Source organism: Sphaeramia orbicularis, chromosome 7 (assembly GCF_902148855.1).
Source record: "Sphaeramia orbicularis chromosome 7, fSphaOr1.1, whole genome shotgun sequence".
NCBI lineage: Eukaryota > Metazoa > Chordata > Actinopteri > Kurtiformes > Apogonidae > Sphaeramia > Sphaeramia orbicularis.
The window spans coordinates 34,899,293-34,960,240 of NC_043963.1; the positions used below are offsets into that span (position 1 = coordinate 34,899,293).

Genomic DNA, 60,948 nt, shown 5'->3' on the forward strand with positions numbered 1-60,948 from the left:
CTGGTATTCCCCATAGTCTCAGCAAGATTGGTGAGGTGGAGAGCTACTCCATTCAACCAAATGTGACTTGCTGCTCAAATGAGAAGGAATGGCTTTTCTAACAGCGATATTATTAAACACACAGCACTGGTGTTTCAAACGCATTAGTGGGACTGATATGAAGTTGTTCGGCTGACTGGCGGAAACAATGAACTCTGGCTAACATTATTAATCGGAATCATAAATCTATTTCTCATCTGGTCTATCAAATAATGAGGTGGGGGAAACCAAGCAAGGTTTTCCATTAAACAGCACAATAGCATAGATGTTCACACCCGCACACAGTTTTGCACGCATACACACAAAAGCAGAAAAAGAGTGAGTAAAATAGAAAGCAAAATGAGAAACATGAAGAGAGAATAAGACAGAATTTTCTTTGACAGCTTTATGTAAGAAATTCATTTATGCACGGCCCAAGATGGACCCGGGTTTATTGGTTTCTTTTTTTCTGTAATAGAATACAATGCAAGACAAAGTTGACGAGTGGAGAGGGAAGAACTTTTCTATTTGCATCAGGAAACATAAATATAGAAATATTTAAATTCTGTAATGAAATTAGAGTGGGTATTCTGATTCGCAGTCTTTTCAGTCTGTGAGGAGAACATCTTCAACAACAAACGAATCATTAGTAAGAGAGGTAAAAAAAAAAAAAAAAAAAAAAAAAAAAAAAACAATTTACCAGACTAACAAGCACTGCAACACTTCATAAGATGCCGAGTGTATTCACAAGCACCTACCAGTGCCGTTTGCTCAGGGTTTGTACTTGAGTGTGCCTGACTGGCCCCAATCTGTGCAAGCTCTCATGCTGAAACAGTCCAATGCATATACAAATGAGATCTACACAGTGCAAGAGTGTATATGTGTGTGTGTGTGTGTGTGTGTGTGTGTGTGTGTGTGTGTGTGTGTACTAAAAGGTAAATCCTGGAGAGAGAAGCCAAGAGAGACAAGGCATATTTAAATATTTCTGTACAACACAAAATATCAGCTTCTTTGAAGATGATCAAACACTCCAATGCTGAATTAAAATTCAGTGCTTACTCAGGGAGAAACCGAAAACCTGTGAGTCATTTAGGCCTCTTTCTTTTGTGCTGTATTATTACGGCCTTGAAGCTACTCAGAATGCATGAACTGATACAGAGGACTGAGTGAATATGTATTTTATTTTGTCAAAACACTGAATACTATTGCAATTTATGCATTATATTTATAATGCAAAATAATCTCATTTATACATGACTCACTGTGTATCGGCTGCAGTTTCATCTCATCTAGGGTTACAAGCTTAAGGCTGTCACTTCATATGTGATTTTTAACCAGGCAGGAAAAACTAAATATGTAATGAACAAATCAATTTAAAAACTGCAAAAAGCTATGCCTTGTAGTACAGCAGGGGGTGTTCCCAAAATGTACTGCAGATTAATCCATTACAACTCATGTTGCCTTTAAGTACATTCACAGATAAACAATCCGTCAGGGAAGAAATTTAAGGAAACATTTTGGCTTTGATATTATAAACAGAAGAATCATGGATAATAAGGCTTCTGGGTAAGTTGTTCAATTACAGCTACAGCTACTTTACAATAACACAAACTCATCAATCAAACGAACAATCCCCTAAATAGCCAAAACCTTCATTCTACAAAGCAGACAAAGACATATAATATGTAATCCACAAAGTACACAGATTACTGTTGTAATTGGAACAAATTATGAGTTCATTATTCATTTGAATATTGTCAGTCAGAGATTTAAAAATAACAAAAACAGTCCAAACATGATAAACCTCTAACTCTTCATAGTTAAATTCTACTGTTCACCATTATATTTGGGATCTATAATTACATGAAGGCATTTCATGATGACCCATAATTGAAAAAAAGGCTTTTTTTTTTTGCTTTTTTTTTTTTTTTTACATTTTATGTCCTTTCCAAATGGTACTCTACAAAAGCTGGAGGTCAACATAAGTTTGTTGGTTTAGTAAAGTTCTAATGATGTATTTTTCAGCCTCTGTATTATGGTCCAATCTGGATAAATGTGAAACATGTACAGCAGTAAAACAAAAGTTTCAGGGAAAACCAGCTTCTATAAACCAAAGTGGAAGTATTTAGTGTGACCGAATAAACTTACCGTGAGTATTAACCCTTTTTATTCAGACAATATGAGATTTATTGCATTAAATTTCTGATGTTTTACACCAGGTTTCATTCAACACTTGTCAGATGTTTCTAACTTTGCTGCTTCTTGTCATGGGGTCAGGGGTCACGGTAAATAGTTACTTAAACCTTCACAACCCATTTAGTTCAGAACGAGAATTCAATAAACATGTTCATTTAAATCTTGCAAAAACAACAAAGCTAAAAGTGGGCCAAGACTGTTGTGCAGTACTGTAATAGGTCTGCTACAACTAAATCCAATCATTAAATTAAATTTACAGTCAATACACAAAGACCTAATGTTCTTTGTCATCTCTTGAACAATTTTCACTTGTACACAAAAATATCAGCAACCAATGGTTTGATCAACAGTCAATTTGTTGGTCACCATCTGCTTCATGTCAAAATTGTAACACAAAACCAAATATAACAAATGTCTTTTGTAACAAAAGACATTTGGGCATTAAAAATTATGTGGAAAATTTGTGAAAAATGTTGGTTAGCATGTGCTTTATTGCACTAATCTTAACTAAAGTATTGATTCTACACTCACTTGTATAACTCTTGAATCAGAACACACAATTATTTACTTAACCTTCAGGATTGTATTGATGTGTTACTGATGTGCGTGACATATTGCTGTGTGATAAATGAAGGTTGATGTGTGAGAAAATGAATGAATGGATGTTGATATGTGAGTGATGCATATTTTGTTTTTCTTATATATTTTTATAGTTATCACTATTTATTACTATTACTATTTATGAGTCCGCATCCTGATAGTGCTCCTGAATTTCATTGTACATTTTCTATAATGACAAAGTATCTTATCTTATGTGTTTGTGTTAGGTTTGTGATCTGAGAGTTCACTGAAAGATCACAGCCTGTGTTTTTCATGTAAATGTAACCCTTCTCACCTGATTTGATATTTGCCTTCTTTATTGAGTTCCTGAGCAGAATTACTTTCTTCAAGTTTTACCTGAATATTAACGTGCCTCTACACTCTACATTTGAGTGAACTTTAAATATGAGGATGCCATGGAGGACATTTGCACTGATTCAAGTGAAAAATGTCAGATTGTCTTGACTTATATCTGTGAAATACCATCAGTTCACTGTCAGCATCAGGAAATTCAAGATCAATTAAAAATTGGCAAAAAAAAAAAAAAACATTGCGACTCACCACACGTGGATCACACATTCACATGCATGCTCTCTCACACACACACAGACACCTCTCGTGACTTGATGAGGTTGTTATGATTAATAGGGGTGAAAATCACTTGCAATCTAGGAGGCCCATTTGACTCCCCTAACTCCTTCAACACACACATATCACATGCAGAGCACTCAGCCTTTAGTGCTTAATGGAGCCTTCATATGGGTTATTGATCGGGCAGACCACAGCTAGATTAATTTATTCTTCCAATCAAGCTTTAATTAATAGCGGGACACTGGTAAGACCCCCATTAAAAGATCTGGTCATTACTCACAGCAGGTACACGGAGGAAACCAATAATCAAAATATGGCTGATGTTCCCCTGTCCCACTTCAGCCGGTTGAACATAGGACACCAGATTCTTCTAGGAAAAGGATTTTAAACTAAAGCTGCGTCTCATTAGGCATTCTTGTTAGTTTGAGTGCATAAGTGCCTTCACACGACAGATAAAAACAATTTCTCTCTGTCATGGTGCCAAAAGACAATTACAGACGGTCTACTGTAGGACAGTGGCACACTCTCTTGTCTGTCTCTCTCTGTCTCTCTCTCTTTCTCTCTCCCTCTCTCTCAACATTATATTGTGGATTAGTGCCACGCAGGTTTCCTCAAGGTTAATTCTGATGAAGATCTGATGTTCCCTGAGTGACTTCAATGGTAGCTCACTGCTTCTAAAGTGCTATGTGCTAATGCTAGGTACTGTGGTACTGAGTAGTAGAAGGAATAAAATACAGAGACTAAAGTTAAAGTTTTTATAAGTAAGTAAGTAAAGTAAATTTTATTTATAGAGCACTTTTCACAGACAGAGTCACAAAGTGCTTTATCAATTCAAATCAGAATCAAATTAAGTTTACAGAGACCCAACAAAATCCTTCAGGGGCAAACACTTGTGATTGGTGACAGTGGCGAGGAAAAACTTCCCTTTAACGGGCAGAAACCTCGAGCAGACCCAGACTCCTGAAGGATGGCTGTCTGCCTTGACCAGTTGGGGTTAAAGAGAGAGAGAGAGAGAGAGTAAAGGAGGAGAAGAGAGAGCGATAGAGATATAGAGAGACTGGGGGGGGGGGGGATGACACATAGAGTACGTTATGATGAATACATAGAGTGTAATCAGTCTGTGGTGGTCCTGGGTCAGGTGGGAGACTAAAAAGCCTTTTTGAACAGGAGGGTTTTGAGGTGTTTCTTAAAGCTCTCTACAGAGTCCATGGACCGTAGGTGTAGAGGCAGGTCATTCCATAGACGTGGTGCCACAGCTTTAAAAGACCTGTCACCGCGTGTGCTAAAACAGGTCCGTGGAACCATCAGCAGGTACTGTCCTGAAGACCTCAAGCTACGAGTCGAGCTGTAGGGCTGGATCAGGGAAGCAATGTATGCAGGGGCCTGGCCATGTAGGGCCCGGAAAGTTAGCACAAGAATTTTGAAATGAAGACGATATAGAACAGGGAGCCAGTGGAGAGATTTAAGGATGGGAGTGATGTGGGTTCTCCTGTTTGTGCGGGTCAGGAGCCTGGCAGCAGAGTTCTGGACAAACTGTAGACGGGCCAGCTCCTTCTTGTTTAAGCATGTAAACAGGCTGTTGCAGTAGTCTAAGCGAGAAGATACGAAAGCGTGAACGATCATCTCGAGCTCATTTGTGGACACCATAGATCTGAGTTTGGAGATGTTGCGTAGGTGGAAGAAAACAGTTTTTGACTAGGTGTTTGGAGTAGAATTCTAAAGACATGTCCTGGTCAAAGATGACACCCAGATTCCTCAGTTTTGTCTTTACCGAGGAACTCAGGTCTCCAAGGTGATGTTTGATCCCTGGGATTGCACTATCCGGGGCAATGATGAGGGTCTCAGTTTTGCTGGAGTTCAGCTGGAGGCTGTTATCATTTAGCCACTGCTTCAGCTCTGACAAGCAGTTGATTAAGGAACTCAGTTTGTGGGGCTCAGAGGAGTTAAAGGAGCAGTATATCTGGATGTCATCCGCGAATAGATGATAGGAGACATCACTGTACTGTCGGATAATGTGGCCAAGTGGGAGGACATAGAGTAAGAATAGGACTGGTCCCAGGACAGAGCCTTGGGGCACACCACACAGTAGATCCGCTGAGTCAGATTGGAAGTTGTTTATTGACACAGTGAAGCTTCTGCCGGTCAGGTAAGAGGAGAACCAGTCTAGCACATGACCTGACATCCCTACCAGGTCCCTCAGTCTCTCAATCATTAAGGTATGGTCCACTGTGTCAAAGGCCGAGGAGAGATCTAGCAGGACCAAGACCGTGGATTTCCCGGAGTCAGCCGCCATCAGGATGTCACTAGACACTTTTAATAGTGCGGTTTCTGTTGAGTGGCGTTGCATTCACTCTTCTTGATTGCACTTTTGCAATAAAGTAATGCATCAACATAAGGCTATGTTAGTTAAGTTTTATTTCAAGCACATAAAATCATCAGATAACAAAGAACAATACGACATGGACAAACTAAATTTTCGGTGCTCGAAAAGGAGTGGGAAGAAGTATAACTTGTAGACTCCCACCCCCTTTTTACAAACTAATGATTAAATTGAATCCCCTTCCTTTTGCTTTGTTCACACAAAACATCCATGCAAACCATCCACCATACATTTTTTTAATCATCTCACACACAATCAGATTTGCATAATCAACCTTTTTCAATATAAACTATAATATTTATATGCACCTTAATTATTTACTACAAATATAATTATTTATAAATGTGATAATATCCCTTAATCATGATAGTCTGTGTTAATTAATTACAAATGGCAATACACAAAAATATCTTATTTTATGCATTCTTCGATATTATAACTAGATATTCACTTATTCAGATAATGTTCTATATTTTGTTATTATACTGGATTTATACATCCTTTTAAATGCACAAATTGAAGAAGACATTTTTAAATTTTGATCCAGATTATTCCAAGTGTGAAGTGAATGAATGCATTAACAAAAGCTGCTCATCTGTTTTCTCATCCACCCAGATGGCATTGGCATATCTAATGTTTCACTGAAGACACTGTCACATGCCAGTTAAGTAGACATCACCCAACCCATGGAAGGAACCATGACGTTCTCCACTGGTTTCTGAATTGCTGTTCTGAAGCCAGTAGTTTGTGATTTGGCTGTCACCACAATGGCTTGAAGTGACCAAATCTGGTCAAAATATCTGTATAAATTTGTGCTGGATTTGAGTTCCGATAAAACTAATGACATTTATTATTAACCCATAAAGACCCAAACATCCACCATCGACTTCAATCGTCCACTTATGTAAAATGTTTAACAACTTCTGAACCACTAAACATAATATTAAGTGTGAATAATTGTTGTAAAATACAGTTTTTTATCTTTTCATGGTCATCAGATATGATCCATTTGGATGTTCAGAGGCTCCATAGTTACCATGGAAACACTGTCATCTTCTACAACATTGATTCACCAGTAACACCCATGGAGTTGGATCAATGACAGTGGATGGAGACACTGGGTTTATGTTCAGTTAATGACACATTGGACTGAAAAGGACACGTTCTTCTGTTTTCTGTTTCTGATATAATAACCCTCAACTTTAATCTGAGTTTTTATGAACACCTACATGATCAGTGAAATAAATGTAGGAAAATACATGATTTACATTGAAAAAATGCGAAATACAAAGGATGATATTACAAAAAATGGTGATAAATCACTCAAGAAAAGTGAAATAACGAGGAAAAAATCATTTGGGAAGTACCACAAAAGTAGCGTTGGGTCTCAATGGGTTAATAGAGAAATGAGCAGTGGGGGACTCAGAATAGTAAAAACCTTGAACATGAGCTGTTTAACACCTCTCAGTGTCCTCAGAGTTTGTAGTAAAATTGGGAGGGACTGCCAAACACAAGAAAATGATGGACAAGGGAGCTGCAGCTTTGCACAATGGTAATCACTATATGAATGAAGATAATTATATAATAGCAAAAGACTGCAATTTAAAAGATCCATATTTTGGAGAATTTAGGGTTAACTAATGGAAATGACAAGGAAAAGGCAATAAACAGAACCTCCGTTGTGTGATGATATTTTCTATTCAGAGGATGGAGCTGTTGAAAACATGATAAATGAATTTTTTTTAATGCTAGGTTTAAGTTGTATGTTTGAGCTGACAGAACAAACAAAAATTAGTAATGTGTCTATTTCTTGAAAACCATCCAAGTAATCTATCAGATCAAAACATTGTCCACAATACCATGTAGCTCTACTTAATTGTTACTAAAATACTTTGGCAACAATGACTCAACAGGTTATTATGCAGAGATGGGGGGCACACATAAGCAAGAAAAATTATGTTCATTTTTAATGTAAAGTTTAATTAAAGCCAAGAGACCAAACAAACTGCACTCAGATGTTGGCAATAATGCTCTAAGAGGTTAGAATTTCCCATTTAAAGGAAGAAAATGATTGCAGATATGATGTCTGATGAGAATAATTGTCGTGTTCAGTATGAGATAACACTTCTCTGTTGAACTTCACATACTAGACGAGTAAAGGGCAAACGCAGCATTGTGTGTATTAACAGAAATGAGACGATGTAAGTAAGAGACTGTACTATTGCATTCACAAATACATGAACTGCCTGAATATATGGAAAATGAGAGAAGATGAACAGGGAGGAGATAGCTAAGGAAAATAGACAGCTGAAAGGTTGAAATGTGAATGCGGGAAATTCTGCCAGACTGCATTCTGGGGCCCATAAATCTCTCATGTTGCTGCTCATGCTCAGAATGATTACGCTAAAAGTGGATACTGGACCTCTCTCCCTGAAGTTGGTGCCATTAGAAGGCAGGAAGTAAATACACCCACACACATACACAGAAGCCTGTTCTCTGAGATGGGCCTTTAGACCTAAATGTGTGCATGGAGAGGATGAGAGGAGGGAGAAATTAACAATTAGCGTTCATAATGAGATCAGGGTTATCAGACGGCTTGCTGGTCATGGATGATGAAAAGAACACTAATTCAGTTTGTCTCTTCCTCTCTTCCGCTGGCCCTCGCCGCTTACTAAGAGATGGAGAGGGAAAAAAAAAAAGAGGTGGGGGAATGTCCATATTAAGAACAACTCCTATCAGACATGTACTAATTTATCTCTGCAGTGTAATTTCATTGCTTACATTAGTTAGAATAACTGCATGCCTAATGGAGCAGAAACCATCATAGCAATCTCATCCATGCCTGTCAATATCTCTTGATCATGACTGAGTCTAAAACTAACCTGTTGTTTTTGCCGGTCACGTGGCTGTTCTCTAAATAAGCATGTGACGGGAAGGATTACATCAAAGATATTTTCCCTTTTTAGTCTCTTGCTTCCTGTTTACTGTCTTATTCCCCCTCTGCCTATAAATACCTCAAACCATGCCCTGGCTGCACCCCAGTTGGAGCTAAATGAGTGTAAACAGCCCTGACTGGGCCAGAGACGAATGAGTGGCACTGCCATGGGAGGAGGCCGAGATAGATGGAGACGCAGACAGAGTGGAAGACAGAGGAAGGGATGTCCAAACACTTCTCTCTGTAGAGATTCTTGTGACAAACAGCCTGAGCCCAGCCCTGTGTGAGGTAAAGCCAAAAAAACATGCAGATACAAATGTGCATAAGCGTCAGAAAAACTGACTTAATCACACCATCTTCAGTTGTTGGAGTAGATAGGATATCACTGGGGTGTATTTCCTATTTCATTGCCACACCCTACACCCACAAACCCATTCTCATCGATGTACCTCATCAATGGAGTCTAATCATTAAGACTGATTAGGAGACATCTCAGTGTGAAAGGACCCCAACACAACCCATCTATCACTCTCGCACACAGGTGGAGACAAAACCACATACATGCAGACACTTACGCAACCAACACACACAAACATATACACACACACACACACACAGCCTTCATCCATCACCTCGTATAGCTGGTCTATCTGAGGTTTCAGTGATTAGTTGTCCTGCCTGGCTGAATTATGATGTTAATAAGTCACCATTAGTTCCTGTGTCCTCAGCCCCTTCACACAAATGTGAGTAAGTGTGTGCACAGACAAAACACACGCTAATACACAAACTCTTAACTCTATCTTCTGTTGGGTCTGACCATCACAGTGGAGCACAAAACCATTTAACTGTTTTCTGTCTAACTGTTATATTATTTCTTGCAACACAAAAAACTTACTCAGAGGCTTGAATAACCATGTCAAATTATGACAAGTAATAATTTGGAACAATTTGACAACTCATTTTTGTTCTCTATTTTTACATTTACAGCCACATGTGAGGTGTGTTTCAAGGCACTGACAGATTGATTGACAATCCCATGTAGAACCTTGGAATTTTACAAGCAGGTTCACTCGAGTGCTATCCATTACACTTGTGTTTTTTTCTGTTGTGACACTTCAGAGCTATCACAGTAAAACACGCCTCAAATACGCCCAAACAACATATTCAATATAGCAGAGGAAAATAAAGAGCATAATGTGTCCATGGAAAATCCTACAAAAACACAGAAAGCACAACATTATGCTCCTCAACAGCAGAAACGCCAACACAAAAGCAATCTAACACATAGTATACAGTTGCTCAGCGTTGTGCCTGTATTCTTAGTGGATGCTACTGAAGAGTGTGGTACAGTTATATTCAGCTCTCTTTCCCGTTCTGTGCACAGTTTAACAAATCAATTAGTGATGTGTCAGTGTTGAATGAGCTGACTTCTGTCACATGGCTGATTTCTGCTCTTTTTTCTTATTATACAAAACGACAACGTGCTGCAACAGTAATCCATACACTGAATGCCAATGTAGGGATGATATGTGGCCTTACATTTATACAAAGATATTCAGCACACATCATAGCTTTTGGTGTTTTTGTGCCAAATGTATAAAATTATGATATTCAAGAAATTATTTGGTTCAGTACAATTACATGAAGTGGTTTAAGGGATATACTGTGTATGGACACAAACCAAAACACATCACTAGATTAGAAAAGCTAGAAGTGGTACTAAATGAAGCCAAAAGAGGTTTTATTGGTGTGTTAAGCTCACTAAAGTACTCTGAATTCCCTTCACTATAATCAATGAGAATTTCATAGAGATGATTCAAGCTTCAAACACTAAAAAGAAGCTTAAATGGATTTTTGTTTATCATGATGATCCCATAGTGCACAGGGAAATCTCTGATGACCATATGATGCTCTGACCACACACACAAGTTTCTCTGTGGAAGCTTCAAATGTGCATGTTTAATTGGGACAAGTCAAGCACACAAAACCAACATACAAGAACATAAAGTGTAACAAAGCTGCTGTCCAAGGTGCTGAAACAGATCTAAACAGCAGCTATACACCATAATGTTGTACATAATTCACAAACACTTACTTTAAGACCCAAACTACAATAGATAGCTACATTCATTCACATACAGCCATTCAAGTAGCTCACAACAAACGGCCAATATACCACAGTGCCCAACCACAACAAACTCATCAGCTGCTTGAATGCAACTTCCTCAGAGCTTGGTTCAACACATGCAGCAATGGCAGGCAGCCAAGACAGAGACAATAACACAAACATGCTGAAAAGCTTTCACTTACAGTTTGTAGTGTAGTAGGTATTCATCTGAGGTCTCCAAAGGTGTTGTAGAAACCCTGCTCTTCTGCTTCTAGCGTCATTAACCTGAGACAAACACATTATAAAAACATGTAAAGTATTTAGAATAATTAAAAGGGCTGATTTAAATCTACAGCAGTATTTTAATTCTTTTGAAGATATTTCACATTTACTGATGGAGAATTTAGATTATTTTTGTAAAGAAACATTAGCAGGGTACTAGCATATTAGCAAAATGTTTTATGACATGTTAAATTGACAGTAGCATGAATTGCATCCTGGGATATTTGCCAGCCAAGTCTACACGAGTCACCAACCAGTGCATCTTTGGTTTAAGCTTGGAGACAAGAACGATATATGGGTATTCCATCCAATCTTGATTTGTCCAAACTTTTAAACGGAACAGTACTTGGGCTGCAACTGATGACATTTCACAAGACCGCGAAAACAGAACAGATGCGTATTGAGAAACGCGCTAGTTCTGGCCCTGACATTTCAGATTTGAATTGCATTGCATTCAGCAAAAGAAAAAAAATAAGGCCCACAATGTTGTTATCCAGATCACATGATTAAAAGTTGCAGTATTTATCAATTTAAAAGATCTTTTCTTAGAAATACAAGACGAGGGTTCTAAAAATAATTTTCTTCAGTGAATGCAACGTGTCTCCATAGGGTTCAACAAATAATTTATTTTGTTTGTTTTCAGAGTAGATGTAGGTAATATTGTTTGGGTGGTTAATATTAGTTTTACTTTATGTTTGCAATCTTTCTTTCTGTATGTATGTATTTATTTTCACTCATTCGTATATATTTTGGCCATTGTCTTTCCATTTATCCTATTTTGTTTGAGACTATAACCCTTTTAGTGTTTTGCCCCACCAGCAAAATTTATTGCGTTTATTTGTTTTCCTTCTTGACAGACTTATTGGTGAAGAATGCAGCAGCACATTATCAAACAAATTCAATATAGATCAGATCAATGTGTGACTGTGTGACCTTGACTCTGGAAAATACGTTAATGAACTTGACCTTAAATGTGACAGAGAATACCTAAGAATAGATGGTTCATAGAACATGCTTATCTTTGCTTCTTGTAATTTCTACAACTGATCTTTCATTAACAACTGGATGAACTTTGAAAAACAGCCTCTGTTGAAGTCATGAGCATTTTGCCAAGATCTTTTTCAACACAGTACACCATACCTCTAGCATTGTCGATATTAGCGAGGGATTGGGGGATAGATGCCTTCATTAAGGGCTGTAAAATATGCAGGTATATGGTCTGGGTGTTGGGATTGAATAACTGATTAGAAAGGATCGATAGTGACATGTATCATTGTTGTTTGATAAGGTATGGCCCCATCTGAAGATAGCCCAAGAGAAAATCTATAGGGAGACTATTGATTAGGTACCTTAAGGAAGGTTGCACTGATGACAACTAAATGTGTGTCAGTGAAATGTAAAAAAAAAAAAAAAAAAAAAATCAAAAGTGATTGCTCATATTTTTTAAAAAAATGAAATTACTTATATGTGGATAGTAAAATGAAGTCATGGCTATGTGGTCATGTAGTCAAGGTGCTTTGGTTTTAGTTTTTCTCTTCATTTTCCAATCAATAATTGTACATTTGGTATTCTAGCCTTAACCTATTTTTTGTAGTCTAGTGTTTACAAGTTATAGCTTGTAAAATTTTGTTTAGAGTCTTTCGAGTATGTGTTCCTAACTTATAAAATACTCAAGTCCTCAAAGCCACAACCATCCTTCTGATGCAGACAATACAAACAGGCTTTTAGAGCAGATTGTGTGAGTGAAGACAATGGCCGATTCATGGTCAAAAAAGAATGCTTCAATTAATTGCAACATATTGCATTTCAACTAATGACCCATAACTTTGCCTTGCTAATCCACACCTAAGGGTCATTATTTCAAAGCAACGTATGAAGAAATTATGGACAATATGTCGTAGTGTAGGAAGCAGAATCCAGGCAGGGCTTTAGGAAGCCATCTGCTCTTCAGTTTCAACAAAATGACCGGCTTATAAAAGCTCTGTCCACAAATTTGGCTCTGTGTATGTAGACAATTTGTCGTCTGCCATCTGGGAACCACAAAAATTATGCTTTTCAATGCATGCACTTATTCTTTGCTAAAGAGGTTCTTCAAACAATCCTGCACCATACTGAGAGAGGCATGTGCTTTGGACAGATCTATTGCCTTTCGATCTTATATTTGGCAGCAGATAGCAAACGCAGGATTCATTGTTCCACTTGTCAGGCAATGTACAACATTAAAATGTCGGCATGTGAGCATGGTTTTTTCATCTGACTTCAGACAAGCCCTTACTTTATTCTGTCTCCCTTTCTCTCACCTCTTCTCATGAGGAAGTTTCAACTCAAAGGAGCGTGAATGTGTTTGAATTTGAGCAAGGTATTGAATTTTCACCAAAGCTGTGAGGTCTGGGTGAAATGGGTTTGTCACTAAAGTAAGCTGGGATCATATTATCATGCCTTGATACAGCTGACACAGTCATGTGTGCAGATATATTCACAAGCACAGACATAGACGGTAAAAAGTGAGTTTTACTGGGTGCAGAAATGTAGGAAGTGCATTATGCAGCTTTGGTTTCTCGCTCAGCGTCGGCAGAAGCTAATGTGCAGCTCATGCCTTGTGTATGTGTTTGGAGAGGAGCACAGCAGGGTTGACCATTTTCTCCTCTTCTGTAACTTCATTAAAGAAATATAAAATGGCAGGCCATTAGGGCAAACACATTCACCACCTCTTATTGAGAGATGCTTTTAGAACAATCAAATTCACCACAAATTGTATGGCGCTCCAACACTCGCCTCTCTCACACACACAGTCTTCTAATCTTCAAAATGTGACTGTGAGCTCAGTGAGGGCTGCTGAATGAGGAGATAGGAGTTATACGGGTGGCACCGTATTTCCATAGTGATAAAGTGGCAAGTCAAACATGGCCGTCTGTTCGCCCTGCCCTCTTATTAAACCAAAAGGAAAGAAATGACAGAGCAAGAGACCAACAGAGAGTGCAAAGCAGACCAATTCACACTTCAGTCTCATTTTTCTTTCCTCTGCCTCGACTCCAACAACCTCCATGTCATCAACTCTTCTGGATGTCTGCTTCCATTTCTCTGCTCCTCCTCTGCTCCTCTGTGTGAGTTATTAGTGATGAGAGGAAGTCATTCTCTGTGTGTGGTTATTAGTATTGATCTGAGCACCGTTCAACAGCAATTTCCTGCTGATTTCCTCTCATAGGCCCTCCCTCCGTTTCATACTTTATATCCTTTAATAGTCCCCACCCCCACACATCCATCTTCACTTTCTAGCAGCTCAATGGTGAAGTTTTAACATAGCGCTTTGTCTGTTGTGTCTGACTGATTTACTGGAGATTGTGGCTTTAATACTACTACACACAAAAAAAACACTCATGTGCATACAACTAACTGACCACTGAAACAAATCTACACTGAGGCTCAGGACTGAGTCTTTTATTGACCAATAAAGACCCCGCACACATACTCACATCCACTTCATTCATGCTGTTTGCAGACCATGCAGTCACTCACACGCATGCACACATCCATTATTGAAACTATCATCATTTACGTTCAGGCCCTCTGACTCTCTTCACATGTAATACCTTGACTTGGTGGAGTCTGTTTTTAGGTTTACAGACAACAGAAAAAGGGGGTTTCAAAAAAGCAACTAAAAAAGGTCTTAATTCTGTAAAACATTTCTCTTTTTGTTTTAACCCATAAAGACCCAAACATCCATCACTGACCAAAATCATCTAGTAATGTAAATGTTTAATAACTGTTGAGCCACTAATCCTATCAATACCAGGAAATAATTGTTGTAAAAGGCAGTTTGTCATCTTTCATGATCATCAGATATGACCCATTTGGACGATTTGATTTATACTGATAGAATAAAAAATACAGTGGATAATATTATAAATAAATGGTGATAAATCACTTAAGGAAGGTTAGATATAGAGAAATTTTATTTGGTAACTGACATCAGTAGAGTCGGGTCTTTATGGGTTAAAAAGAAATATAAAATAATCTGACTTTGCCTCATTAAGGCTCAAGCTAGCAGCAAAGTTCACAAGATAAAAACGTAACGTGCTCGCACTTGAAAACCCTCGGCCTGACTTACGAAAATCTTCAAAACATTGACTGTCACTGATGATGATTTAAATTATGTAAAATGTTTGAGACTGAATGAATACTGGACTTGGTTTGTGCAATAGATGTATAAAGGAATCCAAGATTTATCTAAAACAGTACATACAGTGGTAAAGAATTAATGTAAATGAACCGTAAGTATAAGAGAAATAGGTCTAAGAAAGAAATATACAATGAGAAATATTTTAAACTGTTTAGATACTTAGCATGTTTAAGAGATGATGTAAATTGGTGTCATGGCTTTTAATAGTGAATAAAATAAATGTGAATGACAGAATCCACAAAGTGGGAGAAGTGTAATAAAGATTTGTCATATTGAGGCTTGATTATGATTTAAGAGAAAACATGTCAAGGAAGTGTAAAGGGTGTGTTTCAAGTTTATTATACAGATATTCTAATTTATCTATTTATTTTATTGTATTTTTTTTATGTAATTTGCCTTTTTTGTGGAGATTTAAGTAGAGTTAACATCAAATACATGATACAACACAGCTACAACAGCTTTGTCCTAGAGTACCCCCTTATTTGGAAAACGAGGTTAGCCTCAGTTTAAGCTAGTTTACAAATCATGTAGAGCACAAGGTTCAGAATCATACAAGTGAAGACAAAAACGTTTCAGTTATGAAACATAGAACTAAATGACAGATGCTAAAATTAAGAGCTTTACTAAGAAGTAACGTTAGCCAAAACAATATGTAATTTAAGGTGTGATTTTACGCAAGAACACAGCATAAATTAACGTTACCTGACACGAAATGGCAACCACAAACCCAGGTTTTGTTGTCTGGATTCCAGTTATTTCTACGAATTGTAGAGATCCATCTGCTTCTTCTGTCTTTGGCTTTAGGTTGCCGCTAAAACAATAGCTCCGAGTGCTTTTTAAACCTATTTGTGCAATCAGTGACACAACAGCTCTTCCCGTTTTTTAGATTGTTCTAAAGTTTTCACAGTATTCAAGCCGATGCTGCTACTCATCTCCCTCTTTCTGCCACTCAGCGGACGGAACCGCGGTGACTTCCGCTAGCGGTGACGTCACGTGCATACCCTCTATACAGCCGACTCTGGCCAACTCTTTGGGGGTCTGCCCCTAGTGGCCTGACTTATTACTGCATGCCAAAGTTTTTGGACAGACAGGCGGATGACCAACTGATGACAACACCCTGCGGCCAGTGTGACCAAGTGTAAATAACCATAATTGCTAAATTCACTTCTGTAATTGTGTCTTGGTGTATTGTTTTTATTTTGGCTACGTAAAGGGTAACTTCCGGTTTCGACGTAGCGGACTTTTATTTTGAAGAGTAACTTCCTATCTTAACAGAAGAAAAAAAAATACGGTTAAAAACGGCAAAAAAAAAAAAAAAAAAAAAAAAGTTCGACACAGAGTCATTCATTGTTTTGTATTAGCTGCCCCTCTAAAGAGGCACAAGGTACGTTTGTGTTAAATGTAGAGATGTTACTGAATATTTTGTGTCTCTCACTGGTTTATTTGTCATTTATGCTAGCGAGCTAAGCTAACATTTATTGTTAGGTGTCAGTCAAGCTAATCCTCAGTTATTTTGCTAATGTGAAATGTAAGTGCTTTGCAATTACACGTTTTTTTGTGTGTGTTCTTCAGCTCTTACAGTTGATTTAAGGATTTAGTCATCCTTCACGGGGGGTTGCTACACCAAGGGTAACAATGGTTTCATTAAGTTGAGTTGTAATTAAATCTATGGTGCTTGATAGTTTTTGGCGTCACTTAGTAATAATCACTGTTCAGTATTTTGTAATTAAAGTAGTCCGAGAGGAAAATGAGACTTTCCAGGTTGTAGGAAATCTACCCTATGAGGCCTAGATTTTGGATACTATTACTCGCAGGTGTTTTCAGGCAGGACGTTGGGTTCAATACATGATTGACAGCTTTAATTACAGATCACTGATCAGATTCCACGTGAAGCGACTCGCTCCACTTCATGTCTCGACACTGAAGCTTGGAAGAATGGCTTATACAAAAATCTATAACCACATGAAACAAAGTCATCCATCCATCCACCCATGGATCCAGGTCATCTATATTTATATTTCATCTTTTGATTTGGACCAGAGAGCTGAAGAGGGAAGGTGTGCTTTTTGATTTTGTCATTTTAATCCCCTGATTTCAGGCTCTGCAGTTTCAAACCTGCGGTACTTGAGTTTTTCAATCCTGTTTAATCAAAGTCTAGTTGAATTGCTCAGAAAGTTTGGTTCATTTGTGGAGATGTGAATGCACAATCAAACTCTGATGCAGATCAAAGAAGAGAACATAGGTCTTGGCTCAATTCAGGTAAACCAAATGCAGGAAGAGGACTACAACACAGGGCATTATGGGTAAACGCATGTGGCTGAAAGTGTCACTGAGTAAATATTCCTTAATTACATTTCAGGAAGACTTCTGCACCTCCAAGCCTGTGTTTTCAGGCTGTACTTTTTGACTAATCACAGTTGACGTCTGGTCGTATATTTAAATTTGGTCTTTTGGTTCAGACTAAGAGGAGAGCGCTGTCGAAGGAAGGGGTGTATTTTCAGATAGTTGCGTACTACCTCACATCCCCATTATTGTAGTCTCTGTGGCTTTCAGAAGTTAAAATAAAACTTGAAACCTCTATCTTGAGTAAAGATTTGTGACGCTAGTATGACCTTTTAAAGTCCTAGAATTGGTGACTTCCAAATACATTTCTAGACTAATTGCCCATAGGTAGCCAGGATAGGCTCTGGCATATCAAAAATGGATAGATTTAATTTCTTCTACATTATTTACAACCATTTATTATAATAGTATTGTTGGTATTGATTTGCTAAAAATTCTGACATTTTCCTACATTTAATTTACTGATCATGTAGATGTTCATAAAACTTCAGAGTGAATTCAAAGGTTATATCAAAACAGAGAAAACTGAAGAAAAAGTGACATTTTCAGCTGAATATGACAAATGGAATATAAAATCTTCAAGTCTACAAACCACTGTCATTTGTCAAACTACATAGGTTTTACTGGTGAATCAATGTTGCAGAAGGTGACTGTTTCCATATTCACTATGGACCCTCTGAACATCCAAATGGGTCATATCTGAAGACAATTTAGACCTTAAAAAAAAAAAAAAAAAAAAAAACTGCATTTAACTTGATCATATATATTGATAGAATCAGTATGTAAAGTTTTAGATCACCAGATGTATTTGGTTACCAGCAGCTGTTTCTATCTTTAAGAGTTAAGTACAGCTTGGTTAATTCTTTCATTTTTGTTTCTTTAATACTTCGGTGGCTGTAAGTTTACTCAATAAATAAGAAATCTGACCAAGCATTTTTGTTTTTACTCCAGTGGTTCCATTTTTCGATTAATACAAGGCAACTTGATTGCATGTCAGAGTAGTTTCTTAGTGGAGTTGCCTAAAGCTGGAAGATAAACTGCACTAAATCTATTGTCTTAAATCAGTGAAATGTAATAATATCAGACTCTCATTCTATACCTAGAGAAAAACACAAATCTGTTAGAATGCATATGTATAAATTCACACACTTATTTTTGCCAAAGGCCAACATGTTTATGTAAAATTAAAGGCATAGCTCATGACCAGTGTCTCTGAATTACTAATAGAGCATAAAAATAGGAATAAACAACACATGTTGAGGTGTTGGTGCAGATATTCTGATATTCTGTAAATGTCATCCCTACATGATTTTACACCCTGCAGACACGTGAAATATGTCATGATCCCACACAGACAAGTCATAATAAGTAAGCAGATTGTTGAGTGTTGTATGTGTTGTCAGTGCGTCACCAGATTACTTCATTTTGCTCCATATGACAGTTTATTTTCAGCAGATGTCACTAAACACTGAATAAACTCCAACTCCAGCCTTAAACTTTAGCTACAGCCTTATCATATTAAGTGTTACTGGCATGTGTGTCCTCTTTAACCATGTCTATTCCTCTTGGTAAATAGCACTGCAAAAATCAAAATCTTACCAAGCGTACTTTTCTCATTTCTAATCAAAATATCTCATCACACTTAAAATAAGACATAATCACCTAAACAGTAACTTTTCAGTGAGATATAAGAACTTATTCTTAGACAATAGATCTTGAAAATCGTATGTCAAGAAATCTTACCAAGATAATTTTCACTTGTTCCATTGGCTTTTTTTTTTTTTGGGGGGGGGGGGGGGGGGGGCTTAATTCAAGATTTTTTTTTTTTTGCTTAATTCAAGTAAGGTAACATTTCTTGAAATAAAATTTTCAAGATCTATTGTCTAAAAATAAGTTCTTATATCTCACAAGTTACTCTTGAGGTGATTATGTCTTATTTTAAGTGTGATGAGATATTTTGACTAGAAATGAGAAAAATACACTTGGTAAGATTTAAATTTTTGCAGTAACAGCAGTTATGAAAACACACTATGCAGCTTTTAATAGCTCATGAAAGAGATGCAAGTAAAATACATCTTAAAACAAGAAAATGAAAGAAAAACATCATTGGTATCGTTACTTGCAAAAAAGATGGTGAGAAAGGATTTTTTCTTGGGGAAAACATTTTGTCAGGTTGATTTTCTACAGTTAAACTCGTCCTGTTTTGTGTTTTTGAGAGGACAAGCAGTGACCAGTAGGATGCAGTTGTACTTATAAATAGAGGCCAGTGTCTGTGGGACAGAATCAAGGACAGTCACTCGAACAGAACACCCTGACACAGGCAATCAGCAGCTGACAGAAGAACATAAAACACAAGCTTTGTTTGCATTCTTCATATTTCTTAATAAAACAAAGTATGTCCAATCTAGGAGTGAATAGAAGGTACAGGTCAAGCACCAGAACGGACTGAACCGGCATTAATGTCCAGCTGTTCTGTTTATGTGTCAAAGTGTCCTTGAGTAAGACACTAAACTCCAAACTGTTCAAGGATAGAAAAGCTGGACCAAAAATGGACACAAAATGAACCAAATGTTGAATGTGGTCTGAATGATCTGAGATGGAACTGGTGGTCTTTAACCCCTAAAGATCCACTGTTTTTTTGTGGCAGCTCCTAAATGGTTTTTCCTCCCTATTTAACTTTTCTTTAAGTTATTAATCACCTTTTATAATATTATACTCTATATTTAGGTTTGTTTGTTTGTTTTTTTCAGTGAAAATCATGTTTTATCCTATATTTAATATGCTGGTCATGTAGATCAGGGGTGTCAAACTCATTTTAGTTCAGGGATCACATTCACCCCAATATAATCTCAGGTGGGCTGGACCAGTAAAAGAATAACAGTGAAAAAAGAAAAATGACATTATGATAATCTTTACATCTACAACGTTTCCTTAAAAATGTGAATAACATGAACAACTTGAAATGTCTTATGAAAAACAAGTGCAATTTTAACAATATTCTGCCTCAGTTTATCATTTACACATGTGCATTACAACTTACATTACAATTACAAATACACAAAACATTAAACAACAAGCAGACTATTGGTAAAATTGCATTTAATTCTCTTAAAGGTCCCGTATTATGCAAATCTCACTTTGTGACAGTTTTCTTATAGTAGTGTGTGTTGCAGTAGCCTCATTATGAGGTTGGAATTTGAAAACTGTCTGTTTCCTCCCTGCCTTGCTACACCACAGTTTGTGAAAATGCCTGCTCAAACGAGCGAGTTTGAGTTGGCTCCGTTTATGACGACATAAGCGGATTTAACTCCTCCCCCTGACTGTGCCCCCACCCTGGCAAAGCGAGCCCCGCCCTGGCATAGTACCTCTTGGACAACAAACATGGCGAAGGCGAGACACGCAAGTTGTGGTGTTGTTGGCTGCACACACCAACACGATAGTTTATTTTTGCTCCCCACTTCCGAGCCTCTCCGTAAAAAGTGTCTGGATTCTGTCTGTGATGGTCATGGACCAAACAACATTCCCAAACGCTTGTATGTGTGTCCCCGGCATTTCACGGACGAGTGTTTTTCGAACATGGGCCCATACAGCTCCGGGTTAGCACAAAGACTCCGAATCAAGAAGGACGCAGTACCAACGCTTCGTGACCCAAGTACAAGTGTGGGAGATGTAAGTTCTGATCATTTGTTTGTATCTTTACTGCATAACCCTACATTACGGATAAGCTGGTGGGTGTTGATGTGTACGTTTAACGGTAGCATGGCAGCTAACATAGCTCGGTTACTGCTGCTAACGTTTGCGTCCCCGTTAACATGCAAGAGCTGATGATATGAAGAGACATTCAACAGAACTACTTTGAACACGGGCCTTTTGTGGTTGGCATCAGTATAGTTAGCATCAAGCTTGTTAGCAGCTGCCTGCATTAGTGGTGGCAGGCGTCTTTCCGTGTCAGGTCCACGAACCCAACACAACACCGCCGTTTTCCGTCGGGGCTCAATCACGCCTCAAGGCAAAGAAAGCCAGTGTTTGGAAAGACGTTCTGTCTGAGACATGTGTATTGTAGACGAGAGAGCCATGGCTTCAGTCAACATTAGCGCGTAGTACCGCTAGCGGAAGCCGCGTCCTCTCCCAGAGAGGGGAGGGGGAGTGGGCGTGGACAGATGCGTTCATTTGCGTACCCGGAAGCAGGCCCAGAAACAGCCTGTTTTGAGGAGGGCAGTGAGAGGGACTTTTTCGACCGCTGAAACTCCGAACAAAGATGATTTTGGGGCGAACAAACTTAAATACTTTTACTTTACTTTTTTTGGGCTTCTGAGACCTATATGACGTGACTGAAAAATAGCATAATACGGGACCTTTAAGACATTTCAGGTTCATATTTGCGCCGGTTTTTCACATTTTGTTAATATAAGCATTTTAATGTAATTTTAATGTTTTTTTACGCTAAAAGATGAACTCTGTTGTATCTATGGTACAGCTAAAGGGGATCCTAAAGAAAGAACTCTGCAGTTGTCATTACTTATAGGTTATTATGATAGTATTTTACTGGTCTGACCCAATTGAAATCTGATTGGTCTGTGGAACCTGAATTAAAATGATTTCAACATCCTTGATTGTTAGTATCTTCAGTGTAATTTTTGCATTTCACAAATTCATCCCAGGGGCTGGATTGGACCCTCTAGCGGGCCAGATTTGGCCCCTGGGCCGGATGTTTGACACCTGTGATGTAGATGTTCAAAAAAGGTCATGTTAAAGTTATGGGTTACTAGATCAGACGTAGAGAAAACTGACATTTTCATCAAAATACATCATTAACTGAACATAAAGTGTCTCCATCCACTGTCGTTTATTAAACTCCATGGGTTTTATTGGTGAATCAATGTTGTAGAAGACAATGGTGTTTCCACGTTCACTACAGAGCCTCTGAATGTCCAAATGGGTCATATTAGATGACCATGAAAAAATGACAAACTGCATTTTACACCAATTATTGACATGGATTGATAGGATTAGTGGATCAGAAGTTATTAAACATTTTACATGAGTAGATGCTTTTGGTTGCCAGTGGCTGTTTGGGTCTTTATGGGTTAAATGATCAGAACTGACCTGTAATTCATCATCGCTAAAGGACGGTTTCTTATTGTCCTGACAAATAGACTGCAGCCTTCACCACATGATTTTTCCCCAGGAGCCAGGACAAACCCAGCATGATTCCACTGCAGGTACCAGGGTCTAAATTCAATCAGGGACTTAATTTTACCTCCAAAAAGTACTCTGATAGGGCAGAGCTTGGAGCACTGAACATACCTATTTGTAGCTCTACAATTTGTTTGGGATTTCTGTAGCATCTATCTTTTACAATTTCTCAAATCCAAAGCATCATTCCATTCCAGTCTGTTTTCTCTCTAAACACATGCTTCCAAACCACAACCCCCGTCTGTCCTCCTCTCTCTGTCTCCACGGGTCCTCTCTTTTTGCCTTGAGCTGGATCAGCAGCGTCAGCCTAGCGCCTGTCAGTGGTTGGTCCTCCTCCTATACTAGATTGGATGCAGCATCATCTCTCCCAGTCTCCTTTTCTTTGTCTGCCTGGCTTGTGTGTTAGTCACCCCTGTCTGTGTGAATGTTGTGCTGTGTCAGCCTGAGTGTCCGTCTGTCCCATCCTTCTGTCTGGGTTCCCATGGCTAGAGGTGCCTTGTCCCCGATTGTACCTGAACGCAGCTCATCATCACTCCTCATGCATTTTTTTTTTTTTTTTTCTGTTTCAACATCTGCCTGTCGTGGACGAGGAATCCCGTCTCTCTGGCTGTTCGTGTGGTTTCTGTTTTTTTTTTTTTTCCCCACTACAATTAGGGGTCATAGGCTGTGGTGTTTAGTACTCTGCAAATCACTGATATTTATCTAGATATCATCATCATCATCTTTATTTGTAGACTTGGGAGTCCATTTAAAGACAAACAAGCAAGCAAGCAAATAAAATAAATTTGAAAACACGTTAAGAATACAGACAAGATGTTTGTATATTATAAATAGAATTGATTGATTTGTGAACACTCAAGCATTTTGATTCAACCATCATTTTTGGGGGATGCATGTAGAGGGGTTTTTTGTTTGTTTTTTTAGAAATTGTACTTTGAGATATAATAGAAAGTATAACACAGACACACTGCAAATTATTTGGTTCTTACCAAGATTAAGAAAAAAAAATTAGATAATTTATCTCGTTTAAGAGTTAATTTCTTATTTAAGTGTTCATACATCGAGACATGCTTATTTCTAGAACAATCCTAATTCAAGAATCTTGTCAAGTGAAATTACCGTGCTGCATGGATAGATATTCACTTGTTTGGAGTACCGTCTTCCTCAGATTTAGAGTTTTTCTTGTTTTTTGGACACTTTTTATGCAGTGTAAGGCTTACAGCTGATACAGTTTCTTGTATAGTCACATAAAAGTGATATTTAAAACTGACTTACCTCATTTTTGCAGGTCTTTATATCCCAATGAATGGTCTGAAGGATCCTCTTAGTTCCTGGGGCTAAAGGTTTCAGGTACTTCTGCTGAAAAAAAGGTTTATTGTGACTGAAAGTGGGAGGTAAAGAATGACAGCTCACTTTTAAAATGTTCCTTTATTCTTAAATAATGTCAGGGCAAACGCTGAACCAGACAGTAATAAAGCTGTTCATCTGCGTGTGTTGAAAAGGCTCATTTCAGCTTCTGTATGAAATAATTAACAACTACAGCTACAGTTTTTGCATGTTGCTTGCTCGTTGCTGTATTGATAGCATTCAGTAAATTTAACAAAATGAACTAGACTATCAAGTCACCAACACCCCCAGTGCCAGACTCACCACTGCCTGATGACACACCCGTCAGTGTGACCACAGCAGATGTGAGGATGACACTGCAAAGGCTCAACCCCCGCAAAGCCACAGGCCCAGATGACATCCCTGGGTAGGTACTAAAGGACTGTGCCCACCAGCTGACTGAGGTGCTAACAGACGTCTTAACACCTCGCTCCAACTAGCTTCGGTCACAACCTGTTTGAAGGCTGCTTCCATCATCCCCGTACCCAAGAGCTCCACAGTGACAGGTCTGAATGACCAGTAGCCCTCACTCCGATAGTCATGAAGTGCTTCAAGAAACTGATCATGTCCCAGATTAAAAACTATCAATGTCACTGTGGACCCTCACCAGTACACCTACAGGAAAAACTGCTCCACTGATGACGCCATCCCATCAGTGGTCCACACAGCCCTCACCCACCTGGAGAGCAGAAACTCCTACTGGAACGTTGGAGGCAGTGACCCAATAGCAGGAAAAGATACCACGCACAGGTACAGTCCACAAAAACTCTCACTTTATTCCGGAAACAAAAGCAGGGTTAAGCACACGGGCAGACAGTCCAGGGGGTGGGGGGGTGGTGTTAACCAGTCCAATAAGGGACAGGCAGAGAGTAGTTACCTGATGACAGTTCCAAGTTTATTACACAGAGCCCAGTCCAACAGCAGCCAGGTCAAAACCAGTAGTCCAAAAGAGAACAGATGAAAGTACCAATAGGGAGAAGCAGGCATCCACAGTCGCAAAACAGTCCAAATCATACACAGAAAAAAATCCAGGGGAAAACAGGAAAAAAACCAAAGAGAGCTAGGCATACACAAGGTTTGCACAAGACAATCTGGCAGAGGACACTGGAAAAGACAGGCTTAAATACCCAGTCAATAAGGAACAGGTGAATTCCATTGGCAATCAGGAGTACAGGAAGTAAAACAGGACCCAAGCAGTCACATTCAGATTTCAAAATAAAACTGGAAGTTGTAAATTAAATATAAGAGGATTACAGGATCATTACATCTACATCTGCCTGCTCTTCCTGGATTTCACCTCCACCTTCAGTACCATCATCCCACAGACCCTGGTACAGAAGCTGAACATCCTAGGGCTGAGCCCCTCACTGGAGAACGGGGTTCTGGACTTCCTGACCAACAGACCATAGACTGTCAGGATCCACAATGCCGTCTCCTCTTCCATCACCCTCAGCACTGGCTCCCCTCAGGGCTGTGTGCTGAGCCCCCTCTTGTTCACACTACTGACCTATGACTGCTCTGCAAAACACCAGAGTTGTCATATAGGGAAGTTTGTGGACGATAGCAGCAGTGGGACGCATCACAGACAGCGATGAGTCCAAATACAGAGACGTGGAATATCTGGTGGATTGGTGCAAAGACAACAACCTTTGCATCAATGTGAAGTAGACCAAGGACATGGTGGTGGACTTGAGGAGGGACAGACACCTTCTTCCCCCCCTGCACATTGGAGGAACAGCTGTGGAAGTCTTCCAGCTTCAGGTACCTTGGGGTTCATCTATCTGAGGATTTGACCTGGAGCCACAACACTTCCTGTCTGCTCAAGAAGGCACACCAACGTCTCTACTTCCTAAGGTAGCTGCGACGTGCCAGATTAGGGAGCTCCATCCTGAGGAGCTTCTACAGATGTACAGTGGAGAGCATCCTCAGCACCAACATCACAGTGTGGCACAGCAGCTGCTCAGCTGCAGAGAGGAAGGCACTGCAGAGGGTGGTGAAAGCTGCTCAGACGACTGTGAGGAGCAGCCTTCCCACCACCACAAACATTGTCACCAGTAGATGCAGAAGGAGGGATCTCCGCAACATGAACTCCACCCATCCCACACACTCTCTCTTTGATCCTCTCCCCTCAGGCAGGAGGCTGCGGAGCATCTGGAGTAGGACCACCAGGCTGAGAAACAGCTTCTTTCCAGAAGCTGTAAGACTGCTGAACTCTAATGGTGCTCTGTAGTGCCAATACCCCCACCACCACCACCACCACCACCACCATATACCCTTCATCCCTATATGATGAACACTTTACTTCACAGAATTATGTGCAATACAGTCCAGTGGCCAATCAGACTTCCCCTCCTCACATTTTGCACACATACACAAGTGTTTTTATACAGAGGTCTTTTTTTTATTATACAAATGTCTTTTTTATGTATCTATTGTTTGTTACATAGATTTTATCTAGCTAAATCTGGGATCTCGGGTACCACATTTCATGCCATCACATGTGTAAATGTGTGCTGGTATGAAGATAAAGTTCCTTGAATCCTTGAACAAACAGTATAGAAGCACAAACTGTTAATTTACCACTAGACAAACAGTGTATCCACATGACACATCAGTGTGAATTTTACCACGTAGAGACTCAAGCATCCAATTATAAACACCTAACCAGCTGCTATATTTAGAAAATGTGGACTGTGGCAATGAATCTGAATATTTCTGCTGCAATTTCTTGCAGCCTGTGAAAAAGGGATGGTCATGCTTCACTGCAGCAGGGCTTTGGATTGATGACACACCTGTATAACAGCCTCTTATTTTCACGGCAGCCTACCAGAGCAAAATGCTGAGTTACATATCTCTCCCTAATTTGTACTTGTTCTCTCTTTCCCTTCCCCATCTCTGTGAACATGAATGATATCCAGTTGCATGTTAATCCGCCCTGGATATTAATTACAGTCTCCATTAACATTTAATAAATACTTCCCAGGTGGGCTTGCTGCTGAGTGATCTGAGAGCCTTATCAAATATTAGGCCTTTAATTGGCCTTTCACTCCAATAAATGGCTTTTTAATTAGCGTGCAGTTATCATGCCTCCGCCAACCACAGGGCCGGGATGATCACCACTCACAGATGTGCCCGTTTTGCTGAGTGAGGGCAACTTAATGACCTGAGGTAGGCCGCTCGTTGCATAATACAGTATTCCCCTGCCATGGGAGGAATACTGCAATCTGTGGGTAGCAGGCCACAGCCACTAAGTGATTGTCTGCTTAGAACATGGAGATCTAGTGGTATGGAAAGGATTGTCAGCAGGACTAAAATACTGTACAATACTGTTCACAGATACAGATAAACTTCATTTTTCCCCAGGGTGAAAGTCTTTGTCCATCAGCTAAAGGAAATAAAAGAACAGTGTTCAGTTTAGAGTGCAGGTGTTGTACAGTGTGATGCAGTGGGGATGAAGGATGTTCTGTAACGTTCAGTTCTGCGTCACAGAGATGAGAGTCGTCCACTGCGGCTGCTTCTCCGGTTGATATGTATGGATCTGCAAACACACTCATGGCAGAGTAAACCTAACTGCACACAGTCGCAGTCACATGCAGGAATTTTATTGTAATTTTCATGCCTTTGACCAATGTATTTTACATAAAGTACAGACAGGAAGTGGGTTGTAGCAAATGATGGAGGGAACTGAAATGAGAAGGAAATAGCCCAGAAAGGACAAAAATATTCAGTAGGATGAAGAGTTCTCTTTTGGTTTCCTTCTTGACACAGTGCTGGGAGTATATACGTACATAATAGTGTTGCCTAATTACAAAAAATACATGTTAATATGATCAGTTACATTTATTAATGAGGAAAAAACTGTTACTAATATGGACGTAGGGCAAATTACTACACTAAAATGCTGGTGAATGTAAAGAGGTTTCTGTGGGTGAACAGACAAACATCTTTCAGCATTGGAATTTCAACAATATTTTCCCTCTAAAACCATAAAAAAGAATTATTACTCTCATATTATGCATTTTAGATAAAATGTAGTTTGTTTGTTTTTTTCAATGAAGTAAAACAAGAAAAAGTGAAAGCAGAACTAAAATATTTACATCATTTAATTTATTGCTGACAGGGTAACAAGTAATCTGTATCCTGTAACATATAGATTAACCCTTTATGTATGAATATATTCAACAGAAACATAACTAAAGTAAAGCACCTACATTCAAATTGTCTTTAAAAAAAAATAAAGGCAAAATTCTTGTGATTTATTTATATTTAATAGCTAATAGCTCCACCCACAAAATTCCAGCAATCATATCCTGGGTCTAAAAACCATTAGTGTTCTTATTTCTAATTTTTTCTTGCCTCACTCTTTCTCTTAGCATGTCTGAGCAAAGCGGGTCCTTTTCCAGTTGGATCAGTAGAGCCTCTTTCTCCCACTGGGGCTGTTGGGTGTGATGCAACACTCAAATGTGAATCACTGCCATATCCGGACTACCACCAATTATTATGCACACACATACACCCAGGCATAAATGCACACACTTACACCGACATGCAAGAAAAACACAGTGGGAGAGAGTGACGGCTGCCGCAAACACTTAAAATCACAGTCACAGAAAAACACTTTCACACATACACATACTCACGCATACGTAAATCGCTCCAAGTTGTAAGTGTCTTATGAACATCAGGATCTGAGTCAAAGCACAAGAGTATTCTTTTACAACATCTATCCAATGGACATTTCATCCAGTTGTACATTGATAGGATGTCCCACCACTAATGGGATTTCTTATGATTTTATGAAGGTAGGGAAACTAACAGCAAAGCATTTGATTTTCACACAAACAGCACTGTTTCTCTGTATTGATCAGATCAATGAAACGCATGATGATGAACATCATGGGATACTTCAGTCTTCTTGACAACAAGTACGCTACATAATTTAAAGTATTGATTTTCTCTTGATGGAACTCTTGCATCTAAAACTTTCTGATGAATGTTCTAGTGTTAACTACTTTCGAGAAATATATTTTTCTTCACTGTAAACTAATGGCTTTGTTTTTTTGTGTGCATTTGTCTGTGTATAGTTTCCTGCCTGCCCTTCACTTCTGTTTGTCATCTCTCCTCCTTTTTTTAGATACAGAGAGCAATAGCGGACCCCTGAAGAGGCCTTTCCAACACTGAAGCTTTTTTTTTTAATAGAACTTTATTTCAAAGAATACAGTTAACAAAGAAGAAAAAGTACAATCGACAAGGCCACATGACTCTACTACAATATTAACATACAAACAAAAACAGACAAATATATAGGGATTCTTTAGCATTTGCTCTCTGTAAAACATTCTTCATACAGTTTGACAGTCTTATCACATTTGGGGGAGTCTATAAGCTTAGTACTGCATATGTAATGTTCAAATTGGACAGAGTTTATTTTTACTTTTAATATCTGTATTATTGTTATGAAATGGACAGAGTCTATCCTTGATATGTATAGCATTTTTGTGTTTTGTGCTTAGTCAGAATTTAGTCTGATATGTATAGGATTTTTGGGTTACTTATGGGATCTGACATGGGAATTTAGGTTAGGTAGAAGGATGGGGTAAGGGGGCGGGAGATTATAAGTTAAAGTTCATCTCGCTCCTTTTCGAATGTTTTCCTTTCTTTCGATATAAATCTTTTTGTTGTTTGGTTTTAATGTTATATTCAAAATAAATAAACAAACAAACAAATTCAGCCAGGAGTCTGTGTAAACTGGGGGTCATTTTCAACACTCTGCATTTATGGATATGGAATTTACCAAACATTATTAATAAGTTAATGTACTCAGTGCAGCTCATTGGTGAATAATGTATGTAACAGACTTACAATCAATTACAAGACGCTGCAGCATCTCAATCATTCTTACTTCAATCAGAGGCCTCGTCCTGATCATCATCACAAACATCAGTTTTTTACTGTCATAAATAAACACTCATTTCATGTATTTGAGGTTGTGGTCCTTGCATGTTAAAGATTATTTAAAAATGTGCACCTTCACTATTTACTATTGATTACTTCCCTGACAGTTTCTGCAAAACCTGCCTTTCACAACCAACCTGTGGTTGTTATCAGACAGTTAAAAGTCATGAACAAACTGTGGTCAACAAGGCTGATATTTTGGAATCCAGGTGGGACAACTACACAATGATGTGAAAAGTCAAAGTAATAAATCAGTTAGTTTAAACTCAACTATACAGTGTTGTTGTTTTTTTTTTTTATTATTATTAAGAAAAGACCACTGACCTTATGTTGCTGACTAATGTGTTAACACTTCTGTCTTGGATTTCTGCAGCGTAACAGACCTTCAGAATGTTAAATTAAATTGTCAATGCATAAGTTTAGTTTGACATCAGCAACAATGACACATTCAGACAAGTTTCCCTTTGGGTTAAATCCTGTCTAGTGTTGTTTGTGTTGCTGTGAATCTGAAAAAAGCCTTGATGCGTTAACAGATGTTCCGTCTCTGTCACATTTCCTTTGTTGATGTTAGATGAAAGTCCAGGCTGTAATGGAAAACATTCAGAGATAGATTCACAGTCAGCTGTCGCAAAGTTCAGAGTCACTTCCCAAATGTCAGTGAGTTTAGACCAATGTCAACCAAACCCCAAAATCTGCAGAGCATGGGACATTTTTCTATTGTTTTGTTCTGTTTTGTCATCCCCTTTTTTTTGCCAAAAGGAGTTTGTCTTGTGTTCACAAACAGGGTACTTTTGGGATGGTGAGAGTGTAAGAATATTCAGAGGGTAAAAGAACAGTAGAGTTCATTCAAACATACAGGTCAGACTGGCTTCAGAATGATAAGAGCTCCCTCTAGAGGCTAACTGGTGCTACAGAACACAGCCAGTTAACTCCTACCTACCATTTTTTCTCATTTTGTTCTCCAGTCTTTGAAGTTACGACACACTGTTTGGGCTTGATGGACTCTATAAACTAAGTCTTACCACGCACCAGTTGTTGACTCTGTTGAATCACAGGTGGTCCAAAATGCTGACATCAGCTGACACCTGCCTCTCTGGGGTCTGGTGACTTCAGCGATGGTGAGCTCATGCAATGAGAGCATCATCTGGTGCATTGACCTTTTTTCTTTCCCTTCTGCTAAACTACTCACCTCCTTCCTTCCCCTTTAAAAAAAAAAAATCCGCCTTTGACCTCCGGCTCCAAACCCACACCATTTCCGAGTCCTCTTCTTACCTCACACCCATCACAACACACACAAACTGCCTCTGCTTCCCCTGCACTCAACCGTTTTCTCCAGCAGCTCTTAATGTAGTCTGAGAACTTGTCTACACTGTCAGTCAAACTAACCGTCTTTTCCATTTATTAGCCTTGAAGGAAGGAACATGCTTTTGTGTTTGGCATTTTCCTGTATCCTCTTTAAGTACGGGGTGCTGAAGAGTGCACACGCACGCACACTTTAAATAATTTACACTCCTATAAATGTTAATGGAGCCCTCAATTACATTAGTGGCTCAACCTATAAGTCTTTTCCAAACTGTCTTCTTTCCATAATGAACAACAGCGCCATGTATATTTGATCTGAGAGAATGTATGTGACATACTGAATGAAAATGGATTGTCAGTCTGCTCTGAAAACATATTATAAGCTCTCTTCTTCTACAATAATAACATCTCATATGGCATTTCTTGGGCTTTTTTCAGATGAGCTTTTAAACTTTTTAGCATTTGTCCTTAAGCCATAAAGACCCAAACCACCACCGATGATAAAACCATCTACTGGTCTGAACTGTTTAATCCCTGTTGATCCACTAATCCTATCAATACATGTCAATAACTGGTGTAAATACAGTTTGTCATCTTGTCATGGTTATCAGATATGACCCATTTGGACGTTTAGAGGCTCCGTAGAGAACAGTGAAACATTGATTCACCAGTAAAACTCATGGAGTTGGATAAATGACAGTGGATGGAGACACTTGTTTTATTTTCACTGAGTGATTTTTTTGGCTGCAAAACTCACCTTTTCTTCAGTTTATTTCTGTTTTGATATAACAATCTTTGAATTATCTGTGAGTTTCCATGAATATCTAAATAAAATATAGGAAATTAAATACAGGAAAATACATGATATACAGTAAAAATTGCAAAATGTAGAGCATAATATACAATTAATGGTGATAAATCACTAAAGAGATAAATAAATAAGTAAATAAATTCATCTATGAACTGCCACAAAAGTAGCACTGGGTCTTTATGGGTTAATAATATAAGATCCAGCCTCTTTTTGTGGGAAACTGAAGCCTGTCTTTTCACTCTGAGTTCATTTTTCTGTCTTCTTTTCTGTGGCGTCTTTCCCTCCACCCCTAGGCTGCCCCTTCCTGGTCCCATGTTGTTCTTAACTCTCCCACTCTGGTCTTTCATTCATAATTCATTCTAAATAAACAGACATGTCAGAGTCACTCACATGTGTGGATGTCCCCTCGCCTCCTCCTCCCTCCTCGTTCCCTTAAGGGAGGTCACGTCTCATAGGTGTACAGTGAGGGGAGTTGTGGGATGCAGTTGGCAGCAACAAATAAAAACTGCACATTCAACATGGGAAAAATCAATTCTTCTGTAACTCCAGAGTCAATATGTACAAAAAAATCTTTAAGCTGAAACCTATTTCTAAAGGAAATAATTGAGCTTTCATCAAAACTGGAACAAAATTTACCAAAGGAATGGTATCTGTGGTATTTTGTAAAGTAAATACTTACTCAAAGAAGAAAAGTAGCTGTTATTAGACATTTTACAAGAGCTGTGAGATCAATTCTATTTATGATGTGCATGTCAAGGTGTGAATAAAGAAGTGTTTGAACCATACTAACACACTCAACTTCACGTCATCCCTTGTGGCTTTAAGACTGTCAATAGAGGCCGTCAGCAAGAGCGATTTCCTCGTCTGTTGGTCTACATGTAAATCTAATTTCTCTCTTAAGGCATGGAGGGGATAAGCTGCTGCATCGGCTCGCTCTTGAATTGCATACATGCATAAATAAACACGCACACTTGCACCTCATCTACCAAATCCCAATTTTCCAGGTGCAGAGGTCTGTAGAATGGAGTCAGAGCCACTCGTAAGGAAACAGTATTATTTTCTATCAGCACTGTGGAGCGTCGGAGCTATTATACCATCTTCCAGTACTGTGCACATACAAATGGAGTTTACCACTTGACAGGGAAAGCGATGGGGCCTGAAACGCACAAGGGTATGAGTGGGATCGTGCTCCATCAGCAGCAAAGTAAGTTCATTTTCATATTCCATACAGAATATGCTCCACTTGTGTTGCAGTGACATAATAGAAAATGACTAAGTGCACACTTCACAAGCACATTATACAGCATTTGCAGTTAAAAGCTCCCAGCATGTCAACATGTGTAGAATTTCATCTGGGCCGTTTATCATTGGATTAAAGCCTCTGTAACATATCGTCTATAGATGAAGACTTAATAAATATATAATGCAAATGGACAGCATAATAAAGCCATCTGGAGTATATAAAGTTGGATGAACTGTATCCAGCCTCACCTGGGTGGGAAGAATAAATGCTAAGAATAAACGATACCCGGGCAATGCTTTGCTTGGTTCTCTCAGCTCTTTCCACCCACTGTAAGCAGGAGAAAACTGGATTTATTCAGACAGGTAATACACACAGTGACTCAGAGTGTATACTGTGTGTGTGTGTGTGTGTGTGTGTGTGTGTGTGTGTGTGTGCGTGTGTGCGTGCGTGCGTGTGTGTGTGTGTATGTATGAAATGGGCTCCAGAGGCTTTTCCTCTCACACAAAGCAAATATCTGTCCAGGAATAAGATATTGATTTGTCATTTCCCAGAGCTGAAGCTGAGTACACAGGCTAAGCAGAAGTGTGACCGGTGCTCTCTGATAATTGTTGTCCAGTAGCAACAACAACAGCTGCAACAGCAGAGTTTTTTTGTTGTGTGTATGTGTGTGAAATTATTTAGCAAACTCACACATGGATCCTTCATCACTCATATTGCTTCAGTTTAATACGGGTACCTCTAAAAACACACACACATCTCTGTGTGCAATGATTCTTTTCTGCTCCAACAAGATGATCAAATATTTATTCCCATGTTTACAGCATTCCAGTTCCCCAGTATAAACCGCACTCGCTGCATCGACATGAATTTTTTAGTTTTTTGTTTTGAGGAAGAGAGTCTAAGAGCTCATTTAGTATACAGTTTAATGACTGAGACGTTTGAGCCCATCCAAAGACATCACCTCATGATGAATATAGATGTTTGTATGTGTGTATGTATATACATATGTGTATGTATGTGTGTATGTATATATGTATGTGTGTGTATGTGTGCGTGTGTGTAGGCATGAGTGTATGTGTGTGTGGATATATGTACATACGTATGTATGTATGTATGTAAGTGTGTGTGTACGTATGTTTGTGTGTATGGATATATGTATGTATGTATGTGTGTGTGTATGAGTGTAGGTGTGTGTGGATATATGTATGTATGTATGTATGTATATATAGGTGTGTGTGTGTGTGTGTGTGTGTGAATGTAGGTGTGTGTGGATATATGTATGCATGTATGTATGTGTGTGTGTGTGTGTGTGTGTGTGTGTGTGTGTGTGTGTGTGTGAATGTAGGTGTGTGTGGATATATGCATGTATGTGTGTGTAGGTGTGTGTGTGTGTGTGTGTGTGTGTGTTTGGATGTATGTATATGTGTATGTATATGTATATATGTATGTAGGTGTGTAGGTATGTATATGTGTATATGTATGTATGTGTTTATGGATGGATGGATGGACGGACAGACCGATAGATAGATAGATAGATAGATAGATAGATAGATAGATAGATAGATAGATAGATAGATAGATAGATAGATAGATAGATAGATAGATAGATAGATAGATAGATAGATAGATAGATAGAGGTGTGGTGAGTAGAATAGAATAGAATAGAATAGAATAGAATAGAATAGAATAGAATAGAATAGAATAGAATAGAAAGGCTGCATATAAAAACTCACACAAAAATTGAAAAAGAGTTTTATACTGATGAAGGGTGAGTATTGCATTATCCGTGACACTAATACAAAAATATGTATTGATATCATTTTCCTTCTCTGCATTTCAGAATCCTCCTAAATCCCCATAAACTTACCCAGGAAAGGGGAGGGCGGATATTCTTTTAATTCACCTGTACCTCCACCAGATGGCGCCACATGCTCACAGCCCGGTCGGAGTCATGCAGTTCAACATCCAGCCACTAGGGGGAAGCACAGGTACTTCCACTGAGTCAAACTGCAGATGATGAAGAAGAACAGCAGCTCCTTCAGCCGCCTTGGAGGAACTGAAGGTACGTATTGATTTACTGCTTCTGTTTTCCTCTCAGACTAACTTTAAGGAACTGGTGAGAGGCTTTTGGAGTACTTTTAGTTACATATTGAAGTACTCTGAGGGAGTGAATGTGCAGGATACAACTGGATCTTAAAGAAGTGCATGAAAAAAGTGTAGGAATGTCTTCAATAGGATAATCTATGAAACAGTTTCATTATATACGTGTTTGTTTTGACATGAGGACCACAGCTCTGCAGGTACACCCAGGACACAAACATACATGGTACTGGCATCAAAGCTCAGTTTGTGCAACATTACACCCTGTTTACTCCGCTGTTGATGAGATTAAAATAGATGAGTGTGTTTTCTCTCCATAAACAGACATTTGCAGCATCAGGACCTACACCTGCTGAAACACACACTGGGACTTATGCCTGTTCACTAAAATAAAAAATAAAAAAAAAGTTAAGAATCAGAATAAATCAATAGCATTTCAGTGTGAGGCTCTGCAAAAACAGCAATTTAGGATCTCACATACCTGTAGATAAATGCATTATATCAACTAAATTGAATGGCACATTAGATTTTCACATCATTTAATGGATGCAAAAACTTAGCAGCAGTAGTATAATTTCACACATTAATGGCCAAACATACCAAATAACACAGTGCTATTACATTATACTTAATGTGCTGTAATTATTGTGGCTGTTTTCAGTGTCTTGGACTTAAAGAATAAAACATTACACTAAAAAAAATCCATTAAAACCAACATACTAAGGAATTTGGTGAGACAGTTTTGAATGTACTGATGTCTTGAATGGTGTTGAGTTATAAATGATGAATTACATCAGCAAATGATGACAGATATTATATTGTATTAAGAAACTGATTTCACTGGTCAGTAGGAAATTACCATTAAATAAACATTCAGGCATTTTGATAAACTGATTGTTAAAGGAGGTTTTTCTTTCTGCTACTTTTCATTTGTAATTCGGACATTATGCTGAAATGTAAAAGCAGATTTTCTTTTTATTATCATGAATGAAAGAAAGTTAAATAAGCTACATTACTTTTTCCATTAACTTGAATTCAAGGCAAAATATTTTCTAAAACTGTATTCCTTACATAACATCAGCCTATATATTACTGCAAGCAAACAACACTTTTTGTAGTTTTCTCCAGTTTCAAGACAAATGAATAAGATTAAATGATAAAAAAAAAAAAAACATTTTCACAATTTTCAGGAAGCAGTGTACAGGGTGGGGAAGCAAAATTTACAATATTTTGAGGCAGGGATTGAAAGACAGTGTATGACCAATTAGTTTATTGAAAGTCATGAGAATTTATTTGCCACAAGAAAATTGACATAATAGAAAATGTTTTTATTCTATGTGTCCTCCTTCTTTCTCAATAACTGCCTTCACACGCTTCCTGAAACTTGCGCAAGTGTTCCTCAAATATTGGGGTGACAACTTCTCCCATTCTTCTTTAATAGTATCTTCCAGACTTTCTCGTAATAGTTTTGCTCATAGTCATTCTCTTCTTTCCATTATAAACAGTCTTTATGGACACTCCAACTATTTTTGAAATCTCCTTTGGTGTGACGAGTGCATTCAGCAAATCACACACTCTTTGACGTTTGCTTTCCTGATTACTCATATGGGCAAAAGTTTCTGAAAAGGTATAGATAATAGTGTTAGGTATGATTATGACATCAATATATGTTTGGTTTCAAAACAATTGACGTAGTGCCTGCTGAGAAAAAAACAACTAAATGTTCATTGTAAATTTTGCTTCCCCACCCTGTACACTCTTGCTCATAAAGTTGGAATCATTTCATTTTCAGGCTCATTCCACTTTATACACATCAGTATAAAACAGTCCAAAACAAATAAAACGTTTAAAAAGATGTACAAATTAACTATTATTCAAAAATATAGAGCTCAGGATTGACTAAAGAAAATACTTGTTTAAAAGACTAGGATCAATATTGGTATTTGAGATAAGGACATGATTTACCTGAATAAAAATTAAATATGTATTCTCTTCTGTTGTATATTTAGCAATGATGACATTGGATTTTTTTTTTTTTTTTCCTTTGGTGGAAAGATTGTGTTAATTGTAAATAGGGTTAGGCAAAATAAGTCTTTACTTATTTAACTAGCCTAAACCCTTTCAGTCGCATTGTATATGGAACAATGGATATGTTGTTTTTGTTTCTTGTTTAAAGTAATTAACGACCAAATAAACAACTACTACTACTACTACTACTACTGGTAATCACCTTTAACCAGGTACAATGATCACATACTGAGTCCCAGTTACACTTTATCTATCAAGAATAAAGCACACTGTCACAATCATTTCATGAGAAGAGGTAAAAATATTTTATTCCGTCTTTATGGGCAACAGTGTAGTTAATACAATATATTACCCAGCATTAACTGTGGTGAATACTGAGACACTTAAACAGACGTGATCCATTCTGTTTTTATAAATGATAAAAGACAAAAAGAGAAGGATTAAAGAGATTGTAGAAGTCATCATCCCTGCTTTCCAGGTGCTGATCTGTGGAACAGCCAGTCATGTCTGGAAAACTATGGAAACACATCGAGGTGCTACAGAGCCATAAGGCCAAGCTGATAGACATTCTCAGCAGTGACGCAGACTTTGTGCTGCAGCATGCAGACTCTCGCTTTCTGCTGTCTCCTCAAGGCTACAAGCAAATCAAAGCATGTCGTAATCCTAGTGAAAAGGTGACGGACCTCTTAGATCATGTCATATCAAGAGGGCCTGATGCAGCACACGGGCTTCTGGAGCTACTGAAGGATAAGGAGCTGCAGGAAAACTTTCCAATGCTTGATTTTATTAAGAACGTGCAAGTCAACACACAGTCTTCAGGTAGGACAAATCACCTTTGTAATTTATACATGTTCATCATTATAGCCTTTTGTCCTCTCCTGAACCATTTCTGTATTTGGTATAATTGTTTTTCTTTGCTTAAAAGCAGAAAAAGAAACATCTAGACAGCAAAAAAGACCTTTGGATTCAGAGGATACCATTCCACCCAAAAAGGCCTGCAGAAGAGGTAAGTTACTCTCAAATTAAAGTTATTTTCTTAACCCATGAAAACCCAGTGCTACTTCCAAAATAGTTTTTTCTCTATATTTGACTTTTTTAGGTGATTTATTACCATTTATTATAATATTATCCTCTGTATTTTGTGTTTTTTTCAGTTTAAATCATATATTTTCCTATATTTAATTCAATGATAATGTAAATGTTCATAAAAACTCAGATTAAAGTTGAGTAACTTTTTCATTAAAATATATCATTAAACTGAACATAAAACAGATGTTTACAACAGCTGTTATTTATCAAACTCCATGGGTTTTACTGGTGAATCAATGTTGTAGAAGATGATGGTATTTCCACGTTCAGTTCAAAGCCTCTGAACGTGCAAATGGGTCATATTTGATGACCATGAAAAGACGACAAACTGCATTTTACACTAATTATTTACATGTATTGATAGGTTTAGTGAATCAATAGTTATTAAACAATTCAGATCAGTTGATGGTTTTAGTTAACAGTTGATGTTTGGGTCTTTATGGGTTAAACCAATTTTGTAGTGATGATCAACTTTCTTATATGTCCTTGTTTCACTGCACAGGCTCTCATTTGGTGACTGAGAAGCAGCTGATGACTGTGGCTCGTGCTACTGGACGATCATGGAGAGAGATTGGCATATTGGCGCTGGACATCCCCTCAGTGAAGCTGGACGAGATTATGGAGGACCATTCGAGGCATGTGGAGCGAGTATTCGAGATGCTACGTTGCTGGCGAAACCGTCAGAGGGATGAAGCCACCGCTGCCCGCCTTCACTCCCTGCTCAGTCATGAAGACTTGGCGCTACCAAAGGACAGCATTGACTTCCTGTTGGAGACTAGTTAACAAATGTACTTAGAATGAAAACCTCAAAAAGTGAATATTTTTAATGGAAATTGGTGTAATCTTGTTTTATATAAAGTCATTCCATATGAGGAAAAACTCTTTCAGTCTTGGGAACATTGACGGACCCCATAGTTTTATTTTTTACACTTATTGTTCTCTCACACATGGGGAGAATGTGATGTTATTCCTTGTAATGGGGTCTTGGAATTCACTGGATAAAAAGGTAGAAAGAAATGGACCAAAAAATGATATGATTTGTGCCTATTTCCAGTGAGTTCATGTCTCATTTTACCAGTCAGTATAGTATTAAAAATGGAGTAGAAGCTTTTGTATCACTGAGTACAATGTCTTCTGTTCAGGGACAGTTATCTACTTTTATTCTGAATTCAACAACAATAAAATCAAGGACATATTTTGCTATATTTAATAGATTTGTTGGTCTTTTTATATTTGCAGCATTCATTTTATTGTACATATCAAGTAAAAAAAGACAATCAAATGAGCAGTGCTTATTTCATTTGAATGTAAAAATACTGTTGTTCTGTCTTTGTATATTTTTTGATATATAACAGAATAAATATTCCATCTTGTTAAAGGAGCTGTGTCTTTTGCTGAATGTGCACATCAGACTAAATGCACTTTGTATTATATTGCATCAGTGTCTCTGACATGGTTTATAGAGTTAATGTAACTATACAATGGAGGGTAGATAAGCAGATTGCATTACAACATTACACACTATAAACCACTAATACAGCAGCATACCGCTTTAGTTTTCCCAAAAGAGTACATCTAGAGAGTCTTATGTTGGAAGAAGGACTTAAGTGGTCTAAATCTAATGCAAACATAATGAAACACAAAATACTATAGTTTCAAATACAACAAAAATATACACATCAGATATAGCACATATCACATTTTGGTTATATAATGTAAATACTGTAGAATGAGTTTAATTTGGTATAGGCCTGTTTCGTTCATTGTTCTGGCTTGAAGTCTAAAGACAGGAGTGAGTATTTAAAATGTTATGTTAAGTTATTTGATGATGAGAAATGGGGGTGGGATTAAATAAGTTTTTCTTCTTCCCACTCCTTTTCAAGTATAAATGACTGATTTTGAAATTTTGCATACATTCTGTGAATGCTCGCAAAAAATAAATAAATGGGTGAATGAATGAATAACTATGCTATTGCCTCTCCAGGTGACCTTAAGTGGGTATCTTGTGCTAGTGGGACAAACATTAACACAGTTTCATAGAGTGTACAAAGGTTAATGTGTCACTGAGTATGTAGCCACTTTCTGACCTCTACCTTGTTAATACTTGTTCGCAGAGGAGTCAAGATTAATCCAAAAGGCAAATATGGCAAACATGTCCTCATTCTCATGTAAGTACAGCTGACTACAAGTCTGTTTTATTTGTAATTGTTATTACCTTGTTCCCCGAAAGGGAGGCAAGGAGTATTGCTTTTGGTTCAGTTTGTTTGTTTGTTTGATTGTTAACACTCTAGCAGCAAAACTATTGATTGAATTCATACCAAATTAGGTTTATAGATTGCCAGTGACCAGAATAGATGTCATTACATTTTGGGAAACGTTGGTCAAAGTTCAAATTTTTAATGAATTTTTAAAATCTTTTTTTTTCCCATTTACTTATAATGGGCAAAATTTCAAATGTCTGTAGCAGCAAAACTACTGATTGAATTCATACCAAACTGTGTTCATAGATTGCCAGTGACCCAGAGTAGGTGTGGTTCCATTTTGGGAAAAGTAGATCAAAGTTCAAATTTTCTATGAATTTTTAAAATCTTTTTTTTCTCCCATTTGCTTATAATGACTGAAATTTCAAATGTCTATAAGAACATCAATTTTGCTTCAATTTACTTCAAACTTGGCACATATACAGAGGCAATTAATATGCTGACATCATCACACACATAGATATGATGACATCAGCTGGATCGATGCTAAAATAAACTACTATACATGTGAGGGGCGGGGTTTGTTGTGCCTGGCACCACTTGTTTTTACATTGTTACTCATGTTATTTAACCTCTAAACAACAGCAGACCTTCATGACCTGAATGAGCCCATCATCAACCACTCAGAGGGGCAACTGTTTCTGAGCGAAGCGTTCAAAATTATAGTGGAGGAGGTGCTCTGCAAGGGCACCGACGTCAACGAGAAGGTCCTTCCAGAAGTTTTATTAATAATCTTACAATATTAAGATGATTGTTTTGATCAGAGTTGATAACCCATGTTTTCATCTGCAGGTTTGTCAGTGGAAGGAGCCAGAGGAGCTGGCAGCGCTGTTGGACCTGGAACTGAGGGAGACCGGAGAACCCCAACATCAGCTGCTACAGAGAATAAAAGATGTAGCCAAGTACAGCATAAAGACAAGTATGGAGGACTTACAGAGACAGTAGAGCACAGGTGTCAAACACGTGGCCCGGGGGCCAAATACGGCCCGCCAAAGGGTCCAATCCGGCCCCTGGAATGAATTTGTGAAATGGAAAAATAACACTGAAGATATTATCAGTCAAGGATGTTCAATCTAAAGTGGGTCAGACCAGTAAAATACTATCATAATAACCTATAAACAATGAAAAAAAAGCTAATTTTTCTTTTGGTTTTAGTGCCAAAAAAGTAAAATTACACAAAAATGCTTACATTTACAGACTGGCTTTTCACAAAAAATCTGAACAAACTGAAATGTCTTAAGAGAGGTATGTAGTATTTTAACAAAATTCTGCCTATTATTAAATGTTTTGTGTATTTGTAGATCCACTGTGATCTGTACATTCTGATGCACATGTATAAATGATAAACTGAGGTGTAATATTGTTAAAGTTACACTGATTTTTCTTAAGAATTTTCAGGTTGTTCATATTCATGTTATGTTTAAGTACGGTTCGAAGATGTAAACATTTTAATTACGGAATTTTACTTTTTTTCACTCAAAAACATAGAGAAAACTTTGGAGTTGATATTATTTCTAAGTTCTTATCCTATTATTTAAATTATTTTATTGGTCCGGCCCACTTTATAACATATTAGGCTGTATGTGGCCCCTGAACTAAAATGAGTTTGACACCCCTGCAGTAGTGGAAGACAGACTTATGAGTCAGGAATCATTCCTTATGAGATGTTTGTTTTTTATTTCAGGTCACCCACGGTTTTTTAACCAGCAGTTTGGTGGGGTTGACTATCACTCCTTGGCTGGTCGGTTCCTCAGTGAGACTCTCAACACTAACCTGTAAGAAAAGGCATAAATGTTTTATAATCAGACAGATAAGTACACAGGAGAGAAACACAAACATCAGTCAGATTTACAGCTCAGTTATTATTATCTGCTGCCTCTGTTTCATAGTACAAATATGACAGTTTTAGTCCTTCAAACCTTTACAACACCTGTATTTGGGACACAGCTAAAGGAATAACACACCTTCAAAAACATCAGAGCAAATTGCAAGTAGGATCTATCCTTTAGATTGAATTGGTGATTGAGATTTACATTGTCACCTGAAAAACCTAAAGCTATATTTACTGACCAAATAACAGTAGTATTTAGAAAATGATAACTTACATGTAGTCAGCCTACATTTGCTTATGTCTGTGTTTTTGTCAAAGTGACATAATAACATATTTAAACAGTTAAAAATCAAACCAGTTCTTAGTAGACTCATTAAAAGAACCATCACCAGCACTGACCCAGAAGTAACATCAAAATTTATCAGAAATGTATTATATTCTACAAGATAATAACATGTTTGTAGCCTTGCTTTCCTGTGAGAACAATCGAGTTCTTGTTTTGTTACATTGCTTTTGAACCCATAGATCAGAGGTGAGCAATACAATCTACAGAGACACTTTTACCCCGAAAGAGAGACAACAAGAGGTGCCAGGCACAACAAACACCTCCCCTCATGCGTATTGTAGCTTATTTTGGCATCGATCCAGCTGATGTCATCATGTCTATGCGTGTGGGGATGTCAGCATATCAATTGCTTCTTATGTGCCAAGTTTGAAGTAAATTGAAACAAAATTGATGTTTTTACAGACATTTGAAATTTCAGTCATTATAGGTAAATGGGAGAATTTTTTTTTAAAGAAATTCATTAAAAATTTAAACTTTGACCTACTTTTCCCAAAATGTAATGAGATTTTATTTTGGGTCATTGGCAATCTATAAACCCAATTTGGTATGAATTTAACCAATAGTTTTGCTCCTACAAGCATTTCAAATTTCGCCCATTATAAGTAAATGGGGGGGGGTTAAAAATTCCTAAAAAATTTTAACTTTGACCTACTTTTCCGAAAATGTAATCAGATCTATTCTGGGTCACTGGCAATCTATAAACTCAATTTGGTATGAATTCAACAAATAGTTTTGCTGTTAGAGTGTTAACAAATAAACAAACCAAATCAAACTGAACCAAAAACAATACCCCTTACCTCCACTTTGTGGGGGGCGGGGTAAAAATCTATCTGGAGCTGCAAAACAATATTTAACTCACTCTAGGCTTTTTACCTCAAGGTGGTTTGTCAGTTTGTGATTGCTCACATTTTAACATCCCAGACAATCATCACAATAAAGCAATATTTGGTGCATTTATAAAGTCATACATGGAAACTAGAAAAGCACTGTGAGAGCACAGACGTCCACCAAGACAGATCTGCCCCCCCCCGATCACCACCAAAATTTAATAATTTGTTCCTTCTGCCAGTATCAACATTTCCTGAAAATTTCATGAAAATCCGTCCATAACTTTTTGAGTTATCTTGCTAACAAAAAAACATGCAAACACACAAAGCAAAGTGATCACAATACCTCCTGGCAGAGGTAATAAAGACAAAAGTTGATATTTTTGCCGTAGACTAGTATGTGTAGGAGTTTGCTAGAGATAGACTATCAACAAATGCAAATGGAGTTAAGCCATCAAGTTGCCAGGCAGTTATGTAGCTTGTGACACATTGTGGTTCATTAAATGTTAAGAATAGGTTTAATGCTGTGTATGTGTTGCACATTTTTACAGTTGATCAATGTAAAAATGGCTTTCGACCAACAACAATAGCAACATTCAAAAATGATTTCCTATGTTCCTTATTTTTAACAAAGCCACTGGTGAAAAATCAGTACATCTGTAAATGTGTTTTTTTCAGTGGACAGGAATGGTATGAAATTTTTGTCTCCAAAGTACCAAAGCTGTCATAAAATGGAAACTCCTCATGAAATATTGGACGGTCTGTGTGTGTGTTATGCAGCTTCACTTATGAAGTGGCCCCGGTGTTTATTCTGATGGAGAGCGAGGTTTTGCGAGGGCTGCGTCTGCTGGTGGGCTGGACACATGGTGACGGTCTGTTCTGTCCTGGGGGGTCTACGTCTAACATGTACGCCATGAATCTGGCCCGTTACCAACTCTTCCCAGAGGTCAAAAGCCAGGGGCTGTGGGGTCTACCGCGACTAGCCATCTTTACGTCTCCAGAGGTAAGGATTGGGAATTGAAATGGAAATTTACACTTTATCAGATGATTACTGGTTACCAGTGTAGGCCAGCAGAATAAATGCATCAGTGACTTAAAATATTGAATATATAGAATATATGATATAAATCTGAAGGGGCTTGTTTTTGGTCAAACATATTCCGCTTTCATAATAAACTCTGTCCGCTAAATAAAAACATTAAGCAGGAAGTCTTTCACTCAGATCTCTGTTCTGATGCTCACATTAAGGATGTTGTTTAGTGTCATTTCTTTCAGCTAAAGAAAATGCCTTAAATGTGTTATTGTTTGCATTAAGCTGCATAGACTATTATAACACTTTTATATCGCTCTTCACCAACACCACCATTACGTATGATCAGATTAGTTCACTTCCTGCTTTATTCTGCATTGATTTTCAGATTTTACTGATCATTTTAAGGCTTCAAATGGCCTCAGTCTATATTACATTAAACATGTACTGATTCCCTCTGTGCCTGGACATTCTCTGAGATCAGTGGATGCAGCTCTGATTGTAACCAGACATGTACTATTGGACAAATCAGACATCAGGATACACCATTAGTATCTTGTACATCCTCTCTTTTATTCATCTTTATAGAAAAGTGCTGCCATTTAACCCCTTTAATTTAACCCATAAAGACCCAGTCCTACTTTTGTGACAGTTCCCAAATAATGTTTTTCTCTCTATTTACCTTTCTTAAGTGATTTATCACTATTTATTATAATATTATCCTCTCCATTTTGCATTTTCTTTCAGTGAATATCCCATATTTTGCTATATTTATTTTACTGATCATGTGCTTTAATCATCATGCTGAGATTACATTTGAGGGTTATCATACCAAAAACAGAGAAAACTTGAGAAAAAGTGACTTTTTCAGCTAAATATATCATTAACTGAACATTACTGGTGAATCAATGTTGTAGAAGATGGCGGTGTTTCCACGTTCACTACAGAGCCTCTGAATGTCCAAATGGATCATATCTGATAACCACGAAAAGATGATAAACTGCATTTTACATAAATTATTTACATGTATTGATACGATTAGTGGGTCAACAGGTTTTAAACAGTTTAGATTAGTAGATACTTTTGGTCACTGGTGTATATTTTATGGGTTAATTTATCACTTGACACTTTATGATTTCTATATTATTTTTGTTAGTTTTTTTGTCTGCTCTTAAGTACTTTGCAACCTTAGTTTAGGGTGATTTCTAAATAAATTGTATTGCTATTATTACAGATTTTGTGCCATTAAAACGTGATTTACACAATAATTCCTCATGTTATTCTCAGAGTCATTACTCGGTGAAAAAAGGGGCTGCATTTCTAGGAATCGGCACAGACAATGTCATCTTGGTCAAAGTGGATGATGGGTAACAGCTTTTTACATTTCACTTGTTTCCATACTTCTATAAAATTATCTCCATAATGTTCTTTTTCTTGTGCTGTCTGATGTCCTGCAGAGGCCGCATGATTCCAGAGGACCTGGATGAAAAAATAAAACAGGCAAAATCTCAAGTATGAAGCTGTTCTATGAGATATGATGATATGCAATGATGATTTGTTCTGCAAACAGAGAAAAGTGTTCATATCTGGTCATTTTCTCCAGGGTGCAGTGCCCTTTCTTGTCAGCTGCACATCAGGAACCACAGTGCAGGGTGCCTTTGACCCACTTGACCACATAGCCGATGTGTGTGAGAAACACAAGCTGTGGATGCATGTGGATGTGAGTCCTTCAGTGAAAAACAAATCTCATGTTTGGAGCCTTATTGTGCTTATTGAGATACATTTAATAAATTCAGCATTTTTTTATTTTATTTTATTTGTGCTTGTTTTAGGCTGCCTGGGGAGGGAGTGTCCTCTTTTCCAAGCAACACAGACATCTGATGAAAGGGGTTGACAGGTATTAATATTCGTGGCATTCTGCTTTATGAGAAAGTCTCTATGTAGGCAAATGGGCGACTGTCATTTTTTTGACTCATTTTATCATGTGTCTGTGTTTATCTTTGTTTATCAAGAGCCAATTCAGTGGCTTGGAATCCACACAAGATGCTCGTGGCTGGCTTACAGTGTTCAGTCCTGCTGCTGAGAGATACCACGGTACAGCCTCACATTTTGAAACTACAAATCTCCTGCTATCACCAAAATATATCCTTTTAATGGCTTTGTGCTTTTTAATAAATCTATAGTTCTGCTTATCCTCAGAATTTGTTGAAGCAGTGCCACAGTGCCAATGCCACATACCTTTTCCAGCAAGATAAGTTCTATGATGTGAATCTGGATGTCGGGGATAAATCGGTACAATGCAGCCGTAAGGTTGACTGTCTGAAGTTGTGGTTGATGTGGAAAGCTGTGGGCTCCAGTGGTTTGGCAGAGCGTGTAGACAAGGCTTTTGTCAATGTGAGGTAAGTAAACCAAACCTGCAGCTACAGATCAGACATGGTACGTTATAAAACTTCAACAACAATAGTTTTATATGTAAAATTAATGCAGCAGCAGTTAGGGTTAGGGTTAGGGTTAACTTGGCCAGTCCTCAGTGACATTTTCAGGCCTACACAAGTTGAATTAACTTTGAAAAGGCAGGAACTGCTACCATGGGTAAAGAAATGAAATTGACATGGTGGCCAAAGTGTTAATCAGGGGTCACCAATCCTGGTCCTCGAGGGCTGGTATCCTGCATTGTTTTAGATGTTTCCCTCTTCCAGCACACCTGACAGTCATTATCAGGCTTCTGCAGAGCTTGATGATAGGCTTATCATTTGAATCAGGTGTGTTGGAAGAGGGACACATCTAAAACATGCAGGATTCGGGCCCTCGAGGACGAGGATTGGTGACCCCTGGTGTTAATGCTGTAACCTGGCAATTTTGTGGAAAACAAGATGGATGCCCATTGTCACCTCCCATGACCTTTGATTGGATTTAAATCCCACCGCTACTTCGCGCAAACCAGTTTTATCTTGGATTGCGCAATTTGCCCCTGCTCACTCATCCATGAAAACCTGGGTCTGTAAATTTGGACAAATATCCACCAATCCCCTACCTACCAACATCCATAAAAGAAAATTCCAAAAATTATCAAATGTGGAACTGGGGGTAATTTTTCAAAATGTATAATTTTTTTATACACCCTGTTTACCTATTTCACTTTCATTGAATATTGACATCTTAGCTTACCTCAGTAAATGTTTTTTTAGTCTGAACGCTTTTCCTCTAGTAGTTCAAACCCTCAAGACATTAAGCTGATGCTTTTTTATTGTTTCTTTGTTCGTTCATTTGTGTCAATTCTGTATTGAGTTTAATGTATTTATGAGAAATATGATAATGATTGTTGTGATTTGTGTCAAGTAATGCGTGAGAAATTAAAGAAATATGTTGTAAATCAATGACCTTTTAGAGTTTTGATTTAGCCTGAGGTGAAAACTTTACAACTCCTGCAGGTATCTGACAGAGAAGATGAAGAAAAGAGAAGGTTTCCAGATTCTGAGAGAGGTAAATATATATCAGTAATGTTGTTAGTTTGTTTTTCTATCCAACATTTTGTTCATTTATTTTTTATTTGTCTCCACTGACAGCCAGAATTTGTGAATCTTTGCTTCTGGTATATACCACCAAGTCTGAGGGGGAAGGAGAAAAACGAAGATTACCAAGAAAAACTGGCAAAAGTAGGTTTTTCTGAAGCATCAGTGAACTGTTTAGACCACAGTTTACATACACCTCTGATGCAAAAGCAGTGAGCAACAAGTTCAAACCTCTTACTGTTATTTATAGTATGCATGCATTCTTATGACACTCAAGAAGCACATTTAACTGTATGTTTTTGCCTTGGCTTTTAGGTAGCTCCTGTCATTAAAGAACGTATGATGAAACAAGGCTCAATGATGGTCGGATATCAGCCTCTGGGAAACAAAGTCAACTTTTTTCGCGTGGTTGTTTTTTCACCTCTACTTTCTACAAAAGACTTGGACTTCTTTCTTAATGAAATTGAGAGACTGGGAAACGATATGTGACATCATTTATTCACCATGTCATCTTATTGTACTTTACACCACTGAATATCAATTTAATAATGCAACACATGGTGATCCTTGACTTATCCATCCTATGACTTCTTAAACACTCATGTCATTTTTTTTTTTTTTTGTAGTTTATCAGTCTTCAGTGAGAAATGTTTAAATAACTAGAATGATCTATGATATAAAAATGTATTACTTAATAAGTTAGTAACTAAATGTTAAGTAAGAGTTAATGCTGTTTTCTCAAAATTGTGATGCACTAAGAAACACACTGAAGAATTATTGTAGGCTCTGTGCTGACATATGCAAGAATTTATACTGTGATATGAGCCGCAAAAAAATAAGTTAGTGAAATAGGAGCATTTTGTTCTCTTTCTTCTAGATTTTCAGATTTTTAAGTTATGCCCAAAAAGGGTGGTTAAATCAGAAAATATAGAAATAAACCTCATTAACCTAAATACAAAACCTTGATCAGTTTTTAAAGTGTCAGATATGGGCTTTGATAGTATTTTCATTTATTTATTTATGTATTTATTTGTTGAACCATTTAAAGGGTTATTTTTGGTTAATCTTGTTGGCTTATTACAGGTTTATACATTTGTAAAGAGTAAAAACATAATTTTCTTTAACGCAAAATATCTAACTGATGAAACATAGAGCTACAGCAGGTGTGAAACGTATTAGTATATAAATATTTCCAGAATTGTTTCCCTACAGTTTGCCTGAATAAGACGTAGCCATGCTTTAATAGAAAGGAGCTACCTCACAAACATGGCTGCCAACATGGGCCGCTCTGCTTAGGTCACATGACCAGGCGTCTGACCAATAACAACTCTCCCTGGGGAGCACTTCCGGTGGCGTTTCCTGCCAGTGTTTGTAAACTGAGAAAAAATTGGAAGTGCGACAAGAAATAAGAATCTACAAAACTATAGAATCGGAAGGTAAGCAGTCAGATTTAGAACATTTTTTGCATGCGGCATGTGGCACGTTTTATAATCCGCTCCTTCCCTCCTCCTAGCTGCTGTGGTTGGGGAAGGAGGTGTTATTTTGTGGCCGGGGCTCAGCACGCCCTGGCGGCTGTTGTTGTGTTGTCTGGGGCGGGGGGTGGGGGTTCAGGGTCCAACTACTGGCTAGCTAGTTAGCTTTGTCTGTTCTATTCAGCAGCTCTCACCCTGAGTTACGCTATTAAATATAAAAACCTTATCTAGACACAATAAATACCAATTGTAGTCACCATTTCTACTCGATACTTCCCGGTTTTACCAATAAAGCACACTTGTTCATTGAAGTCTAGCATGGAGTCCAACATCTACAACACTGCTAGCTAGTTCCCTTAAACTACATCATGCTTCAAGTTGATATGTCCATTCCCGTGTCAAACACAGAAAACTGTGTGAGCTTGCTTGTATGGAAAAAATAGCTTGCTTATTATTAATAGACACAAATATCTGAACAAGCTGTTTATCTTTTTAAACTTAATTTAATGGCCTTATTGCCATTGTGCACATACAACGAAATTGTAAGTATACAATATCATTCCAATAAAACGTCTATTAAAACGAATGAGTGCCTCTAAAAAATTGTAATAGACAAATATAAAACGTATATACCATCACATACTGCTGGTTTTGCATATTGGTATTGCACAATTCCAATAATTTAAATTAGAGAAAGAGAAAGATAGGTTTATTTGTCATATGCACAGTTATACATGGTACAATGTGCAGTGAAATATATTTTGTACTTGCAGGTGATAGTAAATGAGAAAAAAAGAAATGCAGCACACAAAATTAAAAACAAACATACTGTATATAAATATAAATGTGTCTATATAAAAAAAAGTAGCTCTAGTATGTGCAAATAATTTAGAGGCCTGCATATGTGGATAATGTGCATATACAGTAGGGCAGTATTGCAGGTGTGGATACCTTTGGCATTATGGATCAGCTTTTGGCAGAGTTTAAAGTTTTTACAGCCATGGTATAAAAGCTGTTTTTTAGTTTGTCCATGTTAATCCATGCTGAGGGCAGTAGTTCAAACATGGAGTGTCGAGTGGGATGGATCTGTCAAAATATTCTGAGCTTTTTTTAGGGCGGCAACCTAAGACCTTCTGAACTGAGATGATCACAGTGAGTCCATCACACCCTGCAATTTTTTACACATATCAAAAACTGATAATTGCATTAGATTTAAAATAAATAATCCCCATCATCCTGTATCCCTCATAAGCATATTTCTGTTATAGATTTTTTTTTTCTGTGTAGATTTAGTGTAATCACAGTTTTTATGCTGTGTTTGTTTATAGTTAAATCTTAAATTAAACTGTAAAAAATAGGGCTATTTTCATTGTTGGTTATTTTGTCAGTTCCGTTGTTCGGATTGTTTTTGTTTATTCATTAATCCTTTGTTTATCCAATGTAACATAGAAAACAATTTCACATAGAAAACAAAGGAATAACATAAAAGCAGCATAAAAAAGAATAGTAAAAGAAAAATAAAAGGAATGTAAAGATGGTACAAAAGAGGGAAATGGATCATAGCAGTGATATCCATTCATAGATTAGCTTTTGGGTATCAATTTATTAGCTTTTGGGTATCAATTTATTTATTTATTTATTTGTTTGTTTCCATAAAACTGGAGTAAGAGATTTTTTACGCTTCCTTTTCTTAAAAAAATCAAATAGATTGATTCATTATATAAATAGCTGGTAATTCATTTAATAGCTGACCTCTAATTGATTTATATTCATCACTGACACCCTAATAGAACATCTTTTATAGCTTCTGTTTCCACATTTATGAATCATTTGATTGATTGACTTGTCGCATTCACAGTGATGTCTTCTGTCTTCATACACTCCCTCTGATCTTATTTTTCTTTTTTCTCTCTTATTTTATGGTTTTCTGTCAACCATGGAAATGTGTGATGTTCACCAAACCATTGGGGCTTTTGTCAAATTAAACAGTGGGCCTGCATCCCTGGTCATACATCCACATTTGCTGATGTTTTAAGAATGGATTGGGTTTCCTAACTCAATTATGTAAAAAGCCTGGGCTCATGTTGTCATGCCTCTACTTTCAGGCTTTGGCCCCTGATGATTTGGGTGGGTGTGGTCTGTTGTATCACCCCTCATCCTGAGTGAAGCCCCCCTCTGTTTCCCACAAACACACACGCATTCTAACCACGGCGATGACACACCATTCCAACAACACTGTTCGAGATCATATGAAATGGGTCAGTGGAAGTCTCTTCATCTCCAGAATCACCATCATGGTTGTAGCGTGTGTTCGCAGTACATTTCTCTTTATCCCATTACTCACGCCCCCACCCCACCCCTCCCCTCCCCTCCTCTCTCCTTGGCTCCCCAATCCTCCACTGAGGGTTCTCTTTGCTCTGACATGTTGTTTGTGTTGCCAGGCTGGGTTGCTGGGCTGTGAGGCGGTGCTGTCCAGCATGGCCCTGATGCAAGCCAACAACATCCCAGGCCAGAAGAAGATGATGTCCCCTCTGGGTCAGGGGCAGAGGGCCAGTCCGGAGAGCCACCAGCCACACTCGCAACACAGCCATAACCACAGTCACGGACACCAGGTTCATCATGGGCATCCTCACCACAGTCATATGGGCCATCCATCATCCGGAACCTGTCCACCCCTGGTGAGAACTACAGCACTATCTCTGAATGGAAATTAACTGAATTTATTCACCTTAGAGATGCACCGACTGTGAAATTCTAGGTCGATAGCTATATTTTTTGTTATTATTATTTATTCTCATTTTGTGCCATGAAAGCATGGCAATGGCCGAACTGTTTTAAGTCCTTCAACCCATCATCACAATATCTTTAGATGAGCACAAATTCAATCATAAAACAACCCTTGTTATAATTCACCATATCACATCACTGAATGCCATCTGAAAAGAGAAATATCATCAGATACTGACATTCATATGATTTAACTGTGCACCCCTACTGTCAATGATTCAAATACCCAAATATTGTAAATCTATTTTACAGCACATCAGTAAAAATACAAGCAGTCAGATAAATCTAAGCTCTCTTTCTATTAAGAAAACACTCAAAAATAGGCTACAACAATCTATAATTTGAACAGCTACATCTTTTCAATACTAGTATCTGTGTCTAAGAAGTATATAACTGTTTTAAAGAGGTTATTAATATTGTGCTTTATTTAAGTGAATCTCCTAAATATATTGATGTTGGAAAAAATGATTTTTTTTTCTCTGGTAAAAAAGTAAAGTTGGTCTTGTAGCCATAATTGTGTATTGATATATGTTTTACCAACTATTTTAACATTGCTATGCATCTTTCAAAAGCTGATCCGAAAGGATGGTGATTATCACTCATCAAGAATGTTGGATGGAAAGGACATGCAAGCAAACCAGAACATGCAACCCAAAAAGAAGCACAAAAAATCTCCATCATCCAATAAAATAAAGGAGAAAGTACCGGTAAGAAATACTTGAAAAGTTAATGACTGTTTTACCTTTAGGATTGCAGTACACTATTTATTTTAGTGCAGTATTACTTATTAGCTGAAAAGGCTTTCTTATAAAACTAAACACAAATTTCCTATTTTGTTTCTGCTTTGGTGAACTGAAAGAGGCTTAAATCATTTACCAAAAGATTAAAAAAAATAATAATAATATCATGTCGTGATGTGTTTTTTAGTGACAAATAACAACAAAAACACAATGAACGAAGACAGGTTATCCCTGTAGAGAAAATGGAGGTGTTGTAAAACTTTCAGTATTATCTGTCCAGTTTAAACCCGTCTTGTTATTTCTGCCAGCATTTGCTTCCACCCATTGATATGGACGACGACTTGTCCTTGAAAGTCCAGAAAAATTTCATATGTGACCACTGCTACGGAGCATTTAGGAGCAGCTATCATCTCAAACGACATATACTCACACATACAGGTGAGTTGTCAGCCTTTGTCCCTCACTGAGTGGATTAGTTTTATCCTTGTACATTGTTGTGATTGTTACATATTTATACTGGTTTGTAGAAACAACTACAAGCATTGATTGACTGAAATATAAGCTATACCTGTGACTGTTGACAGGGGAAAAGCCATTTGCCTGTGATTCGTGCGACATGCGTTTTATTCAGCGGTACCACCTGGACAGACACAAGAGGGTTCACAGCGGAGAGAAGCCGTACCAGTGTGATCGCTGCCATCAGGTTAGTTATCAGTTCATTAGCATTGAACTTTGGAATAAACTAAGAAACCACTAAAAATGTTCAGACCTGAATCCTGTTGAAAACGTTCTGGAATGTGATCAAAAGTAAAATGGATGATCACAAACCTGAGCAGCATGTTAACGCCAGGACTGACAGAAAGCACTCAGTGTGTTAGACTGATGGATGGCATGTCAACACTCCTGAAGACTGTGATTAAAGATCAAGGTGTTTCCAGCAAAAATATTGATTTCTGAACTTTTTGGGAAGTTAAAACATTACAAAGTTGTTTTGTGTTGAATGACTATGACTGAAGAGGCAATTATTACGTAATCAGACTTTTGCAATTACATGTTAAAGCCACATTTAAGGGTGAAGACACACCAACCCGATTTTTGGCAGTCGGACATCGTCGGGCGAGATCGGTAACATGAGTCTGTTTGGTGTGTTTCGTGCAATCGGCCGTCATTAATGCCATCACCATTCTTTTCAGTCATTTGAACATGTGTAATCGGCTACTCCCCAGTCGTTCAGACTGACAAATCTGATTGGTGGAGGAATAGCAGTTGACTAGCAAATCAGTGAACAAGGAGACCGAAATCCATCTTCTTCCACAAGAAGAAGCCCGAGAGCTGACAACGCCAGTGTCCTCTTATTACTAGCCATCCCTTCAGTGAGTACAATAACAATCCTTCTTGATTACTCAACACTCTCTGCTGACAACCATGACTGACAACAGCGAGCTCAGTGTTTTGGTCTAGAGATGTTCCGTCATTTCCAGTTTTTCGTTGTTTTGAGCCACAATACAGATTAGTGCCGCCTGCTGTTATGGAGACCTTATGTCTCTTGCAAGCACAGAACATACGCTCAAGTCGGTAGTCGATTTGGTGTGTTCTTCGCACTTTTTGACTGTGTCGGGGAGACAGAAGCTGACTGATCAGTCGAGCTACCTTTTCTGGCGACAATCGGCAGTTGATTTGGTGTGTCTTTGTCTTAATATAATTGAGATTCTTAAAACTGCTGAATGAAATGTCATATTTCTACATCATTCTTCAAGGACTTGTTTTTTTTATGTTTATGCCATTATTTCAAGATGCTTCACTTACATTGTAGGGTTTTTCTAGGGTTTACGTGGTGTTGCTTCTGGGTAGTCCCCCTGAAAATTTTGATATTATGCAGACTAATTATAATATTTTCAGTACATGTGTGGAAGATGGTTAGGAGTTTTTAGTGTTTTAACACAAAATATATAATGTCACATAATTTTGGGTCATTATTGTAAACATTTAAATTGACTTATTCAGCTTTAACATACTGAATATTCCCCTTGGAGATCAATAACGTTCATCTGTATCTGTAAATCTCTCAAGCAGATCATAAGCAAGGAACACCCACTAACCTTCAAAACAAAATATATATGTAAAGATATATGAAATGATTATGTTGGAGTAATCATTTTATTTAGTTTTAATGCTCAGTTTACATTAATTTGGCTAAGGTGGTTCTTGGTGTGGTGTGTGTGTTGCACCTTGGCCTAGTTACAGTAGGCAAAATCCTGCACTGGGATCTGTTATTATCAGTAAATTCTTCATCTACTTTAGTGATCATTCATATCAAAACCACCATTCTCAGAGTAAAAGCCTTATACATTTTTATATGTGTGTTCCAGTGGGTAATGCTAATGAATAGCTCCTCTTTTTCATTAGTTGTACATAATGTATATAAGTAAACTTTTACACTGTAACGGTGGTATAAAATAAGCAGCAAATGACAAATTAATACTTGCAGTTATTTGCATCACAGTAAATTATCAGCTTAAGTTTCATTATTGCCCTTGGGTTGACTGAAAACACTACCTTTTTGTTTTACGTGCCCCAATACAGACTGTTATCAGTATTTATCAAATGATAACATGGTTAACGTTTTACAGAAGTGAGACTGCAACATAGCTCACCCCACAGCCATTTCATTATCAACTCTGTAAAAAAGAATGTCTGTAGTACTTTTTTTTTTTTTTCTTTACCACTTCCAGATCCTGTGAGGGACTTTTTAGATTTACTGGCCTGACATGGTATTAAGTCAGCCCCACAGGCAGCTGTTATTTTCTGCAAATAAATGCCGAGAGGCGAAGCTCTCGATTTACCGGTCAATCTACGTTCCTACCCTCACCTATGGTCATGAGCTTTGGGTCATGACCGAAAGGACAAGATCCCGGATACAAGCGGTCGAAATGAGTTTCCTCCGTCGGGTGGCTGGGCGCACCCTTAGGGATAGGGTGAGGAGCTCAGTCACCAGGGAGGAGCTCGGAGTAGAGCCGCTGCTCCTCCGTGTCGAGAGGGGCCAGCTGAGGTGGCTCGGGCATCTGTTTCGGATGCCTCCTGGACGCCTCCCTGGGGAGGTGTTCCGGGCATGTCCCACCGGGAGGAGACCCCGGGGAAGACCCAGGACACGTTGGAGAGACTATGTCTCTCGGCTGGCCTGGGAACGCCTCGGGATCCCCCCGGAAGAGCTGGAGGAGGTGTCTGGGGAGAGGGAAGTCTGGGCATCCCTGCTTAGACTGTTACCCCCGCGACCCGGCCCCGGATAAGCGGAAGAGAATGGATGGATGGATGGATGGATAAATGCTGAAAATAATAAGAATTTTAGTTGGAATTTAGGATGGGGTTTCTGCAGGTCATTAAAAAGCATTAAAAGTCATTAAATAGATTTTGTGAACGTTACGGAGTTAAATGGCATTAAAAAGCATTAGATTCAATGTCCAAAGGCATTAAAAAATTAAATACAATTTATGGAGAAAAAAAGCATTGTCATTCACGATTTATTTTGATAGTATAAACATTTAGTTATTTTGATCGGAAGTGTAGTGTGATGATTGACAGGTGGAACACTTTAATTGGTTATTGTTTATGGCCGGTGCATGAAGTCACAACACCAGATGCTTGGAATGCAACGTGTTGTGAGCGTGCTCATGCTGTGGCAAAAGAGCGGAGGGAATATTAGGAAATGTCAGAAAAATGGGAAAATGCAAGTTTCAACAGAAGTGATTGGAGGAGGAACCATTCTGAACCTGGTTAATGTATATATAAAACTGTATGTAAAACTTTATCTGCAGTTGGACATGGGCATTAAATTTGTTTAAAGTGGCATTAAAAAAGGCATTAAAAAGCATTAAATTAGATTTGCTGATACCTGCACAAACCCTGTAGGAGAAATGTTGTCAAAAGTTTCTGCAATAAACCAACATGTTAAGGTTAATCCAATACATACCAATAAAGTGTAAAATCTGTGGTCTCTTAATTTTTCCTGCAGTTATATATTCATTGTATATGTCAACACACACCCACCACACTGCTTCTGCTTGCAGAACTTCTCTCGGACAGACCGGCTGCTCCGTCACCGACGCTTGTGTACGGTCGGCATAAGTAAAGAAGAGAACCAGTCGATGTGTGACACCCGGGCGTCAGGATACGGACAGGAAGCCGCCACACATACAGCCTCCTGGAGTCCACTACAGTCCACCAACAACCGGCTGACCGTGTAACCGTCCCCCAGCAGAGCCCACAGACCTTGAAAACGGCCCAGCTTTCACACAACCAGACTCTACATTGCTCTGGTCAGCTGGACATTAGGCTCACTAGTGGATTGTTGTATTTTTGATGTATTGTTGCATTGATGGTACAGATAGAAGGACTAACACAGCCCTGGACAGGAGGTGTTTTGTTTTTGTTTTTTAATTATGGCAATAACTTAACAAACGCACACTACTCTGTTTAGTTTACATGCAACATTTAGCTTAAGTTCATTATATTCTTTTTAGGCAAACAATAACTAAAGGACACAAACAGAACAATGTGACCTTTAAGTGATGCTTTAAGTTTTTTTTTTTTTTCGTATAGATGTACCAGCTGCAGCTCTGAGGTCAAAGGTCACAGCAGATGGTCTGTGGTCCATGCTGCTTTGAGGAAATAATTCATCACCTTATATTAAAACTTAGTATATGTTTTAATAACTCTTTTCATGAGGCATTAAAGAGGCAGATGTCAGAGCCTTCATCAGCACAGCATCATTCTCACATGAAAATCTGCCTTTGAAAGACTAGTTACAGGTGTAAAAAGAAAAAAAAGGAAAAGAAAAAAAAAAGAAAGAGCAAAATGGTTTAACTGTGAACTCCTAAAACATACATAATTTTTTAAAAGAAGCCGACAAACAACTGGATGAGTCATTTGTTGTGGCCGCCCCACTTCAGATATTTTTTTGTTTACAAGTTTTGTCATCATAGAAACCACTGGCAGTCTTATCTCTGTGTCGGGGTGATTTCCTTGAACTGTCTTCCTTTATTTGAGAAGTATTTTTGTAAGTGATGATGAGAAAGTGCGATGAGTGTTCATATTTGCTTTTTGGAGTTCACCAGTTTGTTATATTTGTCCAAAAATGGGTCAAAATACTGGTTCTATCAGAGGAAAACCTAGTTATTCAACAGTATTCACAAAGGAACTGAAACTAAAATCTTAGTGTTGACGAGTTTTACCGCTAACTTTTTCAATCAGTTACTGAGCGCACGGTGCCATATCATTTCAACTCCAGTTTAACCTTCAGCGTCTTCAGTGAAGATGGACGGAGGAATAGCAGCTCCACTTGATGAACTGTATGAAAACCTGCAGTATTTTGTCGTAAGACCTCTGTATGGACAAATTAATTTGTAAACACTGGACTGAACCATTTAGCTCAGTTATAGGGGGGATGCATACGTTTAACAGTTGTTGTCTTTTTAGACTAAAACATGTTTTCTAGTGAACTGGTAGCTCTGTTCCTTTCATTCTTAGATTATTTTAAAAGAGTCTGGGGCCCATCATTGACTTGTCCACTGCTTAAGAAGTTAATATATATTTAAAGTGTATTAGGAGTAGGAAATAGTACGTATGGGACCTACACTCTGGAAGAGAATCAAAGTATTTACAAAATTATCATCCATAGTTTGACGGATTCTTACATGAAATCATTCAACTTGCTTTTAGGAATTGTTTGAAAGCTGCAGCTCTTTAGAAAAGCAGCTACATTTAGTATGTTTTCTTTTCTTTTGCATGTTTTTGCCGGAGGACCTTGTATCCATTTTGATTATTTTTTAATGTAAGTTCCTCCTTTTTTTGTCATTTCATGGCTGAAGTTAAGTCAGCTGGACTTAGACATACTGTAGTAAACAGAGATCTAGAGCCCCGAGTCTAAATAAAACTGTTACACTTTTTTAAAATGAATGTGTGTTATTTATTTAAACAGCAATGATTTTACAGGATTTTGATATTTGGTTCAGTCTGTATCAGTAGATACAAGCTACAGTTAAGCATTCCATGGCTGGGCTTTTTCCCTTTTGTGTAAGCGTTTACCCTCAGTCACCTTTGGGTTGTTGAAGTTGTTACAGATCTTTAAAAATGGGAAGAATCCACAATGTTTCAGAACAATGCAATTCACTGTTTGTGTCAGCAGATGGCATCAATGACCACGAGGATCACATTTGTGTTTGTCAGAAGATGAAGGAATGCTTTAAAATGCGTTTCCCATCTTTTGATAAGGCAAAAGTAGTAATAATACCTTCAAGGATTAAAGCTAAATAAATTAGATAAGGCAGTTGGTGCTTAGTTTCTGTTAAAAACCAATTTGTTGTTTTTTACTTAAATGCAAAAAATGACTCTGTGTAAATAAGTCTTGTAAAAACACATATTAATGTGAAACTGAAAAGTCTGATATCTGCAGTTATAATTATACAAATATTTTATAAGTTAAAATCACATTATAGCATTCTGTGTCAACATTAACTAGAAAAACAGAAAGCATGAACTCATCACTGAAAGCCGTCAGTAAAACAGACTGATGTATCCAAGAGCCACTTTTACCAGAGGAGACATTTGGGAAGTTTTAACCGACAAATTCATGTTTGTCACCAGGAAATGAGAATAACACTAGTCATTACAGACATTAAAACAATCAATCACCAGATACATTCTGAAATAGGTTTTTGTTATGGTAAGGGTTTACACCAAACCCTGTCTGTGCCACCAGAGGGAGGTGTGTAGCCACTGTTTCTATCTTTATTGCCTGTTTTGTTTTGTTTTTTAAGTTGTTGATGTTGAGGCCACTACAGATGGCGTCTGATACATCACTGTCTTTAAACATTCACTGATGTCACGACCTGCATTATTGAGAAGTTGAGTTTATATTTTATTTTACTACATGGAGCCTACATAGAGAAATAATGACAAAATAGTAGCTACTACAATTATTTTAAGACAAAGTATTGATCACAAACGGTAGCATCTATGGAGATTTATTTTTTTTAATTCAGAGAAATGTCTGTCTGTGAAGCTATAATGTGTTACAAATGTTCCCTCAGAAAGTATGTTGTTAATGTGTGACCTGAGAGTGTGTGGTGACATCTGATACCAACATTCTTCAGGGAGGAGAAAAGAATTTCTTCAAGAACATTGCCGTGTCATTCTGTACCTGCGTGGGTATTGTCACATCAGACGTATGTTAGGAAGTGCAGATCATACCCTTTAGCACCTTCCTCTTTGCTATTGACCAGTTCTTTAATTAAAGCATTAGGATAGGCAGGATGAGATCAGCCTGAAGGCTGCTGGGAGTGTGCGCTTTCCCCCATGGGAGACATCCCCTCCCACTGCAGCCTGATTTACAGCACCCACAGGCC

At 38.0% G+C, this 60,948-nt stretch overlaps 3 protein-coding genes across 10 annotated transcripts; all 3 read left to right on the forward strand.

The window, feature by feature from the left end:
- The first annotated feature begins 35,510 nt into the window (after positions 1–35,510).
- Positions 35,511–49,401, forward strand: csad (cysteine sulfinic acid decarboxylase). Of its 2 annotated transcripts, none has more exons than XM_030138727.1 (15): positions 35,511–35,587; positions 40,857–40,910; positions 41,589–41,710; positions 41,796–41,922; positions 42,688–42,778; positions 44,788–45,010; positions 46,325–46,404; positions 46,495–46,549; positions 46,641–46,757; positions 46,870–46,934; positions 47,050–47,131; positions 47,237–47,436; positions 48,469–48,520; positions 48,604–48,693; positions 48,865–49,401. In XM_030138727.1, exons 1-15 carry the CDS (start codon positions 35,539–35,541, stop codon positions 49,036–49,038), a joined length of 1,581 nt encoding a protein of 526 aa, XP_029994587.1. In that variant the 5' UTR covers positions 35,511–35,538; the 3' UTR covers positions 49,039–49,401. The 2 variants fall into 2 exon arrangements, with proteins under 2 accessions (XP_029994587.1, XP_029994588.1); XM_030138728.1 differs by having other exon boundaries at positions 41,592–41,710.
- LOC115422405 (uncharacterized) lies at positions 35,594–40,343 on the forward strand. 4 transcript variants are annotated; one of them, XM_030138734.1, is made up of 4 exons: positions 35,594–35,825; positions 38,132–38,472; positions 38,579–38,659; positions 39,245–40,343. In XM_030138734.1, exons 2-4 carry the CDS (start codon positions 38,157–38,159, stop codon positions 39,523–39,525), a joined length of 678 nt encoding a protein of 225 aa, XP_029994594.1. In that variant the 5' UTR covers positions 35,594–35,825; positions 38,132–38,156; the 3' UTR covers positions 39,526–40,343. The 4 variants fall into 4 exon arrangements, with proteins under 4 accessions (XP_029994594.1, XP_029994595.1, XP_029994597.1 ...); XM_030138735.1 differs by lacking the exon at positions 35,594–35,825 and adding an exon at positions 38,932–38,937 and having other exon boundaries at positions 37,900–38,472; positions 38,579–38,653; XM_030138737.1 differs by lacking the exon at positions 35,594–35,825 and adding an exon at positions 38,932–38,937 and having other exon boundaries at positions 37,900–38,472; positions 38,582–38,653.
- Positions 49,402–49,872: 471 nt separating the features above from the next.
- Positions 49,873–59,492, forward strand: znf740b (zinc finger protein 740b). Of its 4 annotated transcripts, none has more exons than XM_030138729.1 (7): positions 49,873–49,985; positions 52,127–52,279; positions 52,463–52,699; positions 53,381–53,515; positions 53,854–53,986; positions 54,133–54,251; positions 57,613–59,492. In XM_030138729.1, the coding sequence occupies exons 2-7, from the start codon at positions 52,235–52,237 to the stop codon at positions 57,787–57,789; spliced, it is 846 nt and encodes a 281-aa protein (XP_029994589.1). In that variant the 5' UTR covers positions 49,873–49,985; positions 52,127–52,234; the 3' UTR covers positions 57,790–59,492. The 4 variants fall into 4 exon arrangements, with proteins under 4 accessions (XP_029994589.1, XP_029994591.1, XP_029994592.1 ...); XM_030138731.1 differs by having other exon boundaries at positions 53,857–53,986; XM_030138732.1 differs by lacking the exon at positions 52,127–52,279 and having other exon boundaries at positions 49,877–49,985.
- The last annotated feature ends 1,456 nt before the right edge of the window (positions 59,493–60,948 follow it).

What these genes read in the sequence shown, in the direction of transcription:
- csad (XM_030138727.1), top strand. Translation starts at nt 35,539, where the DNA reads ATGATGAAGAAGAACAGCAGCTCCTTCAGCCGCCTTGGAGGAACTGAA. An exon ending in CAAGTACAGCATAAAGACAA is followed by an intron (nt 41,923 to 42,687) that starts GTATGGAGGACT and finishes TTTTTATTTCAG; the next exon opens with GTCACCCACGGTTTTTTAAC. An exon ending in TTGGTCAAAGTGGATGATGG is followed by an intron (nt 46,405 to 46,494) that starts GTAACAGCTTTT and finishes GATGTCCTGCAG; the next exon opens with AGGCCGCATGATTCCAGAGG.
- LOC115422405 (XM_030138734.1), top strand. Translation starts at nt 38,157, where the DNA reads ATGTCTGGAAAACTATGGAAACACATCGAGGTGCTACAGAGCCATAAG. An exon ending in AGTCAACACACAGTCTTCAG is followed by an intron (nt 38,473 to 38,578) that starts GTAGGACAAATC and finishes TTTGCTTAAAAG; the next exon opens with CAGAAAAAGAAACATCTAGA. An exon ending in CAAAAAGGCCTGCAGAAGAG is followed by an intron (nt 38,660 to 39,244) that starts GTAAGTTACTCT and finishes TTCACTGCACAG; the next exon opens with GCTCTCATTTGGTGACTGAG.
- znf740b (XM_030138729.1), top strand. Translation starts at nt 52,235, where the DNA reads ATGACACACCATTCCAACAACACTGTTCGAGATCATATGAAATGG. An exon ending in CCGGAACCTGTCCACCCCTG is followed by an intron (nt 52,700 to 53,380) that starts GTGAGAACTACA and finishes ATCTTTCAAAAG; the next exon opens with CTGATCCGAAAGGATGGTGA. An exon ending in ACATATACTCACACATACAG is followed by an intron (nt 53,987 to 54,132) that starts GTGAGTTGTCAG and finishes GACTGTTGACAG; the next exon opens with GGGAAAAGCCATTTGCCTGT.